General features: G+C 39.0%; 3 protein-coding genes and 2 pseudogenes across 3 annotated transcripts; all 5 read left to right on the top strand.

The window, feature by feature from the left end:
* Positions 1–28116: 28116 nt before the first annotated feature.
* LOC149189102 (tRNA endonuclease vms1-like) lies at positions 28117–29414 on the top strand. Its single transcript, XM_089412386.1, has one exon. It carries the CDS (start codon positions 28362–28364, stop codon positions 29412–29414), a length of 1053 nt encoding a protein of 350 aa, XP_089268512.1. The 5' UTR covers positions 28117–28361.
* A 3198-nt stretch (positions 29415–32612) lies between these two features.
* Positions 32613–34136, top strand: LOC149189103 (uncharacterized; annotated as a pseudogene).
* A 3396-nt stretch (positions 34137–37532) lies between these two features.
* Positions 37533–38987, top strand: LOC149189104 (tRNA endonuclease vms1-like). The gene has a single exon (XM_089413154.1). It carries the CDS (start codon positions 37819–37821, stop codon positions 38869–38871), a length of 1053 nt encoding a protein of 350 aa, XP_089269280.1. The 5' UTR covers positions 37533–37818; the 3' UTR covers positions 38872–38987.
* A 3096-nt stretch (positions 38988–42083) lies between these two features.
* LOC149189105 (uncharacterized) lies at positions 42084–43723 on the top strand (annotated as a pseudogene).
* Positions 43724–47050: 3327 nt separating this feature from the next.
* LOC149189106 (uncharacterized) lies at positions 47051–48342 on the top strand. Its single transcript, XM_089412387.1, has one exon. The coding sequence runs from the start codon at positions 47290–47292 to the stop codon at positions 48340–48342; it is 1053 nt and encodes a 350-aa protein (XP_089268513.1). The 5' UTR covers positions 47051–47289.
* Positions 48343–72089: the final 23747 nt, after the last annotated feature.

A 72089-nucleotide genomic window follows, 5' to 3' on the forward strand; every position in this document is an offset into this window, starting at 1 on the left:
ATCAAACACATGTGAAAGGATAAACCACACAAGATTGTAGCATCTATTTTAGACTTTGGAAAACATGTAATGATTACCACAAAAGGAGATTTTGATTCCAATATTCCACATAGTTAGGGAAGGTGACCAAGTGACATACAAGGCACACTTATAACAACTTTGTTATTTACTCTATAGATGGTTGAGAAGAAATAAGTCATCACCATGCTCGAGCAATTGAATTGATTTTGATTTGTACTTGGACATTTTTTTCTCAACTCATACAACTTTTCAAACCTCCAAGTAGAGAGGTTTTGGATAGTATCAATATCAGAGTTTGGCTTACTCTACAATGATATCTAGTTGTATCTCATACTTGCAGATATTACAGAGGCATGTTGTGTTCAACAACAAGTATCTTTCTTGATAACATCATATCTATTTATATTTCATTCTTCTAAGTTATCTAGCCCATCTAGTAGCATAGTTGTGTGTGAAAGAAAAATTTGGTTGTTAAAGAAAATTTCTTTATTAAAAAAAAATCCAATAAGAAAAGAACTCAAGAGGTTTGTTATATAGCACTCACATTTCCATTTTTTGAAGAAAGTCAAGAAGACACCTTTCAAGATACTGACAAGTATCACTTCAATAAAAATGGAGAAATTTTCTTGTTTCCCAGAAGATTGTCCTCAATGTTTAATATTTTTCCAGTGCAAGGAAAAATGATCAACAAGTGGCTCCTAATTTTCATCTACCATTTACGTAAGATAAGAGCTTGTGACTTTTATGTCTTGGTGGAATATCTCGTGCATTTGAACTCAATCTTGAACCAGGATTCTACAAGATTCAATGTGAAATTATTTAAATGTGCATGCAAAGATGGCATAAATTCAATTAGATAATCAAAATATAAATAAAATATGGCATACTACAAATAACAAGGGGGGGCTTGATATGGAATGAGAAATGTAAGGAATCATCCATTTGACATTGTCACTATTTTTCTTGCATTTGAGCCCAAAACACAATCAGTATGTATGTATCCATAAAAGAAAGTTTGGCACACTTGTAGCACTCTAACTTCAAACAAATATTTTTAGGCCATTTTTAAGTAGGCAGTGTGCCTAGTTTACATTGGCAAACCAATGCACATTCTTCTACTAGACCCACAAGTGCACTACAATTTGATGCCCACCAAAAAAATACCTACACTAAAACCTCCTTAAAGTACTAATTGCAAAGGTTTTCACTTCTATTATTTTTGTTGAAAATGGTTAGTATGGTGGAATTATAGTATGTAGAGCACCTATGTGCTTAAACTTGACAAGCACATCACATTTTGAACAAAATAGATAATTGAAAAATAGGTTGCATGACTTTCATCAATGTATTGTAAAATCAATTGGAAAAAATAAATAGGCTTTAATTTTATAAACATAAGTTAAACAAAACCCTAATCCTTGATGCAAGAAAACGTTAAAGGAGAAAATTATGCATAGAGATTTATCAGGTAAGAGATTAGAGTCAATAGATTTTTCTATAAAAAAAAAGGATTTATAAGGGGTCACCATGGATCACATACGAATGCAAAGAGGGGAAGTTGTAGGCATGTAACTCACCACAACATTTAGGGTTAAAATTCAATGTTTGAACTGATGTTTGTTGAATGAAAAAGAATATATATGAAATTAGTGAAAAGAATGTAAATTTTGTTTTTTCTTCTTTTTATCCTTGATAAAAATCGCTTAAGTGACGATAGGCAAAAAAATATCTCTTAAGTAATGTTAGAAATGTCACCTAAGCACATTCCATTAAACATTTTTCTATATACAAATAGATAATGGTATGGAAAAGGTGGAAGGGAGAATAGATCTAGATGTATTGCAAACTCAAGTGTACAATTGCAAGATAAGATTTCAAGGATAGATTGTTCATTAAACAAAACCTTAATCCATAATTTGTTGTTGTGCTAGCAAAAGTTAAAGGGGCAACTTGTGCATAAAGATTTAGTAGTTAAGAGATTGGACTTTATATATTTTTCTATTAAAAAACAATAATAATATTAATATTAATATGTAAGGGGTCACCATCAATTACATAAAAATCTAAAGATGAGAAGTTTTAGATATGTAACTCACTACTACATTGGGGTATAAATTCAACATTTGAACTTGAGCTTTAATGAAAAAGACGTTTTTTATGTTGAAAATCAATTAAAAATAGTAAATATGTCTATTTTTTTAACTTTTCCCCTGATAGGCATCACTTGAGTGATAGTAAGTAGCAAATATCTCTTGAGCAATGTTAGAGATGTCACTTAAGCTCTTTACATTAAACATTTTTCTATATGCAAACAAATATCAACATTGAAAAGGTTGAAGAGAGCTTAGATCTATATGTATTGCAAGTTCGAGTGTATAGTTGCAAGATAGGATTGCAAAGATAGACTATTCAAAGAATTCAAAAGAGAGTTTACAAAGATGAATGAATGGTAAAGTATTCAATGGATTGAAATCAAGGTGTAGGTGTATTCCTTTTCACACAAATGGAAAAGGAGCAAATTCCCTACCTTGGAGGAAGCTCAAAGCAAATAAATTGGTAGGGAAAGATGCCAAAAGAGGAACACCTATTTAGAAAAGTGCCATGTGGCACTAGTAGCATTTGTATGGTCAAAAAAGGATCACTTGATGAGGACCACTCCACTCCAAGGATGAATAAGAAGACCTTTTGTTGCTTGATCATGAATTTACCCTTTTGAGGGATGTATTGTTCGACAAGGCACCTAATGCATTCTTAGGGCTTTTTATCTAGCACCACAAATCATTGGAGGTAAGTTGTTCACATATTTATAGAACCCCCTAAGAGAAGTTGACATGTATCAACCTATAATTAAATCAAACCCTAACAGCTACTCTATGAGGAACCCCCTAACTCTAGGGTTTCTAGCGCTCTTTTATTATTATTTTATTGATTAGGTTTGGTTTGAAAGGTAAATATAAAAGAGGATTCAATTGCTTAAGGCATGGTTGGAAGATAAGGAATTCCCCCAAGCACTTAGTTGGATATCTTTGGAGGATTGGAACAAGGACAAGTCAGAGTGAGGTTTTTCTTATTTTTTCCACTTTTAATGGGTTGATTTGATGACTGTAAATTACTCTTACAAAGGGCTAGTGTAATCCTTGAAGAATCGAAATTTTGATCCAAAAAGAAGACATTAGGGTAGAAGTTTCAACCTCCCTATCTTGTGTTGTAATCATTGTTCATTCTATGGATATTGTTGTTGTTCTACATATTGAGAGAACATGGATACCCATTTCCTATTCATGCTTGCATGTTGTTACTTGGTTATTTTGCAAGTATTGTGAGGTGCTCATTAGAATGACCCTCCATATTTATGCATATTGAAGAAGATCCATGTGGTTAGACATTATTGTTTTTTGATAGTTCAGAGAATATTGTAACTAGCCTAACTATGCCTTTTTCATCATATTCAAACCCTCTTTTTCATTGATCTTAACTTCATAACCCAACAATATAGGCACTTATCTTGGTTCCACCATCCACTTCTTCTTTACAAAACATCATAAAACATATATTTTCTAGGATTTCCCACCATGTGCCTAAAAATACTAGCCTAAAATGAGTGGAAGAATTCTTGAGGTGACAATGTGCAATCTTCCCAAGTTTCCCTAGGTTGCACTTTGTTAAAGGACTTAGTAGCATTTAGACAGATGGCTTGGGAGGTAACATTTTCTAGGGTTTCCCACCATGTGCCTAAAATACTAGCCTAAAATGAGTGGAAGAATTGTTTAGGTGACAATGGGCAATCTTCCCAGATTTCCCGATGTTGCACTTTGTTAAAGGACTTAGTAGCATTTGGAGAGATGGCTTGGGAGGTAACATGCCCCAAAGTCAATAAGGATCTAAAATAGGAACAAAATTGTTATGATTCAAAAAATCCTTCGCCCATAAATGGAAAATTTGGCCCTGCCTCATTAGAAACATTTGACATATTCTCTCCATCAAATATGTTACTTTACATAATAGAAGTCACTACCACATCATCCTGGAAGACGACATTTGGCAGACAAACATGACTGGCCCTGGCCAAGAATTCAAACATCTTTTCTATGGTGTGCATTGTCCATTGTTATGCGTGCCATAGAGCTTCAAGAACAAAGAAGACTACTTAGCCAATGTATGTGAAACCCAAGAAATATAAAGTTTATCTTGAGTCTTGACACTTGCCATAAAACTCATGCATTTTTACCACATATAAGACAAAATTCTCAGAAGAGCGATGTAATGAAGATAAAATTGAACCTCATGGATTTGACAAACTAGAAATAGGAGAAGACTAAGCACATGGTAAGAACAATGGTTTCTAAAAAACATATGGCCTTAGTTTCACCCTCCCTATCTTGTATCTTGTTTTATAATCATTGTTCATTCTATGGATATTGTTGTTGTCCTACATATTGAGAGGCCATGGATGCCCATTTCCTATTCATGCTTGCACGTTGTTACTTGGTTATTTTTAAAGTATTGTGAGGTGCTCACTAGAATGACCCTCTATATTTATGCATATTGAAGAAGATCCATGTGGTGAGAGCATATTGTTTTTTGATAGTTTAGAGAATATTGTAAATAGCCTAACTATGCCTTTTTCATCATATTCAAACCCTCTTGTTCATTGATCTTGACTTCATAACCCAACAATATAGGCACTTATCTTGGTTCCACCATCCACTTTATTCTTCACAAAACATCATAAAACATATATTTTCTTGGGTTTCCCACCATGTGCCTAAAAATACTAGCCTAAAATGAGTGGAAGAATTGTTGAGGTGACAATGGGCAATCTTCCCAAGTTTCCCTAGGTTGCACTTTGTTAAAGGACTTAGTAGCATTTGGAGAGATGGCTTGGGAGGTAACATTTTCTAGGCTTTCCCAACATGTGCCTAAAATACCAACCTAAAATGAGTGGAAGAATTGTTGAGGTGACTATGGGCAATCTTCCCAGGTTTCCCTAGGTTGCACTTTGTTAAAGGACTTTGTAGCATTTGGAGAGATGGCTTGGGAGGTAACATGCCCCAAAGTCAGTAAAGATCTAAAATAGGAACAACATTGTTATGATTCAAAAAATCATCCGTCCATAAATGGAAAATATGGCCCTGCCTCATTAGAAACATTTGACATATTCTCTCCATCAAATATGTTACTTTACATAATAGAAGTCACTACCACATCATTTGGCAGAGAAACATGACTGGCTCGGGCCAAGATTTCAGACATCTTTTCTATGGTTTGCATTGTCCATTGTTATGCGTATCACAAAACCTCAAGCACAAAGAAGACTGCTTAGCCAATGTATGTGCAACCCAAGAATAGGAAGTTTGTCTTGAGTCTTAACCCTTGCCATAAAACTAATGCATTTTTACCACATACAAGACAAAAAATTCTCAGAAGAATGATGCAATGAAGATAAAACTAAACCTTATGGATTTGACAAACCAAAAATAGGGAAAGACTAAGCACATGGTAAGAACCGTGGTTTCTAAAAAACATATGGCCTTGGTTTCACCCACCCTATCTTGTGTTGTAATCATTGTTCATTCTATGGATATTTTTGTTGTCCTACATATTGAGAGGCCATGGATGCCCATTTCCTATTCATGCTTGCACGTTGTTACTTGTTTATTTTGCAAGTATAGTGAGGTGCTCATTAGAATGACCTTAGGGCCTATATATTTATGCATATTGAAGAAGATCCATGTGGTTAGAGCATATTATTTTTCAATAGTTCAGAGAATATTGTAAATAGCCTAACTATGCCTTTTTCATCATATTCAAACCCTCTTGTTCATTGATCTTGACTTCATAACCCAATAATATAGGCACTTATCTTGGTTCCACCATCCACTTTCTTCTTTACAAAACATCATAAAACATATATTTTCTAGGGTTTCCCACCATGTGCCTAAAAATTCTAGCCTAAAATGAGGGGAAGATTTGTGTGACAACGGGAAATCTTCCCAAGTTTCCCTAGGTTTCATTTGTTAAAGGACTTAGTAGCATTTGGAGAGATGGCTTGGGAGGTAACATTTTCTAGGATTTCCTGCCATGTGCCTAAAGTCAGTAAGGATATAAAATAGGAACAACATTGTTATGATTCACAATATCCTCCATCCATAAATGGAAAATTTGGCCCTACCTCATTGTAAACATTTGACATATTCTATCCATGAAATATGTTACTTTACATAATAGAAGTCACTACATCCTGGAAGACAGCATTTGGCAAACAAACATGACTAGCCCTAGCCATGATTTCAAACATCTTTTCTATGGTGTGCACTGTCCATTTTTATGCATACCACAGAGCTTCAAGCACAAAGAAGACTACTTAGCCAACATATGTGCAACCCAAGAATAGAAAGTTTATCTTGAGTCTTGACCCTTGCCATAAAATTCATGCATTTTTACCACATATAAGACAAAACTCTCAGAAGAATGATGTAATGAAGATAAAACTAAACCTTATGGATTTGACAAACCAGAAATAGTGAAAGACTAAGCACATGGTAAGAACAGTGCTTTCTAAAAACCATATGGCCTTGGTTTCACTATCCCTATCTTGTGTTGTAATCATTGTTCATTGGATATTGTTGTTTTCCTACATATTGAGAGGCCATGGATGCCCATTTCCTATTCATGCTTGCACGTTGTTACTTGGTTATTTTACAAGTATTGTGAGGTGCTCATTAGAATGCCCCTCCATATTTATGCATATTGAAGAAGATCCATGTGGTTAGAGCATATTGTTTTTCGATAGTTCAGAGAATATTGTAAATAACCTAACTATGCCTTTTTCATCATATTCAAACCCTCTTGTTCATTGATATTGACTTCACAACCCAACAATATGGGCACTTATCTTGGTTCCACCATCCATTTTCTTCTTTACAAAACATCATAAAACATATATTTTCTAGGGTTTCCCACCATGTGCCTAAAAATACTAGCCTAAAATGAGTGGATGAATTATTGAGGTGACAATGGGCAATCTTCCCAAGTTTCCCTAGGTTGCACTTTGTTAAAGGATTTAATAGCATTTGGAGAGATGGCTTGGGAGGTAACTTTTTCAAGGGTTTCCCACCATGTGCCTAAAATACCTGCCTTAAATGAGTGGAAGAATTGTTGAGGTGACATTGGGCAATCTTCCCAGGTTTCCCTAGGTTGCACTTTGGTAAAGGACTTAGTAGCATTTGGAGAGATAGCTTGGGAGGTAACATGCCCCAAAGTCAGTAGGGATCTAAAATATGAACAACATTGTTATGATTCAAAAAATTCTCCATCAATAAATGGAAAATATGGCCCTGCCTCATTAGAAACATTTGACATATTCTCTCCATCAAATATGTTACTTTACATAATAGAAGTCACTACCACATCATCCTGGAAGACAACGTTTGGTAGACAAACATAACTGGCCCTGGCCAAGATTTCAGACATCTTTTCTATGGTGTGCATTGTCCATTGTTATGTGTACCACAGAGCTTCAAGCACAAAGAAAACTTCTTAGCCAATGTATGTGCAACCCAAGAATAGGAAGTTTGTCTTGAGTCTTGACCCATGCCATAAACTCGTGCATTTTTACCACATATAGGACAAAAAATTCTCAAAAGAATGATGTAATGAAGATAAAACTAAACCTTACGGATTTGACAAACCAGAAATAGGGAAAGACTAAGCACATGGTAAGAATGGTGGTTTCTTAAAAACATATGTTCTTCATTTCACCCACCCTATCTTGTGTTGCAATCACTATTCATCCTATGGATATTGTTGTTGTTCTACGTATTCATAGGCCATGGATGCCCATTTCCTATTCGTGCTTGCATGTTGTTACTTGGTTATTTTGCAAATATTGTGAGGTGCTCATTAGAATGACCCTCTATATTTATGCATATTATTGAGGAAGATCCATGTGGTTAGACATTATTATTTTTTTTGATAGTTCAGAGAATGTTGTAACTAGCCTAACTATGCCTTTTTCATCATATTCAAACCCTCTTGTTCATTGATCTTGACTTCATAACCCAACAATATAGGCACTTATCTTGGTTCCACCATCCACTTTCTTCTTTACAAAACATCATAAAACATATATTTTCTAGGGTTTCCCACCATGTGCCTAAAAATACCAGCCTAAAATGAGTGGAAGAATTATTGAGGTGACAATGTGCAATCTTCCCAAGTTTCCCTAGGTTGCACTTTGTTAAAGGACTTAGTAGCATTTGGACAGATGCCTTGGGAGGTAACATTTTCTAGGGTTTCCCGCCATGTGCCTAAAATACCAGCCTAAAATGAGTGGAAGAATTGTTGAGGTGACAATGAGCAATCTTCACAGATTTCCCTAGGTTGCGCTTTGTTAAAGGACTTAGTAGCATTTGGAGAGATGGCTTGGGAGGTAACATGCCCCAAAGTCAGTAAGGATCTAAAATAGGAACAACATTGTTATGATTCACAAAATCCTTCGTCCATAAACGAAAAATATGGCCCTGCCTCATTAGAAACATTTGACATATTCTCTCCATCAAATATGTTACTTTACATAATAGAAGTCACTACAACATCAACCTAGAAGACGGCATTTGGCAGACAAACATGACTGGCCCTAGCCAAGATTTCAGAGATCTTTTCTATGGTGTGCATTGTCCATTGTTATGCAGACCACAGAGCTTCAAGCACAAAGAACACTACTTAGCCAACATATGTGCAACCCAAGAATAGGAAATTTATCTTGAGTCTTGAGCCTTGCCATAAAGCTCATGCATTTTTACTACATATAAGACAAAATTCTCAGAAGAATGATGTAATGAAAACTGAACCTTATGGATTTGACAAACCAGAAACAAGGAAATACTAAGCACATGGTAAGAACGGTGGTTTCTAAAAAACATATGGCCTTGGTTTCACACTCCCTATATTCTATTGTAATCATTGTTCATTCTATGGATATTGGTGTTTTCCTACATATTGAGAGGCCATGGATACCCATTTCCTATTCATGCTTGCACGTTGTTACTTGGTTATTTTGCAAGTATTGTGAGGTGCTCATTAGAATGACCCTCTATATTTATGCATATTGAAGAAGATCCATGTGGTTAGAGCATATTGTTTTCTGATAGTTCAGAGAATATTGTAAATAGCCTAACTATGCCTTTTGCATCATATTCAAACCCTCTTGTTCATTGATCTTGACGTCATAACCCAACAATATAAGCACTTATCTTGGTTCCATCATCCACTTTCTTCATTAAAAAACATCATAAAACACACATTTTCTAGGGTTTCCCACCATGTGCCTAAAAACACTAGCCTAAAATGAGTGGAAGAATTGTTGAGGTGATAATGGGCAATCTTCCCAAGGTTTCCCTAGGTTGCACTTTGCTAAAGGACTTAGTATCATTTGGACAAATGGCTTGGGAGGTAACATTTTCTAGGCTATCCCACCATGTGCCTAAAATACCAGCCTAAAATGAGTGGAAGAATTGTTGAGGTGACAATGGGAAATCTTCCCAGGTTTCCCTAGATTGCACTTTGTTAAAGGACTTAGTAGCATTTGGAGAGATGGCTTGGGAGGTAACATGCCCCAAAGTCAGTAAGGATCTAAAATAGGAACAACATTGTTATGATTCACAAAATCCTCCATCCATAAATGGAAAATATGGCCTTGCCTCATTAGAAACATTTGACATATTCTCTCCATCAAATATGTTAGTTTACATAATAGAAGTCACTACCACATCATCCAAGAAGACAACGTTTGGCAAACAAACATGACTAGCCCTAGCCAAGATTTCGGACATCTTTTCTATGGTGTGAATTGTCCATTGTTATGCATACCACAGAGCTTCAAGCACTTAGAAGACTACTTAGCAAATGTATGTACAACCCAAGAATAGGAAGTTTGTCTTGAGTCTTGACCCTTGCCATAAAGCTCATGCATTTTTACCACATAAGATAAAAAATTCTCAGAAGAACGATGCATTGAAGATAAAATTGAATCTTATGGATTTGACAAACCAGAAATAGGGAAATACTAAGCACATGGTAAGAACGGTGGTTTCTAAAAAACATATGGCCTTGGTTTCACCCTCCCTATCTTGTGTTGTAAACATTGTTCATTCTATCGATATTGTTGTTGTCCTACATATTGAGAGGCCATGGATGCCCATTTCCTATTCATGCTTGCACCTTGTTACTTGGTTATTTTGCAAGTATTGTGCGGTGCTCATTAAAATGACCCTCTATATTTATGCATATTGAAGAAGATCCATGTGGTTAGAGCATATTGTTTTTCGATAGTTCAGAGAATATTTTAAATAGCCTAACTATGTCGTTTTCATCATATTCAAACCCTCTTGTTCATTGATCTTGACTTCATAACCCAACAATATAGGCACTTATCTTGGTTCCACCATCCACTTTCTTCTTTACAAAACATCATAAAACATATATTTTCTAGCGTTTCCCACCATGTGCCTAAAAATACTAGCCTAAAATGAGTGGAAGAATTGTTGAGGTGACAATGGGCAATCTTCCCAAGTTTCCCTAGGTTGCACTTTGTTAAAGGACTTAGTAGCATTTGGACAGATGGCTTGGGAGGTGACAATGGGCAATCTTCCCAAGTTTAGCTAGGTTGCACTTTGTTAAAGTACTTAGTAGCATTTGGAGAGATGGCTTTGGAGGTAACATGCCCCAAAGTCAGCAAGGATCTAAAATAGGAACAACATTGTTATGATTCACAAAATCCTCCGTCCATAAATGGAAAATATGGCCCTGCCTCATTAGAAACATTTGGCATACTATCTCCATCAAATATGTTACTTTACATAATAGAATTCACTACCACATCTTCCAGGAAGACGGCATTTGGCAGACAAACATGACTAGCCCTGGCCAAGATTTCAGACATCTTTTCTTTGGTGTGCATTGTCCATTGTTATGCATACCACAGAGCTTCAAGCACAAAGAAGACTGCTTAGCCAACGTATGTGCAACCCAAGAATAGGAAGTTTATCTTGAGTCTTGACCCTTGCCATAAAACTCATGCATTTTTACCACATATAAGACAAAATACTCAGAAGAATGATGTAATGAAGATAAAACTGAACCTTATGGATTTGACAAACCAGAAATAGGGAAAGACTAAGCACATGGTAAGAACGGTGGTTTCTAAAAAACATATGGCCTTGGTTTCACCCTCCCTATCTTGTGTTGTAATAATTGTTCATTCTATGGATATTGTTGTTGTCCTACATATTGAGAGGCCATGGATGCCCATTTCCTATTCATGCTTGCACGTTGTTACTTGGTTATTTTGCAAGTATTTTAAGGTGCTCATTAGAATGACCCTCTATATTTATGCATATTGAAGAAGATCCATGTGGTTAGAGCATATTGTTTTTCGATAGTTCAGAGAATATTGTAACTAGCCTAACTATGCCTTTTTCATCATATTCAAACCCTCTTGTTCAATGATCTTGACTTCATAACCCAACAATATAGGCACTTATCTTGGTTCCACCATCCACTTACTTCTTTACAAAACATCATAAAACATATATTTTCTAGGGTTTCCCACCATGTGCCTAAAAATACTAGCCTAAAATGAGTGGAAGAATTGTTGAGGTAGCAATGGGAAATCTTCCTAAGTTTCCCTAGGTTGCACTTTGTTAAAGGACTTAGTAGCATTTGGACAGATGGCTTGGGAGGCAACATTTTCCAGGGTTTCCCACCATGTGCCTAAAATACCAACCTAAAATGAGTGGAAGAATTGTTGAGGTGACAATGGGCAATCTTCCCAAGTTTCCCTAGGTTGCACTTTGTTAAAGGACTTTGTAGCATTTGGAGAAATGGCTTGGGAGGTAACATGCCCCAAAGTCAGTAAGGATCTAAAATAGGAACAACATTGTTATGATTCACAAAATCATCCATCCATAAATGAAAAATATGGCCTTGCCTCATTAGAAACATTTGAAATATTATCTCCATCAAATATGTTACTTTACATAATAGAAGTCACTACCACATCATCCAGCGAGACGACATTTGGCAGACAAACATGACTGGCCCTGGCCAAGATTTAAGACATCTTTTCTATGGTGTGCACTGTCCATTGTTATGCGTACCACAGAGCTTCAAGCACAAAGAAGACAGCTGAGCCAACATATGTGCGACCCAAGAATAGGAAGTTTGTCTTGAGTCTTGATCCTTGCCATAAAACTCATGCATTTTTACCACATATGAGACAAAAAAATTCTCAGAAGAATGATGTAATGAAGATAAAACTAAATCTTATGGATTTGACAAACCAGAAATAAGGAAAGAATAAGCACATGGTAAGAACGATAGTTTCTAAAAAACATATGGCCTTGAATCAGAATCAAATATGCATCATCCTTGTCACATTGCAACCTATACTTTAATGGGGATTTAATATGATTACGCTCAAGTGTTGTAGGCAGGATGCTCAACCCTAACTGGGTGAGTTTGTATTTGCTACAACAATTGCATCTTGATAATACACAGGGATGTCATCAGGAGCATACGTTCATAAATATTGGATTTGTTGTATCCTGAACCATGCCTAAGCCGTGGAAAATAGTCCATTTAACAACATACGTAAACTTTTACTATAAGAGTGAATGTATACTATCTCAACTAATTTTGTACAATTGTCATTCTCCATCTTCAATATTTGATCAGAATCAAGATAAGAATTGCTGAATGGAAAAATTAATTTGCACGCACGGAAGTATAGGTTAAGGTTGAAATGAGAACAAAAGAGTTTAGGCGGATCGGGTTGCGCGCGGAGATAGGGTTTCTACTGCCCCTGCTACAGCCGTTGGGAAGTAGCGGTAGGGCCGCCCCTAGTTCTGGCAGCCCTTTTGGATGCCTTTGTTTTGACATAGTCGCCACTGCCGAGCTACCGGAGGTCTGGTCGGTTTTTCTGTTGGGGTTTTGAGCGACGGTTCCTGCTCTGCCTGAGGCAACGCTTCACCCATTCTTGTTGCCTTGATTCTTTTGGCTCTGTGATTCTAGTTTGGCGGCCCGCTCGTCTTGGGCATTGATCAGTAGAGATCCGAGCTTCCTTGCATCACATCTTTCGGGCGGTTGCGGCGCGCCTTGTAGACTTCGACGGCCCCTGCTCGCACCTTCCATGCGGCTCTTCTTGGCGGTCAAGCAAAGGTATTGATTCTCTTGGGTTTTTTTACTGTGCGGCGGAGCGGGCGCGAGATTATTTTGGTCTTCGGATCACTCTTCGTGGGGGCGAGGTGGCTGCCCTAGCCGCCTCTGCCCCCGGACCTGCCTCTGCTCTGGCTGGGACCAGATGGGTTCCTCTGCTGGGGCAGTGGGTGCTTTTTTGATGGCTCGCTAGCAATACATTGTGGGCTTTTGACGCGTTGAGGGAACAGGCATTGTTTCATGCCGCGTCATAGTCGTCTTATTTGCTGGGGTTTCTACAGGCGACTGAGGAAGTTTTGGCAGTTTGGTATCTACCTCTGGTTTTTAGGAGGAGAGTTTTGAGGGGGCGGGGGAGGCGTGGCTACCATGGCTGCACTTTCCTCATTTCGTGCCTCTCCTACTTGCTTGGGCAGCCAGATTTAGATGTTTTACTATTTCATTATCTACCTCAGAAGCTATGTTCTTGCTTTATTTGCTGTTTTTTGCTGTGACGAGTATGGGTATTCTCCGTTTTGGGGTTTACATACCCTTTACTTGCTGCCCAGCTTGTGGGCTTTTCTGGAATACTTCTCTTGAAGTATTGTTATTGTATGTGGCTCTGCCCACACTTCTGCATATGCATTAAGCATCTACAACATGTAATTTTCTGAAATTAATGGAAATTACAGATTTTCTACTCGGAAAAAAGGTTAAGGTTGAAATGTGTGTTGAGCACCTGCTGTTTTTTTCATGAGCCCTTTTAACACACATGGCCAGAGCAAAAGACTCATGGTTAACATATTTCACCAGGAGTTGCACGGATTTTTCTATTCCTGTATAAGCCACACCCATACCTGTTGCACCCACACCCAAACAACTTCCTCCACAAAATAAAAATATCTGCATTGCTCCACTTATCCTAAACACACACGTTCAACTATACTAGCCACCCAATCACACCAATGCAACATTGGTTTCATTTCTTCACAAGCCTCTAATTTGAATCCTCAAAAGTACAACTGTACATATATGATTGAACAGACACAAGGCTAGTAAGATGACCATTGAAAACCATGGTTACACAAACCATGGGTGCAATCACAAATGGCAAAAGAATCCAGTGTGGGTGTTGCACTTGTTTGGAAATTAGGGATTGTATGATCAGAGACCTAGCCCTAATTTTTTGTAATAAATAGACATTTAAAAAGAAAAATGAAATCCAAATTAAAGCATATCAACTTTGTAGCCTTCATGCTCATAGTGCTAATTGGGGAATGGGACAAGACCACCAAGTTTGCTGACTATTAAATGACTGCAATTCCTAGCAATTAACAAATAACATCATCAAATATTCAGGCTATAACACCAAAATAATACGAGCCAAGATGGAAAATGGTGGAAAGAAGTAAAATCAATTCCTCTAATTGCAAGATCTAGTAGTGGAACTCTGTGTAGTGTGAACACTTCTAATTCATATTACCAAACTACGAGTTTTGATGGCTAAATACAAAGAGAGGTCCATTAAATACAGAAAGACACACTGTAGTGAACTTTAACCTTTCAGATGAGAACTACAGTTCTCTAGAAGACAGACTACAGTGATGCCAACTTACTATACATAACTACTAAAATACGGCATTCGTATAAACATGATGATCCCAACAAATCTTATGCCAACCCTAAAGTGCTCAACCAGAGCACTGGGAACAAATTGCTCAAATTTTGACAAAGTTAGAAAACTATTATTATGTAAATTGTGTGCTCGTTGTTCCTGGAAATGATGATAGTAGAGATTGTTCAAAACATGCACCTAGGGGGGTAAATTTGCCACGACCCAAATACCATAAACTGATCCTATGTCAGGAAACAGATACACAAAAGAAAAAAACAAGAACCCAAGATTCCACAATTCTGAGGAGATGCAAGGTGCCCTAAGGTGAATCTGGTAAATTTGTTGAAAACCTTATTTGTGCTTTGGCAAGAAGCCCATAGGCTATACCATAGTCATCTAAAATAGGGAATATCACACCCACCTCATGTCAAACATCACCTTAATACAGTAAAATTGACAGGTAGAGACAGCTCTCGGCTTTCATTGCTTGCCATGCATGTCCTCCAAATACTGTGGTGCAGAGACATGATAATTGACATTATATATATATAGAGAGAGAGAGAGGGGAGAATTTTCTCAAACTCTAAACTTTGTTTGAAGAAACCAAAAAAATCCACAAAAGAGTTCAGAAGACCACTTGATATTTCTAGATAAATCTCATGTAATTGGTGTAATGTCAAGCAACTGTTTTATTCACTCAATCAGAACAACTCAAGTCATTTTTTGTGTACTTCTGGAAAATTTAGCACAACTACTAACATGGCATGATGATTCCTTCGTTTGGGAAAAAATTGTTAAAAAACTACGAAATACTTAACTAGCATAAACAAAAACTGATTGTTGGTTACACAAAAAGGACAAAATAAAATTCAGCAATATAATAGAGCTTGTACAACATTCCTTCAGGTTTAAAAAAGATAGTTAGCCTTCACCCAATTCAATTGTTCTTAAATCTTACTTCTTTTGCAAGATATGAACTCAATCACACTTGCAAAACTTGTTTAGCTTCAAGAGTCATGCATGTTTCTTGATGCTGTGAAAGCAACTGAAGCAACGCAGAAGACCTCTTGTCAGATTCACAACTGCCACAACCATCCTCAGAAGAGCCACACGATAGAAATGTCATGATATAACTGGGGGTGTGATCAGTTAAGAAGGCATGGTTCTGGGAGACTGCATAAATAGAAACTACTGCATATGTAATGACATCAATTTGGTACTGATATTCTGTTGAGATGGATAAAGACGTATATCCTAATTATGAATTAGGATCCGTGACTTTGTCTTTATCCACCATTATACAAATAGATTGTTGAAATAATATTACTCAGGATTTTATGTTCACGAGTAAACACTTGTTTGATACAACCAAAGTCATTTCTCTGCTAAGTTTCTCAGTCATTTCGCTGGTAAGGGCAGGCAAATAATCAGAATATGCCATATTGATGACCCTGAATCTATCAGCCCTTATACTAATCTTGGAGATTCTCTATCCAATGTCAGGCCTTAGTTACATGAAAAATAAATATTGCTTCCAGATGTAGATCCACCAGATTTTTCAATTCAAGATAGATTTTTCGCGCTGCTCTAGGGTTAGGTTTTCATGCAGTCTTTTGCCAGGTGAAATCACTAGTCTCAAACTGGTAAGGTGCATCGAAGGAAAGCAATGGAGTGGAGACATTGTCCTTTGCATCCTTCGAGACGAAGACCAATGGGAGATTATGGTTAAATCTGTCACGGAATGGTACAATTTCTGCTATTGTTCGCAAACAGTCCTTGAGGGTAAGCAAATGCTCTGCCCTGTTAAAATCTTTTGTGAATGGGCTCCTCATGAAACTGCAGATAAAGAATAGAGTATCAAAAAGGAGTCCAAAGCTTATATCTCTGGTGGCGGCGTGGCTTGTTTGGAGTGGTTACGTCAGGTGTGCCCTACAGAGATGTTTATTGAACATCCTTCTCTCCATGCACAGGGATCTTATGTTTATGCTGTCTCTAGAGATCTGGATCCGTCGAAGAAGCAACCCCTTGTGGTTGATTTGGGGTCTGCAGATTTGAAGCGGCCTGTGTACATGAGGGACCTATCTTCCCATGGAAATCCCCATCGTTTTTCGCTCTCTGATCTGGCCAAAAGGTAGGCCGAGACAGAAAAGGAAACATTTCAGATTTTCTTAAAAAATATTAATGGTAAGACCTCTATTTTTTGGATCAGGGACTCAAACCTGGTGGAAAACTTGAAACAGAGCATTCAGAATAGTCTTGATATATATGCAATTTGCTTGTTTTTCGAAGGGAAAATGCTACATGACTCCTTCCAGATGGAGGACTATGGCATTGTGTGGAACTCCACCATCATTTTAAATCTGAAGCTGTGTGGTGGAGCTCGAAGCTGCAAAAACCCCAGTGAATTTGTCTCTTTCAAGGATGCAGTGCAAGGGAAGGCTTACATCACATCACATCAGATCCAAAACAACCCAAGACCCTACATTGTAGAACAAATGGAACAAACACTAGCCATGGAAGTTAATCTTCCAGAAGTAAATTCTCTTTTTTCTGTTCTCCAATCCAGGGCTGCTATATGCAAATTCAATGGTTTCTGGCCTAGATTTGGCACATTACACCAGTGGTTTTCTCTACTTGGACACCCAACTGTGATATCTATTTCTGTTCTAGAGGTTTCTTCACCGTTCAATTTGATACACAAAAAGATCTGGAGTATGTCCTACATGATGGGCGATGGTTTTGGGGCAGAGTTGGGCTCTTCATTACTCCATGGTTCCCAGATTTTGATGCTACAAATATGGTGGTCTCAACAATGGTAGTCTGGGAAAGACTACCCAATCTCCCTCTTCCTTCCTGGCACCATAAGGTCCTAGAGGATATTGGAAATACTCTAGGAAAATTCAAAAAGATGGACTTTGAAAGAATAGGAAAAGGTATCTTTACTTTCGCTAGAATTTGTATAAAGGTAGACCTCAGCGAAAGTCTACCTGACTGCATTCAATTGAAACATAAAAACTTTCACTGGACGCAAGTATTAGATTACGAGAACACGACATTTAGATGTTGAATATGCTTTCAAACAGGACATTTTTAGAACACATGCCCACTAGAAAAAAAGTCCCATAAAATAAAAAGAAACAAACCCATAAGCCCAAGGGGTGGCAGGCATCTGACCCTCATCTTTCAGAAAAAGAAGAAGAAGAAGCCATGGAGAACCATCCAAATGTGGATGCACAAATTCAACATGGTAACCACGCAGAAGAGGGTGTTGTGGCTCAGTGGGGAATCGCAACCCACATTCAAAAGGGTACCGAATTAGTAGATATCCAAGCATCATAGCAGCAAATAAAAGGAAACACATAACAAAAAAGGGCATGGGGGGTATAAAGAGAACCCATGTCTCAGAGAGTTCAGACTCAGATAAAGAAGTCCCCTTGCAGACAGTTGGAAATGAATTGGAAATGGTACCAGTTGATCCCAGTCCTGGGGGTTAGCAAAAGGTTTAGAAAAGGAAAGGAAAAAAGTAGAAGTTAAGGGATTTTTATCATGCTTAACTTTGGCATATTTTATGTAACTTTACAGTTTCTTTTTTATTGCTCATAACCCAAAAGGCTTATCTAACCAAATGTTTCCAGCATCTACAAAATGTAACTTTCTTCCTTGTTGCAAGTTCAATAAAATTATGATTTTTTCCAAGAAAAAAAGATCCCCCATATTTTTGAAAAGTCAGAATCCAGATATGGGGAAACAACACACACACACATCATTTCCATCAAAAACAACTAAAAAGTAATTCATTAAGAGAATAGTGAAAACAAAGGAAAATCAGAGCTCCAAATATATTTCACTCCAGATTGCTCTAACAAACTCAAAAATGCAGACTGTTATGAAAAAATCAGGTTTGTGTGTTTGATAGGCAAAAATTAGATTGCCAATAATATATAAATGTGTTCTAGTATCTTTTACGAATAGTCTTTTTGAAGGAACTGTCAGCTTTGCCATTTCTGAAAGACTGGAAATGGATCTCAAGCAGATGCTCTAGTATTTCTAAACCAAAAACACATCCAGATCCGAATCAAAGGAAATGCAAATCCTGGATCCTCCATAAGCAGATCCAGTAATATTGTGTACAACATTTGAGATTAACCAAATTCAAAGGGGATAAGGCCCTCGTTTTGGGCTCCTTTTGATGATCTTAGCCCTCAGTCTCAATGCCTGCAAGTCAGAGTTGAAGTATTTTCCATTTATCAAGAGAAATTTCAAATGATTAATGTAGTTTCTGTGACCTGTCATGTCCAGTTCTCTTCCTATACATATCCTTCCTTGACTATTTTGAAATGTGGCACACAAAAAACCAAGCAAAAAATAAACCTCAGACATTTGATAAGCTAATTATATTACCAAAGAATGACCACAAAAGGTAGGTCAGTGGAACTAAAAGAGTACAATCAGTTTAAACAAGTGGGAGTACAAAAGCAACCTATATCTACGCTAACAGCAACATGAAAAGAACTAAGATCTAAGGACATAGCCACAATAAGACTGAGAAACTAATCCAAAAGAGAAAGGGACAGACACAAAATGAAATCTCAAACTCAATAAGAGCATGTCAATTGGGGCTGCAACTAGAAACTGGGACTCAAAGAAAAGGGAAAGAAGAAACAGTCTCTTTATGTGACTCCTCTGACCCCAATCACCATGGAGTCAATGCACTATCTAAGAAGGTCATCCAAAAAGGGCATGGAATTGAGGAGGGCCAATTATGTAATCATGGTTAAGGAACCTATGGTGACACATAGAATGAGAATACTCACCACTCCTAACACTCAACATTTGGGGCAAGAAACTCTAAATAAAAAACCAGTCATTCAATGAAGCCTGGAGAAAGGTACTTTGAGCCAACAGACTCTGCCTCTGTCTCTAGGCTGGTATTTTGGGCCAACGGAGTCTATATTTGGCTCTAGACCTTCTCCTAGAGCTCCCCTATCTATCACTCCAATGAATTTTATTCCAAGGTCAGGGACAAGAGCTCCTCAAAATTCTGTCATAAGAAGCATAACCCGTCAGAGAGGAGGGGTAGGGGCAAGTAGAGATCCAAGGTCTCACGAATCTGATAGCTAAAGAAGTTTGGAACTATGGTTGTCATTCATCACCCAGAGTTGATTGGATAGCGAGAAAGATAGAGGTTAATCCCCCTAGAGAATTCAAGGCAGGAACAAACACCCATGGATGGTGGTCTAAACCTGAGAATCTATTACTTGCAGGGTTAGTTTGAGAGTGTATACACTATGTTTGTGGTGCTTCATGAGATTTGGGGTACATGGTATGTGTTCAACCCTTAGATGGTCCAAGATGGATTGGCACATGAGAAATCACCCTTGATGGGTTTGCATAATTGAGATAGCATGCTTAGTGGATGGTTGACATTAGATGGTTGCTTGATTAGTGTTCTTCCCTTAGGTGTTGAACTTCTCTTGACAATTTGGTGGACACACTACATTGGAGCCCCATGAAAGAGATTCATTTGTTTGGAGAATGCCCTACATGGGATGAGGAACGTTGTGCAACATGAAGGAGAGCATTATACCCTAGTTGGCATATGGTACCTTGGATTCTTATTTAGAGGATTGGAGATGGCTCGAGGGCACCTAGGGATTTGAGAGAATTATTGTAGGGGCAGATGACAAATGGAATACATTTCTTAGGAGGATCAATGGATTCCATGGAGGTTTCTGATGGGCACATGTGGACTTGCCTTCCATAGCTACATCACCTTGGAAGCATTATTGTGCACAGGATCATATTGGAGCAGGACACATTTACTCTTAAGTGTAGTGTCTCACTTGTGTTGGTCTACAAGTCCTCATTGTAGGTTGCTTGTAAGGGCTAAGATCCACATTGTATTGTTGGCCTCCCTTACCTTTATATAGATGAAGGAAAGAGTCATTCCATTAGTATGCATTTATTCCCTCATTTTTATTCTTGTGATGAGATGTGACCTAGAATTAGGTATTGTCTACTTCATTCACTAGCCCCTCTCTCTCAAGTTCCTAGGTTCCTTGGTCTTCTTGGAGCATTTTGGAGGGTTAGGGTTTATCACTTGGAGATTGGAGATTAGGGTTTTGTGATAAAAACATATGGTTGAATTGTAAAAAAGAACATGAGAGGATGTCATGCCTTGGAGAATGTATTGAAGTGATTCTCATGTATTGGATCTTCTTGGTTGCTAGGGGTTTGTTGAGTTTCCCTAACCAGGGCTTGAAGAGATAAGACGATTTGTACTAGCCTTGAGAGAAGGCTATGAGATGTACATGTACTTCACTTTGAGCAGATTAATAAAGTTTCCATCTTTCAAGACTTGTGCAATTTTCAGCTATATCTGTTCTTTATGCATTGCTATTTACAGCCATATATGTCTTGTTGATTTCACTGTCAATTGAGCTTATCTCGGGTGGTTGGGAGGAATGATTGTCCTTCTCCCCACCTAGCTTCAATTTCCACAAGTGGCATGTTGAGTTCATACCAAGCATATTGTTGTAATGCCTTCAAACCTTGTTAACCTTGTTGTTGAATGGCCTTGAGCCCTGAAGAATATTTCACCCTTGCCTACAAGTTGGAGGGTCGGGTGCTCGGTTACATGGAAAAAAAAATGTCTTGCTGATTTGATATAAGTAAAAGGACAATAATTAAGCGATGACATCTAAGAAACAAATATAAGGGGATGATTTTACTGATGTATCCTGTAAAAGATTTTTTCAGATATGTAGCTCATAAATTTTCCTAAAAGGGCTTAAACTTATCCCTGTGGTTTGGTATCATTTTTCCTTGAATTGCCAGGAAGTTTGGGCTTTTGGAATGAAACGTTGTACTCTTTCTGCTGTTGTTCTGTACTTTCCTTTACAATAGCCCTACGGCCGAAAATTTACAAAACTAAGATCTAAGAAACCTTCTAGGCTGAAGATGAAACCTTTGTTTGCATTGAATTTTGAATTTTGAGAAATTTCAACATGGTACCAGATCTTGCTATGGTTGATATCACTCTTGAGTAAGAGGAAGTTTGTATTTCAGCTCGAGTTTACCTAGGATAAGTACTTGACCAAGTTGAAGTCATTGGGTGAGAAACCCTGGGTTGCTTGGGAGAAGCATTTATACCCTATAAAGCGTTTCGTCTATGTTAAATTATGGTGTGTTCTATGCTTACATCAGTTTACTTCTTTTCTTCTTATTAGCCATAGATTAGCAATCACATATACATTAAGTAAAGTACAGATAGAACATTAAACGATCAACAAAAAACAGGTCAAGACAATAGACACAAGATGTGGCGGCTAGCCAAGGACAAACCCCAATGCGAAGAAACCCTTTGATCAAATCTTCTTTTATCTTCAATAGTTCAGCAGAGAGAAATAGTACAAAATTATGATTCTGTAATTTTATATCAGCAGCAGCAGCAAACCCTAGATCAGCAAAGTCAAACTTGGACAAACGAGTTGAAATTGACCTCCAATATGATTGGTCAATTTCCGGTCAACTAACCTTCGAACAGCCCCAAAAACACAGTCAAACTGCTGTTGACTGACGTCAACCTGCTGCCCAAAACTAGGGCAGTCAACACTGGTCAAACCTGTGGACGGATTGCCTCGATTTTTGTGCCAAAATCTGCGGCCAACCTAGGAGAGGTAGCACACCAAAACACACCCTTGATGAGTCAACACTTAGTCAACATAGGTCAAAGAGACCTTCAGCAGTTTGAGCGTCCTCCTTGCCCTAATGCATCCTCCTTCCCACGTGTGAGTTGCTCCTTGTATAACCCAAACCTAAGGGGAGAGAGAGAAGAATGAGTGAGATGAGATGATGAGAAAATGAATCAACCTCTCTTGTATTTATATGATTCACTGGGCATGTGTGCCACACTTTTAACTGTTGACGACCTTGACAATTTGTCAAGTAAGTACAAATAAATTCATATCTCCATAAATACTTGTCGGAATCGGATGATCTTTAGATCAATCCTACATCTCTCGACAAGAGGAATCTAGGAAAAATATCAGTTGCCATAAATGAGGTGACCCACGTGGAGTTTGGCCCTAGTTGTCAATTTTAACACTCCCTCTCAACTAGGGAGAACTCCATCTGCAATCTGTCTGACCGTCGCTACTATCCCAGCGATCAAATGCACTGCCCTGCACTGCTTAGCCCTGCTCTGCTCGAACTATGAAGAAGAAGAGATGTTTGAGGATGTATCATACCATCCTCCACTGACCCGAAGTCAGTCTCAAAGTGTCTCATACCACTCTCATTGATCCCATATCAATATCATTGATCCCAGATTAATGGAGGTCATCCTAGCATAGGGAGTACGGTAGATACAACGATGCGTCCATCGATAGTACTAATAATGGTCCCTAACCCCATTTCCCTACTCATTGATCAGATGAGAGGTACTTCCCATGAGTCCCAGACTGCATGGGTAGGATGCCTCGACAAAAGAACTAATCATCCTACCCACAGGAGAATGAATCATCCTATCCAACAATGCCACAAAAGAACTAATCATCCTAGCCCACAGGAGAACTAATCATCCTGTTCCACAGTTGCCACAAAGAACTAATCATCCTGGCCCACAGGAGAACTAATCAACCTGTTCACAATCGCCACGAAGAACTAATCATCCTGGCCCATAGGAGAACTAATCATCCTGTCCTACAGTCGCCACGGGGTGTCAGACGGGAAGGTTGAACCTTTCACCCTGTACATAGTGCACCACCAGGGGATGGTGAGTCGCTCTGTGGTCGCATGTCACTCCAAGAAGTACCCTGTGCCCCCCTGGAGCTCCCAAATCTCAATACATCATACTCGACCCTCATAAGAGTGTCTCTGAACGACACCAACTCGTTCTTGGAAATTCAAGAATTTGACCTTTCCTAGGGGCTTTGTCAAAATGTTAGCAACCTGTTCATCTGTACCGATATGCTAGAGCCTTATTACTCCCCGTTGCACCATATCCCGAATATAGTGGTACTTGATATCAATATGCTTGGAGCGATCATGAAATACAGGATTCTCTGATAAACAAATCCCGCTCTGGTTATCACACAAGATCACGGTGGTATCCAATGTAAATCAAATAGCTCACTGAAAAGCTTTCACAACTAGACCGCCTCACAAGAGGCCATACTAGCAACAATGTACTCTGCCTTGGAAGTGCTCAAAGTCGTCGACTTCTGCTTCCTGCTCATCCAGGATATCAAGACAGATCCCAAAGAGAAACAACACCCAGAAGTGCTCTTTCGGTCCACCACACTGCCTGCCCAATCAATATCAGTATATCCAAGTAGTCTCACATCTCTGGCAGTGTATCTCAACCCATGAGTGATTGTGCCACGAAGATATCTCAACAGATTGTTGGCACCAATCCAATGTGTGTGGTGAGGCTCAACCATATGTTGACTGCAAAGCATATATTCGGACAAGATTTCACCAAGAACATCAATGCTCTAATGAGTTGACGATACTCGGTAGCATTTCGTAAAACAGGCCCGGCAACACTACCGCTTAACTTCTTGAATTCAAGCTCCATCGAGGTAGTCACGGGCTTGCAGTCCACCATACCAAATCTCTCCAATATTTTCACCCTGTATTTTCCTTGAGATAGGAAAATCTCCCCTAGTTTCTGCCCGACTTCCAGTCCTAGGAAATAGTGCATCAGTCCTAGGTCTTTTATCTCGAACTCGAAAGCAAACTCCCTCTTACATTTGAGAACGAGAGGGTCTGCACCTGTTAGAAAGAGGTCGTCAATGTACAACACTAGTAAGAGAGGTTTGTCATCTTCAACCTTAAAGTAAATGTTAGGATCGACTTCACTCCTAGTGAATCCCAGCTTCATCAAGTAGCTATCGATCCTCTCATACCATGCTCGGGGTGCCTGCTTTAGCCCATAGAGGGCTTTCTTCAGCCTGCACACATGATATTCTCGATCATGAGTTTCAAATCCTTCGGGTTGCTCCACATAGACCTCCTCTTTGATCGAACCATGCAAGAACGCGGTCTTGACATCCATCTGATGCAGGTTCCATCCTTGCGAAGCAGTAAGGGCTATGATCGAGCGGATGGTGGTATATCGGGCAACAAGTGCAAAGATCTCGTCATAGTCTATACCTTCCTTCTAAGAGAAGCCACGAGCGACAAAACGAGCCTTATACTTTTCCACACTTCCATCAACTGCATGCTTTATCTTGTAAAGCCATTTCGAAGTGACAATTGCTTTGTCCTAGGGTCTGGGGACCACATCCCAAACATTGTTTTTCATGATGGACTCATATTCCTCAATCATAGCATCCTTCCATACTTGATGCTTGACAACTTCTGTGAATGACGAAGGCTCATTTTGGATGATCGTGCTCATGATGGTCAAGTATCCCTGATACTTGGTCGGCTTCTTACTTTCCCGGAAGGTTCCCCTGGGTGCAACGTGCCCTTCAGCATCATCAAGTGTCCCCCTAAGCCATGAAGGCCTCTTCCTAGAAGAGGAAGGCTCTTGCGGAGGGGGATCAATAGGATCCATAAGTTCTTCCACATCGGGCATCGTCTCATCTTCCTTTTCCTTTGGTTCCTTGGTGTCAGCTTCTTTAGATCCCCTTTGAGTAGGAAGATTGTCAACTTTGCTAAGAGCCATATCTTCGTCAAAGGTGACATCATGGCTAATCTCGATTTCCCTTTGACCAGTCACATAGATTCTATAACCCTTAGTGTTTTCGCTATAGCCCATGAAGATTCCTTTCTTTCCAGATGCACCCAATTTATTCCTCTTCTCCTTCGGCACATGAAAATATACCAGACTTCCAAAAATTCTAAAATGAGATACGTAAAGTTTCTTACCAGTGAACATCTCTTCGGGAGTCTTGGAACCCAATGCTTGATGAGGGCATTGATTTTGCACATATACGGCAGTATTTGCAGCTTCGGCCCATAGAAACTTTGGAAGTCTTTGATCATGGAGCATAGCAAGGACAGCTTCCACAATCGTACAATTCTTCCTTTCCACCACACCATTCTGCTTAGGAGTATATGGTGTTGTAGTCTCCCTCTTAATGTCAACCTCTTCACAAAAGTCATAGAACTCATTAGATTCATACTCAGTCTCATTATCAGTCCTTAAAATCTTGATCTTCTTTTCAGTTTGATTTTCGATCAAGGCTTTGAAGTGACGAAACCAAGTGAACACTTCATCCTTCTTTTTCAAGAAGTATATCCAAGTCTTGCAAGAAAAATCATCCATAAAAGTGAGGTAATATAAATATCCTCCCAAAGAGTTCACAGGCATCATACCAGATATGTCTAAGTGAACCAACTGCAATATATCGGAGGTTGGCTTGAGGGGAATAGTCCCCTTTTGAACTTCCCTTCGACATATCCAAGACATACACCTTCTTGCTCTACTTGGAACTCGGGCATCCCTGTCACCATTTGTCTTGCATTGGATAGAGCTTTATAATGAAGGTGAGCAAACCTCCGATGCCATAGTTCGAACTGAAGTGATGTGTCACAAGATATGACAGCCAGCGGACTTCCTCCGACCTGATATAATGAAGCAACTCGAAACCCAAGAGTGAAGCTTCCTTAAAATTCTTTTTCCATACACGTACCTTGCCATCAATGAAGGTTACCTTGTAGCCTTTGTCCTCCATTGCTGGAACGAACACCAGGTTTTTTTTGAGATCAGGTACATATAGGACTTCTTGCAAATGAATTGTATTACCCTGATTCAACTAAAGAGTGACATTACCTATGCCTTTCATGGGATATTTGCGTTGTCCCCAAGAACAATTTCCAAGGTGGTCTCATTTTCTATCAGTTTAGAGGGGATATTTTGCGTTGTCCCCAAGAACAATTTCCAGGGTGGTCTCATTTTCTATCAGTTTAGAGAGAGCTTCTTTGAAACCAGTGAAGTGCCTTGAGGCACCACTATCAATAAGCAAATTTCCCAGCGTGTCCGGGGGAGAAGTAGTAGAGAGGGTTGCTGGTAGACAATATTCATCTTGCTTATTGTTAACAACCTTAGATTCATACTCGGAGTTTCTTGCCTTCTTGAAGGGTTGCCCTCTTCCTTGATTTCCGACATTTCGTTTACCTCTACCATTGGACCTGCCATTCCTTTGATTGCCTTGAGAGTGATTTTGTTCATCGTCATGGTGTGAGTCCCTTTTATCAGTGCACTCCCTCGCATAGTGGCCCATTTTGTGGCAGTTGTAACATCCACCTTTTCTTCCACCCTTTGGTCCAACCTTTCCTTTGGATTTAACCCCATAATTGTTTCTTTTTTTAGCATGAGAAGAAAAGGAAAAGGGATGGCCTTTAAGTGTGGGCATTTCTTGTTCTTCCATCGTTGTCTCTTCTTGAATACATCTAGCCATCAATTCCTCAAATCCTAGGATGGCATTATTGTTGAGAATAATAGTCCTGAATATATATCATTCAAGTGGCAGTCCTCCAAGAGTTGTGATAGTCATTTCCCTGTGAGGAACTACTTCCCCAATAGATAGGAGATCATTCTTGATCTCGGTGATCCTTAAGAAATATGCTTGCATACTCTCATCTTTGCCCTTCTTAATTTCCTTCAGCTTATTTCTAAGGAACAAAAACTTGATTTGCATCATTAACTTTAAATAAACTCACCAGTCTATTGTAGATTTCCTTGGAGGTTGTTAGTGTTAGACTCTGTCTTATATCAGAGATTGATTCTTCTTCAAAACAGGGTTTTGAAGAAGAAATCATTAATGTTGCTTTTCAAATTATGTAATTTATCTTCAGCTCTTCTTAAGACAGCAGCAAACTTCAAAACTTCTACCTGCACAAACACAATTTCAAAGCATCATTTATATATATTTTGTGGAGAGCAGGTATTGCAAAATGCAGGTATATATTTTGGTTGTCTTTATGGTGTTACAGCTCCATTGCAGTTGGATGACAGTGAAGAGATTCATGTGCTCTTTGATTGGATGAAGCAACATGGAAAGGCTGTGTTAAAGCTCGACATGGGTATTCCAAAGCTTGCAAGTTGTTAGAGGATTTCAAAGGGATGGTTTTGAAATTTGATTCAGTCATGTATGGATCTCTTTTAGCTCTCTGTGCTTCACATAAGGGTGAAGAATGCTTACGTGACTATTTGCCCGGGATTGGGGAGGACAAGCAGCGCTCTGCACGCCTTACAGCCTGGTTTCATACACCAAAAGATTATTTTATTGAGGTTGAGCAAGTTTCCTATGGTTCAAGAAATGCACGATATGCAGATCGCTTCACCTTACTTTTACCATGTTGTCTTGATTACATTAAATGGGATGTAATATATAATTCTCAATACCCTTGGGCTGCACCGGATATCATCTTTGGACTGGATGATGATAGCTTTCAGCCCCTTTCCTTTACAGGTGAAGGTCAAGAAACATCTCAGTCAATTTGGGACATTTTTTGTGACTAGAAAATTAAAGACCCATCAGGGCTTTTGCGACTCATTCTTGAATTAAGGAATTTGTACATGGGTTATCAAAGGAAGCGTGTTGAGGAACTAGATGATCCCAGATTGAAATTTGAAATCAGCACCATTATTCCTAGGGAGGGACTGGAGATTTGTTTGTTATCTGGAATTGAGAGGCCAGATGCGGTGAAGTTTGCTGTTCCCCTTTTGGACCTTGATTTAAGCAATATTCTGGTTGGGTATTCATTGAAACACCGCCTGCAGATATTCTTACAGGTCATATTTCCTGTAAGGAAAAGACAATCTGAAATGCCATCTTCTCCACAGCTAAAGTTAGTTGCGTCAAAAACATTGAAGGAGTTATTTGACATTGAAGATGTCACACTTCCAGTTTGGGTTGATGGCATGTGCATGGCAGAATATATTCCTAATTTGGAAGAAAATCTAAGAGCTCAGGTGTCAGAAGCTATTGCATCAGTCAATTCACGGAGAATTATTGGAAGAGGTCCTCTCAATGAAGATGAATTTGAGGAAGTAGCACAGGGAACATTTTTGAAAGATGATGACATTTCTAGTATTTCTGGATCAGATGAAGAGTCGGATGATCCTATCACTTGTGGCTGGCAAACTCAAACCGAGTCTGTGAATAGATCCATGAATATGAAAAACCAAATTTTAATATCCCTACAGTCTGGAGAAATTGTCTCAATTTGGAAAAGTTTGTTTTTGGGTGACAGAGAGGATCTACTTCCTGAACATAACAACTCTATGGTCAAAGAGAATAATGCTAAGGGTTTAGCTTTGGCTGACAAGGAGGTGATTGCGAGGTTGCAATCCTTGGTTAAAGAATCTCGAGATCAGAAAAACTTGAGGGTTGTGTTGCTTGCAAGTGGAGGACATTTCGCTGGTTGTGTTTTTGATGGAAATAATATTTTATCTCACAAAACTTACCATAGGTATGTAGTAAGGGCAAACGCAGGTGGCAGGCAATCAAGCAAAGATTCAACTAGGAGAGCTCCAAAGTCTGGCGGGGCTTCTCTGCGGCGTTACAATGAAATGGCTCTTAAAAAGGCGGAGAAAGATGCCAAACGAAAGCTAAAGCAAAGGAGATGAAAAAGATACGGAAATCAAAGCAAAAAGCGCAGGCTCAATCCACCAGTTTAGAAGTAGCTTCCGTTGCAGTTTGTTATGGACAGAATGCTGTCTCAGAGCTACTTGAAAAAGGCAAAGCATTACCCAACATGCAATCGCATGCATTTCAAGAGGAAAAAGACTGGTGACATTTCCTTCAACAGCACAATGGCATTAACACATGTTAACGAAAAACTCTGTTATCAAATGCTGAGGTATTGTTCAGGGAAGATGCCACTGTTGATGATCTCATCGATGTCATTGAAGGGAACCGCATCCATATCCGAGCTTTTGGACCAAAATCAGCAGCGCAAATATCACGTGTTGGCTCTGGTGTTATTCTTCCCACAGTATACCTGCACAAGTGCAATCTGTCAAATGGAGAATGTGAAAGAAATAATTGGGATAAAAATGCATTATAACAATCATTTGGGATAATCACTTGAGAAAAGCACTAAGTTATAAGCATTCATCATTCAACCAGTATGGGACTGAGGATGGTGATTCTAATATGCAGCAAGAGGTGATGGCGCCATTGAAATTATTGATCTCAGATTTGAATCACACATGACAGGAGGAAAAAGTAAGCAGCCATTACGTCAAAGCGCAGAAATAGGCATGAAATAAGTTTGAAGATATACTTTCCAGATGTGAATGAAACTTAAAAAAGGACGATTGAACACCTAGCAGCAGAGAATAAGATTTCGATTGCCTATGTTATTTTTAGCAAAGGGAAGGACACTTGTAATGCCACCTATTCACCAGATTTGCCTCAAACTTAGCCAAACCATCAACAGAATTCAGTGGAAAGAGCGCCATTCTCCCTTCAGGAAAGCGCTGATTATTTTTAGTTTATTTTGTTAATAAGGATAATAAAACAAATCCCTCATCTTGGGGTCGACTTGTTTTTCCCCAGCTATAGTTTGTTTGATATTTTTGTGAGGTTCGTTAAAACAGCGCCCTTTTTTTGGGCAGTAGTTTGACTTATTGTATTAAAAAATTCATTTGTAAGTAGTGAGAGGGAGTGAGGGAGGGGAGTTTTTTCTGAGCGCTGGGAGCTGCTGGAGAAGCAGAGAGCTTTTATTGTACAGTTTTATGACAGAGAATTTAATGGAATTTCACAGCTCTGTTTGCCGAGATTCATGTGGTATGTTGATTTAGCATAAGTTTTTCCCTTTGTCTCATATGTAATCAGTTATGTTCCATTTCATTTCATGACCCTTTCAAGCTGAACAAATGAAGTGATTAGGTAGGAATTCATAGTATTATATGCTCCTCCTATAAGTTTGTTCGCTTTCGATGTTTTCTACTGTTTAAGGAGGATTCAGAGTTATTGTCTGCCCTCCTTAGCTCCTCACCAGTCTTGCCATCCCATTTGAAACCAGATTTGGTGTTAAATTGCATGCCTACCTTGCCTCAGTTGATAACCTGTGTAGTCATTATATTTTTCTGTTTGAAGCTGTGATTTTGCCCATGTAGCCCAGAAAAGCCCCGTCATTCCATTAAAAAACCCCAAAAATCATTAAATCCAAACCCCCTATCAATTTACTAGCCTAAAATCCTTATTCTTAATTGGTCAGCCTAATCATATTGAAAGATCTATCGAATCTGACCCGAGAGAGCCTTCTCATACCTCGTAGGGCTAGCTACGAGGTGAAATGGTTTGATGTAGCCTTGAGAGTTTGTCTATCTCAGCCTAGGTGAATTCCAAGCGCTAACATATTGGCGACCATACTGGGGAGAACAAACTTGTTTGTGGGTTGATGTGTTTGTTTCATAAGTCTTAGACGGAGCCTGAAGTTACGCCAGAAGCCTTCGAAAACATCAGCGCAAGTAGATAAACGCTGCTTCAGTCTATCTCCATGGGATTTGTGAACATAGCGCTTCATTGACACTTTACCCCAGTACATGTATCGATTTCAGATCTGATGCTGATGGTGGACAGCAGTCAGACACTTGAAAGGCTGAAATCATTCACCTGGCGACTCCAACTAGATTCAGACATTCCAGTGCCTGTTGATATGTTCATGCAATGGTAGGGTATGTGGCAGACCCTGCACTGTGTGAAGCTCTAAATGAATTTAGAGAAAGCTTAGTGGATGTTGAAATTAATGAAGAAGTTTTAAGTTTTTTCCTTCAATGTTTGAAATCTCCGGATTATCATCCTAGCGTCTGTGTGTTACTTGTGGAAAGAATTGAAGATGAGATTCAATGGTTAGATGAGCAGATTCAATCTTATGATTTCCAAGACCCTAAAAAGTTCCTGGAAATCCTCCTTCCTTCACAACAAGCACTAACAGACTTGCCTATAGAGGTATACATTGACAATGTGCAGCTGGAAGTATGTATTGCAGAGTTGGGGCAGCCAACAGAGGGCGGTGTCCGTGATCCTATTGCGGCATATATGGACATGTTTTTCACTCTGATGGACAGATCGGGCTGTCTTCTCGGTGACCAGGATCAGTATGTGCATGAAGGGCTGCCAGTAATTGCATCTGTGACTTCGTGGCAGCATTCTCAAGCGGCATCATTTCCAGGTTTACTCGAGTGGTTAATTTGGCATTTTAGCATTACTTGATCTATTCTTTGTACAGCAGATTAGAGTAGGATTTGTACATAAATAAGCAGCCATAAGGGCAGCATCTTGTTTCAGTTGGCTTTTAGTTTGTTTGAGTTCAGTTTCAGTGTGAAAATAAGTCTTCAGCTGTGTTGATTTGTTGATGATGACTCCATTGCCCAATGGTGGAGGCACGGTCTGCTCTCCCAAAGTTCTGCGGTTCTTGGCACCTCCAGGAAGCTGCAGCTGCCATCCCAAATGGAGCCGATGTTAGACTCTGTCTTATATCAGAGATTGATTCTTCTTCAAAACAGGGTTTTGAAGAAGAAATCATTAATGTTGCTTTTCAAATTATGTAATTTATCTTCAGCTCTTCTTAAGACAGCAGCAAACTTCAAAACTTCTACCTGCACAAACACAATTTCAAAGCATCATTTATATATATTTTGTGGAGAGCAGGTATTGCAAAATGCAGGTATATATTTTGGTTGTCTTTATGGTGTTACAGCTCCATTGCAGTTGGATGACAGTGAAGAGATTCATGTGCTCTTTGATTGGATGAAGCAACATGGAAAGGCTGTGTTAAAGCTCGACATGGGTATTCCAAAGCTTGCAAGTTGTTAGAGGATTTCAAAGGGATGGTTTTGAAATTTGATTCAGTCATGTATGGATCTCTTTTAGCTCTCTGTGCTTCACATAAGGGTGAAGAATGCTTACGTGACTATTTGCCCGGGATTGGGGAGGACAAGCAGCGCTCTGCACGCCTTACAGCCTGGTTTCATACACCAAAAGATTATTTTATTGAGGTTGAGCAAGTTTCCTATGGTTCAAGAAATGCACGCTATGCAGATCGCTTCACCTTACTTTTACCATGTTGTCTTGATTACATTAAATGGGATGTAATATATAATTCTCAATACCCTTGGGCTGCACCGGATATCATCTTTGGACTGGATGATGATAGCTTTCAGCCCCTTTCCTTTACAGGTGAAGGTCAAGAAACATCTCAGTCAATTTGGGACATTTTTTGTGACTAGAAAATTAAAGACCCATCAGGGCTTTTGCGACTCATTCTTGAATTAAGGAATTTGTACATGGGTTATCAAAGGAAGCGTGTTGAGGAACTAGATGATCCCAGATTGAAATTTGAAATCAGCACCATTATTCCTAGGGAGGGACTGGAGATTTGTTTGTTATCTGGAATTGAGAGGCCAGATGCGGTGAAGTTTGCTGTTCCCCTTTTGGACCTTGATTTAAGCAATATTCTGGTTGGGTATTCATTGAAACACCGCCTGCAGATATTCTTACAGGTCATATTTCCTGTAAGGAAAAGACAATCTGAAATGCCATCTTCTCCACAGCTAAAGTTAGTTGCGTCAAAAACATTGAAGGAGTTATTTGACATTGAAGATGTCACACTTCCAGTTTGGGTTGATGGCATGTGCATGGCAGAATATATTCCTAATTTGGAAGAAAATCTAAGAGCTCAGGTGTCAGAAGCTATTGCATCAGTCAATTCACGGAGAATTATTGGAAGAGGTCCTCTCAATGAAGATGAATTTGAGGAAGTAGCACAGGGAACATTTTTGAAAGATGATGACATTTCTAGTATTTCTGGATCAGATGAAGAGTCGGATGATCCTATCACTTGTGGCTGGCAAACTCAAACCGAGTCTGTGAATAGATCCATGAATATGAAAAACCAAATTTTAATATCCCTACAGTCTGGAGAAATTGTCTCAATTTGGAAAAGTTTGTTTTTGGGTGACAGAGAGGATCTACTTCCTGAACATAACAACTCTATGGTCAAAGAGAATAATGCTAAGGGTTTAGCTTTGGCTGACAAGGAGGTGATTGCGAGGTTGCAATCCTTGGTTAAAGAATCTCGAGATCAGAAAAACTTGAGGGTTGTGTTGCTTGCAAGTGGAGGACATTTCGCTGGTTGTGTTTTTGATGGAAATAATATTTTATCTCACAAAACTTACCACAGGTATGTAGTAAGGGCAAACGCAGGTGGCAGGCAATCAAGCAAAGATTCAACTAGGAGAGCTCCAAAGTCTGGTGGGGCTTCTCTGCGGCGTTACAATGAAATGGCTCTTAAAAAGGCGGAGAAAGATGCCAAACGAAAGCTAAAGCAAAGGAGATGAAAAAGATACGGAAATCAAAGCAAAAAGCGCAGGCTCAATCCACCAGTTTAGAAGTAGCTTCCGTTGCAGTTTGTTATGGACAGAATGCTGTCTCAGAGCTACTTGAAAAAGGCAAAGCATTACCCAACATGCAATCGCATGCATTTCAAGAGGAAAAAGACTGGTGACATTTCCTTCAACAGCACAATGGCATTAACACATGTTAACGAAAAACTCTGTTATCAAATGCTGAGGTATTGTTCAGGGAAGATGCCACTGTTGATGATCTCATCGATGTCATTGAAGGGAACCGCATCCATATCCGAGCTTTTGGACCAAAATCAGCAGCGCAAATATCACGTGTTGGCTCTGGTGTTATTCTTCCCACAGTATACCTGCACAAGTGCAATCTGTCAAATGGAGAATGTGAAAGAAATAATTGGGATAAAAATGCATTATAACAATCATTTGGGATAATCACTTGAGAAAAGCACTAAGTTATAAGCATTCATCATTCAACCAGTATGGGACTGAGGATGGTGATTCTAATATGCAGCAAGAGGTGATGGCGCCATTGAAATTATTGATCTCAGATTTGAGTCACACATGACAGGAGGAAAAAGTAAGCAGCCATTACGTCAAAGCGCAGAAATAGGCATGAAATAAGTTTGAAGATATACTTTCCAGATGTGAATGAAACTTAAAAAAGGACGATTGAACACCTAGCAGCAGAGAATAAGATTTCGATTGCCTATGTTATTTTTAGCAAAGGGAAGGACACCTGTAATGCCACCTATTCACCAGATTTGCCTCAAACTTAGCCAAACCATCAACAGAATTCAGTGGAAAGAGCGCCATTCTCCCTTCAGGAAAGCGCTGATTATTTTTAGTTTATTTTGTTAATAAGGATAATAAAACAAATCCCTCATCTTGGGGTCGACTTGTTTTTCCCCAGCTATAGTTTGTTTGATATTTTTGTGAGGTTCGTTAAAACAGCGCCCTTTTTTTTGGGCAGTAGTTTGACTTATTGTATTAAAAAATTCATTTGTAAGTAGAGAGAAAGTGAGAGAGGAGAGTTTTTTCTGAGCGCTGGGAGCTGCTGGAGAAGCAGAGAGCTTTGTAATGTACAGTTTTATGACAGAGAATTTAATGGAATTTCACAGCTCTGTTTGCCGAGATTCATGTGGTATGTTGATTTAGCATAAGTTTTTCCCTTTGTCTCATATGTAATCAGTTATGTTCCATTTCATTTCATGACCCTTTCAAGCTGAACAAATGAAGTGATTAGGTAGGAATTCATAGTATTATATGCTCCTCCTATAAGTTTGTTCGCTTTCGATGTTTTCTACTGTTTAAGGAGGATTCAGAGTTATTGTCTGCCCTCCTTAGCTCCTCACCAGTCTTGCCATCCCATTTGAAACCAGATTTGGTGTTAAATTGCATGCCTACCTTGCCTCAGTTGATAACCTGTGTAGTCATTATATTTTTCTGTTTGAAGCTGTGATTTTGCCCATGTAGCCCAGAAAAGCCCCGTCATTCCATTAAAAAACCCCAAAAATTATTAAATCCAAACCCCCTATCAATTTACTAGCCTAAAATCCTTATTCTTAATTGGTCAGCCTAATCATATTGAAAGATCTATCGAATCTGACCCGAGAGAGCCTTCTCATACCTCGTAGGGCTAGCTACGAGGTGAAATGGTTTGATGTAGCCTTGAGAGTTTGTCTATCTCAGCCTAGGTGAATTCCAAGCGCTAACATATTGGCGACCATACTGGGGAGAACAAACTTGTTTGTGGGTTGATGTGTTTGTTTCATAAGTCTTAGACGGAGCCTGAAGTTACGCCAGAAGCCTTCGAAAACGCTCTTGTTTTACATCAGCGCAAGTAGATAAACGCTGCTTCAGTCTATCTCCGTGGGATTTGTGAACATAGCGCTTCATTGACACTTTACCCCAGTACATGTATCGATTTCAGATCTGATGCTGATGGTGGACAGCAGTCAGACACTTGAAAGGCTGAATCATTCACCTGGCGACTCCAACTAGATTCAGACATTCCAGTGCCTGTTGATATGTTCATGCAATGGTAGGGTATGTGGCAGACCCTGCACTGTGTGAAGCTCTAAATGAATTTAGAGAAAGCTTAGTGGATGTTGAAATTAATGAAGAAGTTTTAAGTTTTTTCCTTCAATGTTTGAAATCTCCGGATTATCATCCTAGCGTCTGTGAGTTACTTGTGGAAAGAATTGAAGATGAGATTCAATGGTTAGATGAGCAGATTCAATCTTATGATTTCCAAGACCCTAAAAAGTTCCTGGAAATCCTCCTTCCTTCACAACAAGCACTAACAGACTTGCCTATAGAGGTATACATTGACAATGTGCAGCTGGAAGTATGTATTGCAGAGTTGGGGCAGCCAACAGAGGCCGGTGTCCGTGATCCTATTGCGGCATATATGGACATGTTTTTCACTCTGATGGACAGATCGGGCTGTCTTCTCGGTGACCAGGATCAGTATGTGCATGAAGGGCTGCCAGCAATTGCATCTGTGACTTCGTGGCAGCATTCTCAAGCGGCATCATTTCCAGGTTTACTCGAGTGGTTAATTTGGCATTTTAGCATTACTTGATCTATTCTTTGTACAGCAGATTAGAGTAGGTTTTGTACATAAATAAGCAGCCATAAGGGCAGCATCTTGTTTCAGTTGGCTTTTAGTTTGTTTGAGTTCAGTTTCAGTGTGAAAATAAGTCTTCAGCTGTGTTGATTTGTTGATGATGACTCCATTGCCCAATGGTGGAGGCACGGTCTGCTCTCCCAAAGTTCTGCGGTTCTTGGCACCTCCACGAAGCGGCAGCTGCCATCCCAAATGGAGCCGATGTTAGACTCTGTCTTATATCAGAGATTGATTCTTCTTCAAAACAGGGTTTTGAAGAAGAAATCATTAATGTTGCTTTTCAAATTATGTAATTTATCTTCAGCTCTTCTTAAGACAGCAGCAAACTTCAAAAACTTCTACCTGCACAAACACAATTTCAAAGCATCATTTATATATATTTTGTGGAGAGCAGGTATTGCAAAATGCAGGTATATATTTTGGTTGTCTTTATGGTGTTACAGCTCCATTGCAGTTGGATGACAGTGAAGAGATTCATGTGCTCTTTGATTGGATGAAGCAACATGGAAAGGCTGTGTTAAAGCTCGACATGGGTATTCCAAAGCTTGCAAGTTGTTAGAGGATTTCAAAGGGATGGTTTTGAAATTTGATTCAGTCATGTATGGATCTCTTTTAGCTCTCTGTGCTTCACATAAGGGTGAAGAATGCTTACGTGACTATTTGCCCGGGATTGGGGAGGACAAGCAGCTCTCTGCACGCCTTACAGCCTGGTTTCATACACCAAAAGATTATTTTATTGAGGTTGAGCAAGTTTCCTATGGTTCAAGAAATGCACGCTATGCAGATCGCTTCACCTTACTTTTACCATGTTGTCTTGATTACATTAAATGGGATGTAATATATAATTCTCAATACCCTTGGGCTGCACCGGATATCATCTTTGGACTGGATGATGATAGCTTTCAGCCCCTTTCCTTTACAGGTGAAGGTCAAGAAACATCTCAGTCAATTTGGGACATTTTTTGTGACTAGAAAATTAAAGACCCATCAGGGCTTTTGCGACTCATTCTTGAATTAAGGAATTTGTACATGGGTTATCAAAGGAAGCGTGTTGAGGAACTAGATGATCCCAGATTGAAATTTGAAATCAGCACCATTATTCCTAGGGAGGGACTGGAGATTTGTTTGTTATCTGGAATTGAGAGGCCAGATGCGGTGAAGTTTGCTGTTCCCCTTTTGGACCTTGATTTAAGCAATATTCTGGTTGGGTATTCATTGAAACACCGCCTGCAGATATTCTTACAGGTCATATTTCCTGTAAGGAAAAGACAATCTGAAATGCCATCTTCTCCACAGCTAAAGTTAGTTGCGTCAAAAACATTGAAGGAGTTATTTGACATTGAAGATGTCACACTTCCAGTTTGGGTTGATGGCATGTGCATGGCAGAATATATTCCTAATTTGGAAGAAAATCTAAGAGCTCAGGTGTCAGAAGCTATTGCATCAGTCAATTCACGGAGAATTATTGGAAGAGGTCCTCTCAATGAAGATGAATTTGAGGAAGTAGCACAGGGAACATTTTTGAAAGATGATGACATTTCTAGTATTTCTGGATCAGATGAAGAGTCGGATGATCCTATCACTTGTGGCTGGCAAACTCAAACCGAGTCTGTGAATAGATCCATGAATATGAAAAACCAAATTTTAATATCCCTACAGTCTGGAGAAATTGTCTCAATTTGGAAAAGTTTGTTTTTGGGTGACAGAGAGGATCTACTTCCTGAACATAACAACTCTATGGTCAAAGAGAATGATGCTAAGGGTTTAGCTTTGGCTGACAAGGAGGTGATTGCGAGGTTGCAATCCTTGGTTAAAGAATCTCGAGATCAGAAAAACTTGAGGGTTGTGTTGCTTGCAAGTGGAGGACATTTCGCTGGTTGTGTTTTTGATGGAAATAATATTTTATCTCACAAAACTTACCACAGGTATGTAGTAAGGGCAAACGCAGGTGGCAGGCAATCAAGCAAAGATTCAACTAGGAGAGCTCCAAAGTCTGGCGGGGCTTCTCTGCGGCGTTACAATGAAATGGCTCTTAAAAAGGCGGAGAAAGATGCCAAACGAAAGCTAAAGCAAAGGAGATGAAAAAGATACGGAAATCAAAGCAAAAAGCGCAGGCTCAATCCACCAGTTTAGAAGTAGCTTCCGTTGCAGTTTGTTATGGACAGAATGCTGTCTCAGAGCTACTTGAAAAAGGCAAAGCATTACCCAACATGCAATCGCATGCATTTCAAGAGGAAAAAGACTGGTGACATTTCCTTCAACAGCACAATGGCATTAACACATGTTAACGAAAAACTCTGTTATCAAATGCTGAGGTATTGTTCAGGGAAGATGCCACTGTTGATGATCTCATCGATGTCATTGAAGGGAACCGCATCCATATCCGAGCTTTTGGACCAAAATCAGCAGCGCAAATATCACGTGTTGGCTCTGGTGTTATTCTTCCCACAGTATACCTGCACAAGTGCAATCTGTCAAATGGAGAATGTGAAAGAAATAATTGGGATAAAAATGCATTATAACAATCATTTGGGATAATCACTTGAGAAAAGCACTAAGTTATAAGCATTCATCATTCAACCAGTATGGGACTGAGGATGGTGATTCTAATATGCAGCAAGAGGTGATGGCGCCATTGAAATTATTGATCTCAGATTTGAGTCACACATGACAGGAGGAAAAAGTAAGCAGCCATTACGTCAAAGCGCAGAAATAGGCATGAAATAAGTTTGAAGATATACTTTCCAGATGTGAATGAAACTTAAAAAAGGACGATTGAACACCTAGCAGCAGAGAATAAGATTTCGATTGCCTATGTTATTTTTAGCAAAGGGAAGGACACCTGTAATGCCACCTATTCACCAGATTTGCCTCAAACTTAGCCAAACCATCAACAGAATTCAGTGGAAAGAGCGCCATTCTCCCTTCAGGAAAGCGCTGATTATTTTTAGTTTATTTTGTTAATAAGGATAATAAAACAAATCCCTCATCTTGGGGTCGACTTGTTTTTCCCCAGCTATAGTTTGTTTGATATTTTTGTGAGGTTCGTTAAAACAGCGCCCTTTTTTTGGGCAGTAGTTTGACTTATTGTATTAAAAAATTCATTTGTAAGTAGTGAGAGAGAGTGAGGGAGGGGAGTTTTTTCTGAGCGCTGGGAGCTGCTGGAGAAGCAGAGAGCTTTGTATTGTACAGTTTTCTGACAGAGAATTTAATGGAATTTCACAGCTCTGTTTGCCGAGATTCATGTGGTATGTTGATTTAGCATAAGTTTTTCCCTTTGTCTCATATGTAATCAGTTATGTTCCATTTCATTTCATGACCCTTTCAAGCTGAACAAATGAAGTGATTAGGTAGGAATTCATAGTATTATATGCTCCTCCTATAAGTTTGTTCGCTTTCGATGTTTTCTACTGTTTAAGGAGGATTCAGAGTTATTGTCTGCCCTCCTTAGCTCCTCACCAGTCTTGCCATCCCATTTGAAACCAGATTTGGTGTTAAATTGCATGCCTACCTTGCCTCAGTTGATAACCTGTGTAGTCATTATATTTTTCTGTTTGAAGCTGTGATTTTGCCCATGTAGCCCAGAAAAGCCCCGTCATTCCATTAAAAAACCCCAAAAATCATTAAATCCAAACCCCCTATCAATTTACTAGCCTAAAATCCTTATTCTTAATTGGTCAGCCTAATCATATTGAAAGATCTATCGAATCTGACCCGAGAGAGCCTTCTCATACCTCGTAGGGCTAGCTACGAGGTGAAATGGTTTGATGTAGCCTTGAGAGTTTGTCTATCTCAGCCTAGGTGAATTCCAAGCGCTAACATATTGGCGACCATACTGGGGAGAACAAACTTGTTTGTGGGTTGATGTGTTTGTTTCATAAGTCTTAGACGGAGCCTGAAGTTACGCCAGAAGCCTTCGAAAACGCTCTTGTTTTACATCAGCGCAAGTAGATAAACGCTGCTTCAGTCTATCTCCGTGGGATTTGTGAACATAGCGCTTCATTGACACTTTACCCCAGTACATGTATCGATTTCAGATCTGATGCTGATGGTGGACAGCAGTCAGACACTTGAAAGGCTGAAATCATTCACCTGGCGACTCCAACTAGATTCAGACATTCCAGTGCCTGTTGATATGTTCATGCAATGGTAGGGTATGTGGCAGACCCTGCACTGTGTGAAGCTCTAAATGAATTTAGAGAAAGCTTAGTGGATGTTGAAATTAATGAAGAAGTTTTAAGTTTTTTCCTTCAATGTTTGAAATCTCTGGATTATCATCCTAGCGTCTGTGAGTTACTTGTGGAAAGAATTGAAGATGAGATTCAATGGTTAGATGAGCAGATTCAATCTTATGATTTCCAAGACCCTAAAAAGTTCCTGGAAATCCTCCTTCCTTCACAACAAGCACTAACAGACTTGCCTATAGAGGTATACATTGACAATGTGCAGCTGGAAGTATGTATTGCAGAGTTGGGGCAGCCAACAGAGGGCGGTGTCCGTGATCCTATTGCGGCATATATGGACATGTTTTTCACTCTGATGGACAGATCGGGCTGTCTTCTCGGTGACCAGGATCAGTATGTGCATGAAGGGCTGCCAGTAATTGCATCTGTGACTTCGTGGCAGCATTCTCAAGCGGCATCATTTCCAGGTTTACTCGAGTGGTTAATTTGGCATTTTAGCATTACTTGATCTATTCTTTGTACAACAGATTAGAGTAGGTTTTGTACATAAATAAGCAGCCATAAGGGCAGCATCTTGTTTCAGTTGGCTTTTAGTTTGTTTGAGTTCAGTTTCAGTGTGAAAATAAGTCTTCAGTTGTGTTGATTTGTTGATGATGACTCCATTGCCCAATGGTGGAGGCACGGTCTGCTCTCCCAAAGTTCTGCGGTTCTTGGCACCTCCACGAAGCGGCAACTGCCATCCCAAATGGAGCCGATGTTAGACTCTGTCTTATATCAGAGATTGATTCTTCTTCAAAACAGGGTTTTGAAGAAGAAATCATTAATGTTGCTTTTCAAATTATGTAATTTATCTTCAGCTCTTCTTAAGACAGCAGCAAACTTCAAAACTTCTACCTGCACAAACACAATTTCAAAGCATCATTTATATATATTTTGTGGAGAGCAGGTATTGCAAAATGCAGGTATATATTTTGGTTGTCTTTATGGTGTTACAGCTCCATTGCAGTTGGATGACAGTGAAGAGATTCATGTGCTCTTTGATTGGATGAAGCAACATGGAAAGGCTGTGTTAAAGCTCGACATGGGTATTCCAAAGCTTGCAAGTTGTTAGAGGATTTCAAAGGGATGGTTTTGAAATTTGATTCAGTCATGTATGGATCTCTTTTAGCTCTCTGTGCTTCACATAAGGGTGAAGAATGCTTACGTGACTATTTGCCCGGGATTGGGGAGGACAAGCAGCGCTCTGCACGCCTTACAGCCTGGTTTCATACACCAAAAGATTATTTTATTGAGGTTGAGCAAGTTTCCTATGGTTCAAGAAATGCACGCTATGCAGATCGCTTCACCTTACTTTTACCATGTTGTCTTGATTACATTAAATGGGATGTAATATATAATTCTCAATACCCTTGGGCTGCACCGGATATCATCTTTGGACTGGATGATGATAGCTTTCAGCCCCTTTCCTTTACAGGTGAAGGTCAAGAAACATCTCAGTCAATTTGGGACATTTTTTGTGACTAGAAAATTAAAGACCCATCAGGGCTTTTGCGACTCATTCTTGAATTAAGGAATTTGTACATGGGTTATCAAAGGAAGCGTGTTGAGGAACTAGATGATCCCAGATTGAAATTTGAAATCAGCACCATTATTCCTAGGGAGGGACTGGAGATTTGTTTGTTATCTGGAATTGAGAGGCCAGATGCGGTGAAGTTTGCTGTTCCCCTTTTGGACCTTGATTTAAGCAATATTCTGGTTGGGTATTCATTGAAACACCGCCTGCAGATATTCTTACAGGTCATATTTCCTGTAAGGAAAAGACAATCTGAAATGCCATCTTCTCCACAGCTAAAGTTAGTTGCGTCAAAAACATTGAAGGAGTTATTTGACATTGAAGATGTCACACTTCCAGTTTGGGTTGATGGCATGTGCATGGCAGAATATATTCCTAATTTGGAAGAAAATCTAAGAGCTCAGGTGTCAGAAGCTATTGCATCAGTCAATTCACGGAGAATTATTGGAAGAGGTCCTCTCAATGAAGATGAATTTGAGGAAGTAGCACAGGGAACATTTTTGAAAGATGATGACATTTCTAGTATTTCTGGATCAGATGAAGAGTCGGATGATCCTATCACTTGTGGCTGGCAAACTCAAACCGAGTCTGTGAATAGATCCATGAATATGAAAAACCAAATTTTAATATCCCTACAGTCTGGAGAAATTGTCTCAATTTGGAAAAGTTTGTTTTTGGGTGACAGAGAGGATCTACTTCCTGAACATAACAACTCTATGGTCAAAGAGAATGATGCTAAGGGTTTAGCTTTGGCTGACAAGGAGGTGATTGCGAGGTTGCAATCCTTGGTTAAAGAATCTCGAGATCAGAAAAACTTGAGGGTTGTGTTGCTTGCAAGTGGAGGACATTTCGCTGGTTGTGTTTTTGATGGAAATAATATTTTATCTCACAAAACTTACCACAGGTATGTAGTAAGGGCAAACGCAGGTGGCAGGCAATCAAGCAAAGATTCAACTAGGAGAGCTCCAAAGTCTGGCGGGGCTTCTCTGCGGCGTTACAATGAAATGGCTCTTAAAAAGGCGGAGAAAGATGCCAAACGAAAGCTAAAGCAAAGGAGATGAAAAAGATACGGAAATCAAAGCAAAAAGCGCAGGCTCAATCCACCAGTTTAGAAGTAGCTTCCGTTGCAGTTTGTTATGGACAGAATGCTGTCTCAGAGCTACTTGAAAAAGGCAAAGCATTACCCAACATGCAATCGCATGCATTTCAAGAGGAAAAAGACTGGTGACATTTCCTTCAACAGCACAATGGCATTAACACATGTTAACGAAAAACTCTGTTATCAAATGCTGAGGTATTGTTCAGGGAAGATGCCACTGTTGATGATCTCATCGATGTCATTGAAGGGAACCGCATCCATATCCGAGCTTTTGGACCAAAATCAGCAGCGCAAATATCACGTGTTGGCTCTGGTGTTATTCTTCCCACAGTATACCTGCACAAGTGCAATCTGTCAAATGGAGAATGTGAAAGAAATAATTGGGATAAAAATGCATTATAACAATCATTTGGGATAATCACTTGAGAAAAGCACTAAGTTATAAGCATTCATCATTCAACCAGTATGGGACTGAGGATGGTGATTCTAATATGCAGCAAGAGGTGATGGCGCCATTGAAATTATTGATCTCAGATTTGAATCACACATGACAGGAGGAAAAAGTAAGCAGCCATTACGTCAAAGCGCAGAAATAGGCATGAAATAAGTTTGAAGATATACTTTCCAGATGTGAATGAAACTTAAAAAAGGACGATTGAACACCTAGCAGCAGAGAATAAGATTTCGATTGCCTATGTTATTTTTAGCAAAGGGAAGGACACCTGTAATGCCACCTATTCACCAGATTTTCCTCAAACTTAGCGAAACCATCAACAGAATTCAGTGGAAAGAGCGCCATTCTCCCTTCAGGAAAGCGCTGATTATTTTTAGTTTATTTTGTTAATAAGGATAATAAAACAAATCCCTCATCTTGGGGTCGACTTGTTTTTCCCCAGCTATAGTTTGTTTGATATTTTTGTGAGGTTCGTTAAAACAGCGCCCTTTTTTTGGGCAGTAGTTTGACTTATTGTATTAAAAAATTCATTTGTAAGTAGTGAGAGGGAGTGAGGGAGGGGAGTTTTTTCTGAGCGCTGGGAGCTGCTGGAGAAGCAGAGAGCTTTTATTGTACAGTTTTATGACAGAGAATTTAATGGAATTTCACAGCTCTGTTTGCCGAGATTCATGTGGTATGTTGATTTAGCATAAGTTTTTCCCTTTGTCTCATATGTAATCAGTTATGTTCCATTTCATTTCATGACCCTTTCAAGCTGAACAAATGAAGTGATTAGGTAGGAATTCATAGTATTATATGCTCCTCCTATAAGTTTGTTCGCTTTCGATGTTTTCTACTGTTTAAGGAGGATTCAGAGTTATTGTCTGCCCTCCTTAGCTCCTCACCAGTCTTGCCATCCCATTTGAAACCAGATTTGGTGTTAAATTGCATGCCTACCTTGCCTCAGTTGATAACCTGTGTAGTCATTATATTTTTCTGTTTGAAGCTGTGATTTTGCCCATGTAGCCCAGAAAAGCCCCGTCATTCCATTAAAAAACCCCAAAAATCATTAAATCCAAACCCCCTATCAATTTACTAGCCTAAAATCCTTATTCTTAATTGGTCAGCCTAATCATATTGAAAGATCTATCGAATCTGACCCGAGAGAGCCTTCTCATACCTCGTAGGGCTAGCTACGAGGTGAAATGGTTTGATGTAGCCTTGAGAGTTTGTCTATCTCAGCCTAGGTGAATTCCAAGCGCTAACATATTGGCGACCATACTGGGGAGAACAAACTTGTTTGTGGGTTGATGTGTTTGTTTCATAAGTCTTAGACGGAGCCTGAAGTTACGCCAGAAGCCTTCGAAAACGCTCTTGTTTTACATCAGCGCAAGTAGATAAACGCTGCTTCAGTCTATCTCCGTGGGATTTGTGAACATAGCGCTTCATTGACACTTTACCCCAGTACATGTATCGATTTCAGATCTGATGCTGATGGTGGACAGCAGTCAGACACTTGAAAGGCTGAAATCATTCACCTGACGACTCCAACTAGATTCAGACATTCCAGTGCCTGTTGATATGTTCATGCAATGGTAGGGTATGTGGCAGACCCTGCACTGTGTGAAGCTCTAAATGAATTTAGAGAAAGCTTAGTGGATGTTGAAATTAATGAATAAGTTTTAAGTTTTTTCCTTCAATGTTTGAAATCTCTGGATTATCATCCTAGCGTCTGTGAGTTACTTGTGGAAAGAATTGAAGATGAGATTCAATGGTTAGATGAGCAGATTCAATCTTATGATTTCCAAGACCCTAAAAAGTTCCTGGAAATCCTCCTTCCTTCACAACAAGCACTAACAGACTTGCCTATAGAGGTATACATTGACAATGTGCAGCTGGAAGTATGTATTGCAGAGTTGGGGCAGCCAACAGAGGGCGGTGTCCGTGATCCTATTGCGGCATATATGGACATGTTTTTCACTCTGATGGACAGATCGGGCTGTCTTCTCGGTGACCAGGATCAGTATGTGCATGAAGGGCTGCCAGTAATTGCATCTGTGACTTCGTGGCAGCATTCTCAAGCGGCATCATTTCCAGGTTTACTCGAGTGGTTAATTTGGCATTTTAGCATTACTTGATCTATTCTTTGTACAGCAGATTAGAGTAGGTTTTGTACATAAATAAGCAACCATAAGGGCAGCATCTTGTTTCAGTTGGCTTTTAGTTTGTTTGAGTTCAGTTTCAGTGTGAAAATAAGTCTTCAGTTGTGTTGATTTGTTGATGATGACTCCATTGCCCAATGGTGGAGGCACGGTCTGCTCTCCCAAAGTTCTGCGGTTCTTGGCACCTCCACGAAGCGGCAACTGCCATCCCAAATGGAGCCGATGTTAGACTCTGTCTTATATCAGAGATTGATTCTTCTTCAAAACAGGGTTTTGAAGAAGAAATCATTAATGTTGCTTTTCAAATTATGTAATTTATCTTCAGCTCTTCTTAAGACAGCAGCAAACTTCAAAACTTCTACCTGCACAAACACAATTTCAAAGCATCATTTATATATATTTTGTGGAGAGCAGGTATTGCAAAATGCAGGTATATATTTTGGTTGTCTTTATGGTGTTACAGCTCCATTGCAGTTGGATGACAGTGAAGAGATTCATGTGCTCTTTGATTGGATGAAGCAACATGGAAAGGCTGTGTTAAAGCTCGACATGGGTATTCCAAAGCTTGCAAGTTGTTATAGGATTTCAAAGGGATGGTTTTGAAATTTGATTCAGTCATGTATGGATCTCTTTTAGCTCTCTGTGCTTCACATAAGGGTGAAGAATGCTTACGTGACTATTTGCCCGGGATTGGGGAGGACAAGCAGCTCTCTGCACGCCTTACAGCCTGGTTTCATACACCAAAAGATTATTTTATTGAGGTTGAGCAAGTTTCCTATGGTTCAAGAAATGCACGCTATGCAAATCGCTTCACCTTACTTTTACCATGTTGTCTTGATTACATTAAATGGGATGTAATATATAATTCTCAATACCCTTGGGCTGCACCGGATATCATCTTTGGACTGGATGATGATAGCTTTCAGCCCCTTTCCTTTACAGGTGAAGGTCAAGAAACATCTCAGTCAATTTGGGACATTTTTTGTGACTAGAAAATTAAAGACCCATCAGGGCTTTTGCGACTCATTCTTGAATTAAGGAATTTGTACATGGGTTATCAAAGGAAGCGTGTTGAGGAACTAGATGATCCCAGATTGAAATTTGAAATCAGCACCATTATTCCTAGGGAGGGACTGGAGATTTGTTTGTTATCTGTAATTGAGAGGCCAGATGCGGTGAAGTTTGCTGTTCCCCTTTTGGACCTTGATTTAAGCAATATTCTGGTTGGGTATTCATTGAAACACCGCCTGCAGATATTCTTACAGGTCATATTTCCTGTAAGGAAAAGACAATCTGAAATGCCATCTTCTCCACAGCTAAAGTTAGTTGCGTCAAAAACATTGAAGGAGTTATTTGACATTGAAGATGTCACACTTCCAGTTTGGGTTGATGGCATGTGCATGGCAGAATATATTCCTAATTTGGAAGAAAATCTAAGAGCTCAGGTGTCAGAAGCTATTGCATCAGTCAATTCACGGAGAATTATTGGAAGAGGTCCTCTCAATGAAGATGAATTTGAGGAAGTAGCACAGGGAACATTTTTGAAAGATGATGACATTTCTAGTATTTCTGGATCAGATGAAGAGTCGGATGATCCTATCACTTGTGGCTGGCAAACTCAAACCGAGTCTGTGAATAGATCCATGAATATGAAAAACCAAATTTTAATATCCCTACAATCTGGAGAAATTGTCTCAATTTGGAAAAGTTTGTTTTTGGGTGACAGAGAGGATCTACTTCCTGAACATAACAACTCTATGGTCAAAGAGAATAATGCTAAGGGTTTAGCTTTGGCTGACAAGGAGGTGATTGCGAGGTTGCAATCCTTGGTTAAAGAATCTCGAGATCAGAAAAAATTGAGGGTTGTGTTGCTTGCAAGTGGAGGACATTTCGCTGGTTGTGTTTTTGATGGAAATAATATTTTATCTCACAAAACTTACCACAGGTATGTAGTAAGGGCAAACGCAGGTGGCAGGCAATCAAGCAAAGATTCAACTAGGAGAGCTCCAAAGTCTGGCGGGGCTTCTCTGTGGCGTTACAATGAAATGGCTCTTAAAAAGGCGGAGAAAGATGCCAAACGAAAGCTAAAGCAAAGGAGATGAAAAAGATACGGAAATCAAAGCAAAAAGCGCAGGCTCAATCCACCAGTTTAGAAGTAGCTTCCGTTGCAGTTTGTTATGGACAGAATGCTGTCTCAGAGCTACTTGAAAAAGGCAAAGCATTACCCAACATGCAATCGCATGCATTTCAAGAGGAAAAAGACTGGTGACATTTCCTTCAACAGCACAATGGCATTAACACATGTTAACGAAAAACTCTGTTATCAAATGCTGAGGTATTGTTCAGGGAAGATGCCACTGTTGATGATCTCATCGATGTCATTGAAGGGAACCGCATCCATATTCGAGCTTTTGGACCAAAATCAGCAGCGCAAATATCACGTGTTGGCTCTGGTGTTATTCTTCCCACAGTATACCTGCACAAGTGCAATCTGTCAAATGGAGAATGTGAAAGAAATAATTGGGATAAAAATGCATTATAACAATCATTTGGGATAATCACTTGAGAAAAGCACTAAGTTATAAGCATTCATCATTCAACCAGTATGGGACTGAGGATGGTGATTCTAATATGCAACAAGAGGTGATGGCGCCATTGAAATTATTGATCTCAGATTTGAATCACACATGACAGGAGGAAAAAGTAAGCAGCCATTACGTCAAAGCGCAGAAATAGGCATGAAATAAGTTTGAAGATATACTTTCCAGATGTGAATGAAACTTAAAAAAGGACGATTGAACACCTAGCAGCAGAGAATAAGATTTCGATTGCCTATGTTATTTTTAGCAAAGGGAAGGACACCTGTAATGCCACCTATTCACCAGATTTGCCTCAAACTTAGCCAAACCATCAACAGAATTCAGTGGAAAGAGCGCCATTCTCCCTTCAGGAAAGCGCTGATTATTTTTAGTTTATTTTGTTAATAAGGATAATAAAACAAATCCCTCATCTTGGGGTCGACTTGTTTTTCCCCAGCTATAGTTTGTTTGATATTTTTGTGAGGTTCGTTAAAACAACGCCCTTTTTTTGGGCAGTAGTTTGACTTATTGTATTAAAAAATTCATTTGTAATTAGAGAGAGGGAGTGAGGGAGGGGAGTTTTTTCTGAGCGCTGGGAGCTGCTGGAGAAGCAGAGAGCTTTTATTGTACAGTTTTATGACAAAGAATTTAATGGAATTTCACAGCTCTGTTTGCCGAGATTCATGTGGTATGTTGATTTAGCATAAGTTTTTCCCTTTGTCTCATATGTAATCAGTTATGTTCCATTTCATTTCATGACCCTTTCAAGCTGAACAAATGAAGTGATTAGGTAGGAATTCATAGTATTATATGCTCCTCCTATAAGTTTGTTCGCTTTCGATGTTTTCTACTGTTTAAGGAGGATTCAGAGTTATTGTCTGCCCTCCTTAGCTCCTCACCAGTCTTGCCATCCCATTTGAAACCAGATTTGGTGTTAAATTGCATGCCTACCTTGCCTCAGTTGATAACCTGTGTAGTCATTATATTTTTCTGTTTGAAGCTGTGATTTTGCCCATGTAGCCCAGAAAAGCCCCGTCATTCCATTAAAAAACCCCAAAAATCATTAAATCCAAACCCCCTATCAATTTACTAGCCTAAAATCCTTATTCTTAATTGGTCAGCCTAATCATATTGAAAGATCTATCAAATCTGACCCGAGAGAGCCTTCTCATACCTCGTAGGGCTAGCTACGAGGTGAAATGGTTTGATGTAGCCTTGAAGGTTTACCTTTTCAGCCTGAGGTGAAATCTCAAGCGCTAACAGTTAGGTCGGAAACATAGGCCACCAGGCGCTTGTCGATAGAGTCCTGGATGATCTTCCTTGCTTTGAATTCTCCCTTGGACCACTTGCTTTTGGTAGCAGCAGATGCATTTGATGGAGGCAAAACAATACTGCCTCTCACATGGTCCAACACTTCTTGATATTCTATAGTTAGATCGAGAGACATCTTCCATCCGTGATAGTCAAACTTCTCATGGAGCTTGTCTTCGGTGGAGAAGTGTGTTGAGGACCCCATGAAGTTTTTAGGATAGCCTTGCCAACCTTCTCTTTGGTGATTTTTCTTGCTCTTGCTCTTGCTTGGGCTTTGTCTTCACCTCAGCTCTGATACCATGTTAAATTATGGTATGTTCTATGCTTACATCAATTTACTTCTTTTCTTCTTATTAGCCACAGATTAGCAATCACATATAAATTAAGTAAAGTGTAGATAGAACATTAAACGATCAACCGGAAACAAGCCAAGACAAGAGACACAAAATGTGGCAGCTAGCCAGGGACAAACCCCAATGCGGGGAAACCCTTTGATCAGATCTTCTTTTATCTTCAATAGTTCAGCAGAGAGAAATAATACAAAATCAGAATTCTATAATTTTATATCAGCAGCAGCAAACCCTATATCAGCAAAGTCAAACTTGGTCAAACGAGTTGAAATTGACCTCCAATATGCTTGGTCAATTTCCGGTCAACTAGCCCTCGAACAACCCTTGAACAACCCCAAAAGCACAGTCAAACTATTATTGACTAAAGTCAACTTGCTTCCCAAAACTAGGGCAGTCAACGCTGGTCAAACCTGTGGATGAACCTTCAGCAGTTTGAGCGTCCTCCTTCTTCCCACATGTGAGTTGCTCCTTGTATAAATCAACCTCTCTTATATTTATATGATTCACTAGACATGTGTGCCACACTTTTAACTGCTGGTCGACCTTGAAAATTTGTCAAGTAAATACAAATAAATTCATATCTCCATAAATACTTGTCGGAATCCGATGATCTTTAGATCAATCCTACACCTCTCAACAAGAGGAATCTAGGAAAAATATCAGTTGGCATAAATGAGGTGACCCACATGGAATTTGGCCCTAGTTGCCAATTTTAACAGTCTACTTAATGTACTGTTGATTTTGTATTTCAGTTGGAGTTTACTTAGGATAGGCACTTGACCAAGTTGATGTCGTGTGAGAAACCCAAGTTACTTGGGAGAAGTATTAATACCCTAGAAAGGGTTTTGTCTACTTCATATAATACTGACTTCATGCACTTGAGACTTGTTCAAGATGTGCAGGGTGACTCTCAATCTCAGAGGGTGTGACAAGTTAAATGGAGTCTCTAACTTTGTTCCATTGAAGCTTAGACTTCAATTTTTTGTGGAGGAGGCCAAAAATTTGGGAGCAAGTTGAGAAGGAGATTTCAAAATATGTTGATCCAACAACTTTAGCTCCTAATCGAAAGAAGGAAGCGAAAGTGAAGAGAATCATTCTTGATCCTATGAAGAATCACTTCATCTCACACATTTTAGATAAGACATAGGTAAAAAGATGTTTGATTCTTTGGTTGAGTTGTTTCAGAACTCTTGCGCTTCTCAACATAGATGACTTTGTGAAACTAGCTCTTAGTGTTAGAAAATTATATATTACGGAACAATGGAACACATAAAATATTGCAGAAATATAAACACAGAAAACGCACAAAACAAGATAGACACAGATATACGTGGTTCACCCAGTTTGGGCTACATCCACCCCGAACAGCCAGTCCTTCCTTTCTATTATCCAGCAAAATGAAGAGATACAACCTACAACAAAACCGCTGTAATATCCTCTGTTTTCTCTCACAGTCTCACCTCTATGTTTCTCGCTCACCGAATACACATCTCTCACAGCCTCAAATACAATGCCCTCATATAAAGAGAGGGGTTGCCTTCTAGGGAAAAAAACTCTAAACTAAACATAAGTTCTACCGTCAGATCATCCGCCTAATGAATGGCCCAGATTGACTAGAAATTATTATACTGTTACAAGGCAATTTTACAGTTGTTTTTAGCTTCGGGGGCGCTGCCCCCGAAACCCCCCGCCAGGGGGGGGCTCCATAAAGTCTGGACCCCCCACAGCAGCGATTATTTTACGGGCGGCGTTGCCGCCCCATTTTGAACTGGGGTCCAATATGCTGGTACTATAGAAGATAATCAGGCTCCACACCCAACAATCTCCCACTTGGAGACTGATTGTAGCGACTCCACCGCTGCTCCATTTGCTGGACAATGACTCCTCTTTGGACCTGGTTGTTTCTCATCTTCATCGTCATCCTTGAAGACCAACTGAAACTGAGCATATTCTCAGTTTCTCCCTGGTTACAACTTTTGTTAGCATATCTGCAGGGTTCTGGCTAGTGTGTATCTTTTCCAGCTTCAACTCTCCATCTTCCAACACTGATCGTATGAAATGGTACTTGAGCTGTATGTGTTTTGTCCTGGAATGAAATGTTGAGTTCTTTGCAAGATGAATGGCACTTTGACTATCACTGTATAACGTGCCCATATCATGCTCCTTACCCAATTCACCCATAAACCTTTGTAACCAAATCATTTCTTTACTAGCCTCTGTAGCAGCAACATACTCTGCTTCTGTTGTTGAAAGTGCAACAACACTTTGGATTTTTGAAACCCAACTGACAGCTGTTCCTCCGACAGTAAATACATATCTTATAGTGCTCCTCCTATTATCTCTGTCACCTGCCATATCTGCATCAACATATCCTTGTAAGGATATGTTTGAACCACCAAAGCATAATGCCTGATTTGCGGTACCTATCAAATATCTGAGAATCCATTTCACTGCCATCCAATGTTCCTTTCCTGGATTGTTCATGTACCTGCTTACAACTCCCACTGCATGTGCAATATTAGGCCTTGTGCAGACCATTGCATACATTAAACTTCCAACTGCTGATGCATATGGAACTTTAGACATATAATCCATGTCTTCTTGGGTCTTTGGGCACATTTCTTTGCTAAGTTTGAAATGGCTAGCAAAAGGTGTACTAACTGGTTTTGCATTTTGCATGTTAAATCTTTTCAACACCTTTTGTATGTACTCATTATGAGACAATGTTAATTTTCTATTTTTCCTGTCTCTAATTATTCTCATACCAAGGATTTGTTTTGCAGCACCCAAATCCTTCATTGCAAATGAATTTGCCAATTTTCTTTTGAGCACATTTATTTCCTGCATGTTAGATCCTGCAACAAGCATGTCATCTACATACAATAACAATATAATATAGCTGCCATCATTTTGCTTTTTCAGATAAACACAATGATCAGAGTGACATCTAGTATAACCTTGTTCAGACATAAACTTGTCAAATTTTAGATACCACTGCCTTGGAGCCTGTTTTAAACCATACAAGCTCTTCTTCAACCTGCACACAAGTTTCTCCTTCCCTTTCACCTCATATCCTTGTGGCTGCTGCATATATATCTCTTCCTCCAAATCCCCATGGAGAAAGGCTGTCTTTACATCTAACTGCTCAAGATGCAAATCTTCAGCTGCTACAAGACTTAAAATAGTTCTGATTGAAGTCATTTTAACAACAGGAGAAAATATTTCATCAAAATCAATACCTTTCTTCTGTGCAAACCCCTTCACCACAAGTCTAGCTTTGTACCTTTGCTTTCCTCCATCTTCTTCCTTCAGCCTGTAAACCCATTGATTCTTCAATGTAGTTTTTCCTGTAGGCAACCTGACTAAATCCCAAGTCTGGTTATGCATTAAGGAGTCCATCTCTTCTTCCATGGCTACCTCCCACTTCTTCTTGTTTTCAACCTGCATTGCTTCTTCATAACATTCAGGTTCACCGGAATCAGTCAACAATAAATAATATAATGAAGGAGAGTATCGTTCAGGAGGTCTACCTATCCTGGTAGATCTTCTAACACCACTTTCAGGTGTTTGGGGTGCCTGTTGCTGTTGTGGTGGTTGCTGTTGTTGTGGTTGTTGATTATTATTATTTTCAGGCACCTTTACTTTTTCAGTGATTTCATCAAGGACTGCGTATTCCTTGTTTTCCTTTTCCTATTTCTTTTCCTGCAACTGATTCTTATACAAGACCTTTTCATTGAATATTACATCTCTGCTCCTAATGATTTTGTGATTTTCATAATCATATAAGCGATAACCAAAATCATTAACACCATATCCAATAAAGGTACATTTCTTTGACTTTGCCTCAAGCTTTGTTCTATTTTCTTTATCAATATGGACAAAGGCCTCACAACCAAAAGGCTTTAAAATAGAGTAGTTTACCTTTTTACCTGTCCATGCTTCCTCTGGAACACCACCATCCAAGGAACTTGAAGGCCCTCTGTTTATTAGATAAACAGCAGTATCTACAGCATCTGCCCAAAACTGTAAAGGCAATCCTGCATGCAATCTCATGCACCTTGCACGCTCCATGATTGTTCTGTTCATCCTTTCTGACACACCATTTTCTTGTGGTGTTCTTGGAACTGTCTTCTCTCTGCGAATTCCATGCTCTGAACAAAACCTATCAAACTCGTTGCTGCAATATTCACCTCCATTGTCTGATCTAAGACACTTCAATTTCTTTCCTGTCTCAATCTCAACCAAAGCTTTCCATTTCTTGAAAGTATCAAATACATCAGATTTATTCTTAATACAATAAATCCAAGTTTTTCTAGTTGCATCATCAATAAAAGTAACATAATAACGAGAGCCACCAAGAGATGATACCTGAGCAGGTCCCCATACATCTGTATGCACAAGCTCTAATTTTTCGTTCTTCTTTTCTTTCCCAACTCTGAGAAATCTGACTCTCTTCTGTTTTCCATAAATGCAGTTCTCACAGAGGTCCAAATCAACATTCTTCAAACCTGGCAACAAATTCCTCGAGTGAAGAATCTTCATCCCTTTTTCACTCATGTGTCCGAGCCTATGATGCCATAATGCTGCATCTGCTCCTTTGGAAGTCAAAGCATTAACAGAGTTAGAAATACCATTGCATAAATACAATGTACCAACCTTTTCACCTTTTGCTATTACCAGGGCTCCTTTTGTGACCTTCCAAGCTTTATCTGTGAAAGTTGTCACGCAACCTTCACTGCCTAACTGCCCTGTTGAAATCAGATTTTTCTTTAGATCTGGAACATGCCTTACCTCCTTTAGTAGCCATTGGTTTCCATTCTGCTGTTTTACAAGAACCTTACCCATTCCAACAATTTTACAGGGTTTGTCATCACCCAGACGAACTTGTCCAAAATCTCCTTGAACATAGTCATAAAAATATTTCTTTTCAGGTGTGGCATGGAATGAGGCCCCTGAATCTACCACCCAGGAATCAGTAATATTTTCGAAAGAAAGAATCAAAGCATCTTGTAACACCTCACCTGCCACATTTGCTTCATGATTGTTTTCTTGCTGTGCATCTCCTTCTTTTCCCTTCCGAGATCTACAGTCTTTCTTTAGGTGTCCTTTCTTTCCACATTTCCAACACACTATCCCCGATCTGGACTTGGATCTGCCTTTCCTTGATTTACTACGATATCCTGAGCTCTTTCCTCTTTCCATTTTTCTTCCTCTAGACTCTGCACTCAAAGCATTTCCCGATGTCTCACCGGAGCTTTTCCGTCGCATTTCCTCGCTAAGGATAGCACCGACAACATCATCAAACTTTAAAGTACTAGATCCAGAAACAGATTTACTAATGGCCATTACCAAACCATTCCAACTTTCTGGTAATGAGCACAAGAATAACAGAGCTCTAACTTCATCATCAAAGTTTACCCCTACAGAACTTAACTGGCTTGTAACTGTATTAAAATCATTTAAATGGTTTGCAACAGATCCACCTTCTGACATATTCATATTAAATAACCGTTTCATAAGAAATACCTTGTTTGAGGCCGAGGGTTTTTCATATAGTTTCGAAAACGTCTGCATCAAACCCTCTGTCATGGTTTCCTTCGAAATGTTGAAGGCGACTGACGCAGCAAGGCACAACCGTATTGTTCCAAGTGCCTTTCTATCGAGAAGGTTCCATTCTTCGTCTTTCATACTCGTCGGCATCTTTGTTTTTCCGCCCAATGGTAGGTATAGATCTTTCTGATACAGATAATCTTCCATCTGCATCTTCCACAGCGAGAAGTTTTGGCCGTTAAATTTCTCGACCCTAAACTTACCATCTTCCGCCATTGCTCCCACTCGAACCAGGAACCCTTCTTTCCTGCGAGTTTATCAGCCAAATAGACCTTCGGCTCTGATACCAGTTGTTAGAAAATTATATATTACGGAGCAATGGAACACATAAAATATTGCAGAAATATAAACACAGAAAACGCACAAAACAAGAGAGACACAGATATACGTGGTTCACCCAGTTTGGGCTACGTCCACCCCGAACAGCCAGTCCTTCCTTTCTATTATCCAGCAAAATGAAGAGATACAACCTACAGCAAAACCGTTGTAATATCCTCTGTTTTCTCTCACAGTCTCACCTCTATGTTTCTCGCTCACCGAATACACATCTCTCACAGCCTCAAATACAATGCCCTCATATAAAGAGAGGGGTTGCCTTCTAGGGCAAAAAACCCTAAACTAAACATAAGTTCTACCATCAGATCATCCGCCTAATGAACGGCCCAGATTGACTAGAAATTATTATACTGTTACAAGGCAATTTTACAGCTGTTTTTAGCTTCGGGGGCGCTGCCCCCGAAACCCCCCACCAGGGGGGGGGCTCCATAAAGTCTCCAATATGCTGGTACTATAGAAGATAATCAGGCTCCACACCCAACAATCTCCCACTTGGAGACTGATTGTAGCAACTCCACCGCTGCTCCATTTGCTGGACAATGACTCCTCTTTGGACCTGGCTGTTTCTCATCTTCATCGTCATCCTTGAAGACCAACTGAAACTGAGCATATTCTCAGTTTCTCCCTGGTTACAACTTTTGTTAGCATATCTGCAGGGTTCTGGCTAGTGTGTATCTTTTCCAGCTTCAACTCTCCATCTTCCAACACTGATCGTATGAAATGGTACTTGAGCTGTATGTGTTTTGTCCTGGAATGAAATGTTGAGTTCTTTGCAAGATGAATGGAACTTTGACTATCACTGTATAACGTGCCCATATCATGCTCCTTATCCAATTCACCCGCCCCCCCCTGGACCCCCCACGGCAGCGATTATTTTACGGGCGGCGTTGCCGCCCCATTTTGAACTGGGGTCCAATATGCTGGTACTATAGAAGATAATCAGGCTCCACACCCAACACTTAGTTGTTTGCATGAGCAAGATAAATACTATAATGAGGTACTTTACTAGAATCAGTAAAGTAAAGGATCAAGAGTTGGTGGTCACTTCCCTAAAATGGCTTGCTCCTTCTTGAATTCCTTTTCTTCAAGGTATTTGTGCTCAAAAAAATATACCAAAGTTTCCTAGGCTTTGAGTTGATCTTGAACAGGAAGAAATCAAATTGCAATCCTGTTTGGAAAAACATGTGGAAAGTAAATGATATTTGGTCTTGTCGAAAAGGAAAGCAAGAATAGCAAGAAAGGATTCAAGAAGAAGGATGAGACAAATACAGGGAAAAACACTTGAGTAAGGTGATGTGCTTCCGATGTCACAAGATGAGACATTATGCAAGCTAGAGTCCACTAAAAAAGGGAGGGGATGCAAGATAGGTTGTAGATGGGACTATTGCAAGACTAGAGGAGATGTGATCTCAATTTCAGACTACCTTTTCCATGACTTCTTGTTTATCTTCTAACATTGTATCGATTGCTAGTCAATATGTGGATAATTGTTAATTTTAGGTATGTTCTATGCTTAGAGCAATATATTTCAATTTTCACAGTTAGCTCAATATCTTTTCCAAATTAGCAATCACGTCAACATAATAGTAAATTGCAGATAGAACATAAACATAAATCACAGAAGGCAGCCAAGACAAGAGGACACAAGATGTGGCGCTAGCGAAGGACAAACCCCAATGTGGGGAACCCTTGATCAATTCTTCTTATATGTTCTTCAATAGTTCAGTAGAGAGAGAGAGAGAATAGTACATATACAATAGAAGTCAACACTTTGACTTATCTAAATAAGAGCATAGATCATCTCTAAGTAGATGATACATGAGGTAGCTGAACTCAGTTGAAGACATGTTGCTTCAACTGATTCTCCCAGGCGACTCCATCACCATGCTACACCTATCATTGTGTTGCTCCTCATCATCATGTTGCACCTCACTGAGTTGCACCATGTTGCACCCATCATCATTATGCTGCATCTCATCATGCTTTACTAATCATGGTTGTACCCATCACTATACTGCATCATGTACCATTGTTATCCCATGTGCCATTGCTACACCATGTTGCCACACTACTATCCCATGTGGCATGTTGTACCATGTTGCCATACTGTTGTCCCATGTGCTTGCAACACCATGCTTGCCACTTTTTTCCCATGTGCTTGCAGCACCATGCTTGCCACTGTTGTCCCACGTGCTTGTTGCACCATGCTTGCCACTGTTGTTCCATGTGCTTGCCATACTGTTGTCCCAATGTGCTTGCACCACCATTCTTCCTACCATGTGCTTGTTGCACCTTGTTGTCGCTGTTATCCCATAGTAAGCTAGGCCTAAACTGACTCCTAAGTATGAGGAACAAACTCAATCTAGAAAGGTAGGATTAAATCCAACTTTCTTGATTTTAATTAATTTAATTGTTTTGGACTTATAATTGTTTTCATCACATGAGAGTGAGGCTAACATTCCCCCCCTCAATGATAAGTCCAAAATAAGAACCAGGAACCATCTTCCAAGTTCTCATGTTGAAACTATTGATCCTCAAAAATGCTTCCTGAAAAACTGCCAAAGATGGATGCTGAAAAAACTCCAATCTAAAGAGAACTTGAATCAGCTGCAAGTTTGATACATCTCTTGAAAACTCCATCAGGTGCCAAGATGCAAAAGGATGCATATGTCCTTTGCTTTAAATCAACATCCTTTTTCCACTGACAAAATGTTGATGACGCCCACTGGCGAATTTGCTTGTCCATTGACAAAATATTGAGAACGCCCATTAGCGAATTCGTTGATGTCGAAACTTCTCATTGTTGTTTTTTGAAAGCTACTCACTCGTTGCTTTGAGGAAGATGATGACTTCCCACTGGCTACTTGATGTTATGTTATGAAACCAGCTCAAGAAAAGATAAAAAAGATAGATCAACGCCTTAGAATTCAGCCTCTTCGAGGGGGCAACCTCCTTTACATTACATAAATGAACAATTCTTAGATCATTCAAATGACAAAACCTCCTTTCTATATATAGGAGTCTAAGGAGTCACAATATAATCCAGTCGACCTAACAATAATAATATAAAGCCACAAAAATAACAATAGAGGGATTCTATGGGGCACAGTAATAACAATATGGAGGCAATAGGGGCACAACAATATTAATAAGGGGTATAACTACAATAGTAATGGGGTAATCACTAGTATTATAGGGACCCAACATGCCCCTCGCCTTCAAAAAAGTGTTGTCCTCAACGCTTGAGTAGTTCTAGATACTTCTGCATAAAATTCTCATCCTCCCATGTGGAATCTTCAACGGATAAGTTCTTCCACTTGATAAGATACTCTGAAATTGATCGATTTCGTAACTGCTGAATTCTTGTTTCTATGACTGCTTCCGGTTCCAATATAATTTTTCCTTCCTCGTCAAGTTCTGGCAATATTGTTTGAACTGGGAGCTTGTCGCCTATAACCTTCTTTAAATATGACACATGGAAAACTGGGTGCAATCGAGAAGTCGCAGGAAGCTCCAATTTGTATGCCATAGTACCAATCTTTTGCAACACCTTGTATGGACCATAATACTTTGGTGATAATTTATTATCCTTCTTAGTTTTCTTGAGGGACATTTTCTTATATGGTTGTAGCCGTAGGAATACCCAATCACCTACATCAAAACTTCTTTCATTGCGATGTTGATCTGCCTGTTGTTTCATTCTATTCTGTGCCAACACGAGGTTATCCTTTAAGAGTTGGAGGACTTGTTGTTGATGTTCGATGTGATGTTCCACTGCCTGAACCTTAGAATTTTCTCTTAAATATGATGTGATGGATGGTGGTTGATACCCATAAAGTTCCATAAAAGGGATCATTTTTGTTGTTGTATGGAAGGAAGTGTTATACCACCATTCAGCTAGAGGCAACCATTTGACCCATTGTGTTTGTTTATCAGATACAAAGCAACGAAGATATCCTTCCAAACATTTGTTTACTATCTCAGTTTGCCCATCAGATTGAGGATGATAAGATGAGCTATGAGCTAGCTGAGTACCAACACAAGAAAATAATTTTGTCCAAAAATTTCCAGTGAAAATGGGATCTCTGTCACTTACAATAATCTTTGGGTTTCCATGTAGCTTTTGAATTGTTTCCATAAATGCAGTAGAAACTGTATTGGCTTTAAATAGATGTGATAATGAAAAAAAGTGTGCATACTTGGTAAGTCTGTCAACTACCACCATGATGACACTCTTTCCCTCAGACTTGGGTAAACCTGTGATAAAATCCATTGAAACCTCCTCCCAACGTTGGCTTGGAATGGATAAAGGTTGTAATAGACCCGGTGTCTTAATTGTTTCAACTTTATTTTGTTGGCAAACCAAACATTCTGCCACAAACTTTTGAATATCTGTTTTAAGGCCATCCCAAAAAAATTCCTTCTTAACCCTGTGGTAAGTTTTTAGAAATCCTGAGTGCCCTCCTAAGGGAGAAGTGTGCAATTCCATAAGAATCTTTTGTTTTAGCTGGGAATTCTTACAGAGGTATAAGCGATCTTTGTACCATAACGAATCATTTTGCCAACTAAATGTATCAGACGTACTAGAATCTTGTTGTAGCTTTCGAATAAGTGCCCACACTTCTTCGTCATTCTTCCATTCCTCCCTTGCTTCGTTTATCCAATCTGGTTGGATAATAGAAATGGCGCACAACAATGCTTCCACATCCTCATCCTTTCTTGAGAGTGCATCTGCCACCACATTTTGCTTCCCTTTTTTGTAGATGATTTCAAAGTCATAACCCAACATCTTTGTGACGCACTTTTGTTGCTCTTCAAAGGATAATCTTTGTTCTAAAAAGTATTTAAGGCTATCATGATCCGTTTTTACCTTGAAGTGTCTTCCCATTAGGTAGGGTTGCCATTTCTTAAGTGCATGAAGTATTGCCAACATTTCCTTCTCATAAATAGCTTTGCTTAAAAACTTTCCCTTGATTGGACGACTTTCAAAAGCAATGGGTATTTCATCTTGCATTAAAACAACACCAATTCCATTTCCTGAAGCATCACATTCCACAATAAAGGTTTTTGTGAAGTCTGGTGTAGCTAAGACTGGTGCTTGGCACATTGCCTCTTTAAGATGTTCAAAGGCCTTTGTTGCTTCCGGAGTCCATGAAAATGCATCTTTCTTCAATAATGTTGTTAGAGGTGCTGCTATTCTCCCATAATTCTTAACAAACTTGCGATAATACCCTGTCAACCCAAGAAATCCTCGTAGATGCTTTATGGATGTGGGGATTTTCCATTCCTTAAAGGCTTTAATTTTGCTAGGGTCTACCTTAACTCCTTCATGAGATACAATATGACCCAAATATTCCACCTCCTGGACTCCAAAGAAACATTTGGATCTTTTTGCATATAATTGTTTCTCCTCCAATAGTTGTAGCACCCTGTCAACATGTTCAACATGATCCTTCGAAGACTTGCTGTAGATTAGTATATCATCAAAAAATACTAACACAAATTTTCTAAGGAATGGTTTGAAAATTGAATTCATCAAACCTTGAAATGTTGAAGGTGCATTGGTAAGGCCAAAAGGCATGACCAAAAATTCATAATGACCCTCATGAGTTCTAAATGTTTTTTTCAGAATGTCTTCAATCTTCATTCTGATTTGATGATATCCTGAACGAAGATCCAACTTGGTGAAGTAAATTGATCCATGCAATTCATCCAATAATTCATCAATGACAGGAATGGGGAACTTATCTTTAATAGTGAGCTTGTTGAGCTCCCTATAATCCGGACACATGCGCCATGATCCATCCTTCTTGTACACTAATACTGCTGGAGCAGAGAAAGAACTTTGACTCGGTTGAATTATACCAGCCTCTAGCATTTCTGCAACCATACGTTCAATTTCACTCTTTTGGACATAGGGATACCTGTACGGCCTGATGTTTGGAGGAACACTTCCTGGAATCATATGAATAGCATGATCATGATCACGCATAGGTGGGAGACCTTTGGGAGTCTCAAATACCTTGGAATGATTGTCCAGGACTTTTTGGAGATCTGGAGAAATAGATGATTCCGATGTGGAAACATCTAGCGAACATAATTGTGCAATTACACCTCTTTGCTCCTTTTTTAGAAGCTTTGTCATACCATTAGAGCTGATTATATTTCCTGGCTTCCCTGCAATACCCCTTAATTCAACTTCCTTTCCTTCCATAGAAGATTTGATGAAAAGTTCTTGAAAATTAAAAGCTATTGTACCCAAGGATTGTAGCCATTGGACTCCTAGTACAACATCAGCACCTCCCATTGGAATGGAAAGCATTGGGCTAGTCAATACATATTCTCCCATGGATAGCTTTGTAGTGCCCACTCTAGTTTCCTGACCCTAATACGACATTATCTTAGACACTTTATTCTTCGAGGACCTTAGATTGAGGATCTAGACCCTTGACACTATTATTAGCGATTGAGATATTCATGGTTGTGATGTTTATGAATGCTTTCCATTGATATTATGGTAGCATGAATGGTTATGTATCTTATCTATCAGTATTCTGATGATTGCAATATTAAATAGTTAAGTTGGTCTCTATTTGAAATTATGATGAGGGTAGTAAAGAATATGTATGCGCTCTACTAAAATCATAATGAGGATAAATTTTATGGATAGGTATATTTCTACGATGTTACGATGTTGATAGCTTAATGAATATGTATGTTTCCATTGATGATTATTGATGATAGCCATGAGGGATGTGTCCCCTATGTTACCTACTTCCTTTAGTTCAGACTTACAATGGACAATGATGTGAATGACCAGGAATTTTTAATGATGCTATTATGATAATTGACTAACATTGAGAAACCTTGTTACTGATGATTATTGAGTATGGCAGGAAACCATCAGAGGCACTCACATATGACATGTCAATGACACCTGGTTTGATGAAAATTTATATTATTTAACTTTGAAAGTATAAGTCGATCTTGGAATCTGCCATATATGTGTAACTATATTCTGATGATATATTAATGGTTGCAGGCACAGATTAGTTGCTTGATCGAATGACTCACATATGGGTGATGGGGTTGTACAAGTGGATGGACTACATGGGAGGGGTGGGACAGAGTCCCTGATCCCACCCACTAGCACTCCCGCCGTGACTTGGGCTGGAAGGGATGAATCACCTTCGCCTTGAAGATCATGATGCCATGAGGGCAGGTCCCAAAGTTGGGTCGCTCATGAGGACTTTACCGGGGGGTGCGCATCAAGGCGGATTCCTTGATCCCCGACACCATTAGTCTCACAATAGCAGGCAACATAGGAGATGATAGTAGTCTATGACGTTGCACTATACTTTCCCCTCGTAGTCACTGGATTCTTGAAGGGAAAGTGGTGTGGCACCCTTGGAACTTCAGGGGAATTTCTTGAAGGGCACGACCAGCTTGGCACCCTTGGCATCACAAATAAACTAGTAGGTGTGGCACCCTTGGAACTTCTAGGGGAGTTCTTGAAGGGCACAACCAAACTGGCACCCTTGGCATCACAAATAAACTAGTAGGTGTGGCACCCTTGGAACTTCTAGGGAAGTTCTTGAAGGGCACAACCAAACTGGCACCCTTGACATCACAAATAAGCTATTAGGTGTGGCACCCTTGGAACTTCTAGGGAAGTTCTTGAAGGGCACAACCAAACTTGGCATCCTTGGAATCATTAAAAATAAATAATAATAAATAAATATAAGCAAGGAATGAAAACTAGGTAAATTTACATCAAGGGTAAATGATGATTAGAAACCAATGTAATTAAATCAAAAATAAAACTTGGAATAAGGAGGATCATAGGAAGAATTAAAATAGAGTACCTTAAAAACTCTACCCTTCCCATTTTGGAAAATACTAGGAAGATTATGTGGTTTAATTAGGAAAAAGGGGAAAGACAAACATAATAGTAAGGATAAAGATTAATCCTAAACTAATTTAAACCTAATTAAGAAAAGAGGAAGGTGAATTAAAATGAGAATAATAAATTAAATTTAGAGAAATGTAGAGAAGCTCCATGTGTCAACAATCAACATAAGAATATCCATCTAGGAGATAACCTGAGTTAAATTAGGGAGTAGATTGGGGATAAAATCTTGACTCATTAATTGACCTCAAGTAATGAACACAAATTAAGAAATAAAAGGGGGGGAATAAAGAGACAACTAGGAGAAGAAATAGGAATCTTGTTGAGGTGAGGAAAATATTAGTTCTCAATAAAAATTTAAGTAAATAATTTTGGGAGAGCCTTGATGTGAGAATGACACATGGGTGGGTGAATAATTAGGCTATTGAATTATAAAAAAATAATAATTAATTATGCATGGCATGAAAGTGTCACCTTGAGGACTCCTATAAAAGAAGGGGCAAGCCATGGGAGAAGGGATTTTTTGGGAACCCTATGGTTGGATGGATGAGATGATGTCAGAGCAGTGATTACGAAGCTATAGTGAGTTTGGTGAGGTAGAGGATTTTAGAGAGGGGACTCTTGAGCCAAGGTGTGCTCTCCTCTACCAGCTAGTGCTTTCCTCCATTGTACAACCCCATTGCAGCTCGGGGGTCTGCGGGGAAGAAGAGTACCCAAGGAGTAGGCTGGGAGGTTAACCGGTGGGTCTTTGCATTCAGATCAATTGCGTCATCATTCACTCGCGGAGGTGACCGGCTACAAGGGAATACCAGTAACAACAGAGCAAGCGGAGTCTCACCTTCTGGTGAACGGTACACATGTATTTCATTACTATTGATCTTAGTTAAACATATGTAAATGTTATGATATGTTTTCCTGAAATGAGTGTCAGGAATGTGTGTGCTAAATAAATTTGAAATTTCAATGTGTTTCTTTTCTGGTTGTATTTGTTGTTAACTTTAGAAAAAAAAAAAAAAAAAAAAAAATTAGTCTGAATCGTGGTCCTTACAAGCTTGATATTATGGCACTTTCCAGAGAAATTTATTGTTCCTCCATTTGCAATCATCACTTGACACTCTGGTGCTGGATATAGGAAGCAATTCAATTCTTTTGCTACCCTACAATGAATAAAATTGTGGGTGCTTCCTGAATCAATCAACACTCTTACCTTTTTCTTCTTGATTTGTCCTTCTATCTTGATGGTTTGAGGAGTGGTAATTCCCGCCAATGCATTACAATATATGGTCGGATTTATTTGTTCTTCATCTAGGCTTTTTTCCTGGAGTATATCCTCTTCTTTTGACCTTTCTCGCTCCTTTTCTTCTTCCTCTTCACAATCTATGTAGAATAATTTCTTCTCAGCACACTTATGACCTTTAGTGTATTTGCTATCACAACTGTAACAAAGCCCTTTTGCTATTTTTTATTCCAATTGTTGTGGTGTCAACCTTATAGGTTGTGGAAGACTAGGGGCAACAATGCTTCCGTCTTTATAGTTTGTGAGTGGTATGCTTCCTGGTTGCCATAATTTTGCTTTCCATTTTTCTTGCTAACCTGAATTCCTTTTCTAATGAATCAGGTTCCCAAAGGCGAACATCATGTTGGATATTATCCTTTAAAGACCCTATGAACACATCAATCCTATGCTCCTCTGGAATATCTTTTACCCTTATGTTCAATTTTTGGAACTCCTTAATGTGCTCCATTATTGAACCCTTTTGTTTGAGACTTATCAATTGGCTAAAAAAAGTGTTGCTTTTTGTATCCTCATAATGTGCTATCAATTCTTCCGTAAAAATTGCCCAAGTGATAAATTGTTTACGAGAGCAAAGCCATTGATACCATACAAACTGATTTGGTTCCAAATATAAAGTTGCCATACGTACCTTTTGTGTGTTTTGCACATTATTGAGATTGAAGAACTGCTCCATCTGTAATATCCATGTGGCGGGATCCTTGCCATCAAACTTCCTCATATCAATTTTTGGAATATGGTGAGTCTTCGATCCAACATTAGAGTCTATGATATCATGATTAACATTTCTTTTGTTCGCATCATGAGTTTCCTTTACTACCTTTTCACCATTAGTAAGTATTTCTTATAGAAAATTTGTCAAATCTGTCTTCATATCTGTCATGCCTGTCTTCAAGTTTGTGTTCAAATCTATCTTCAATTCTTCCATGTCTGTCTTCAAATCTGTCTTCCAATCATCCATCTTAGCTTCCACACCCTTTATCTTATATTCCATGCCATTTATCTTAGCTTCTGTTAGCTTTTGTGAGCGTGACATTTGTTGCACTTGTTCTTGTAATTTTGATATATCATGTAGCATTTCTTCCTCTTCTTCATGAGTCATGCTAGAGCTTTCAGGTTCCTTACTAGGTGTTTGCATTTTATTTCCTCGGGGAATCAATTACCGATAATAAATTTTTACTATGCCCTTTGAATTCCTTCAAACCAAGCTTACGCAAAAAATTAAAAAAAAAAAACTACACACCTTTTTTCACTTTGTAGAATCCGGATATTGAATCTGATGTATCTCTGTAATTTCAGATCCTCCAGTTCTGAAATTGCGACCTGTAGTAGCTTTCTATGTCCTCTTGCCAATGCCACAACTCTGACCCAATTTGGATTCTCCAAGGAAGAGTTATGCGAAATCTCCCACAGTGACTTGATTATAGACTAGTTCAGTAGAGTGAACTTGTACGACGTGCCACGAGTCACTGTTTCGACCTTTGGATCTGAAAAATGCATACAAGAAACTACAGTCCGTCCTCTTTCTGTAACTTCTTATGAAATTGCAATCCGATCCCCATAGAGAAATTTATGACAATTTTCCCCAGGTCACCTGTTTGGAATACAATTCAGGAGTCTGCAAAAAGACCAACTTCTGCAGATCATATCTCTGCAAATATAGCGCGAAAAGCTCTGAAATTCGGACCCAAGGTTCAGCGCGATTTCTTATCAAATGGGTTTTTTTTTCAACTTCTGAAACATTGCAGAAACAAAGTTATAGCTAAAATTCCACGATGACATGTTTGGAGCAGCGAAACCCTAGAATCCAAAGCTCTGATACCAAATGTTATGAAACCACCTCAAGAAAAGATAGAAGAGATAGATCAATGCCTTAGAATTCAGCCTCTTCGAGGGGGAAACCTCCTTTACATCACATAAATGAACAATTCTTGGATCATTTAAATGACAAAACCTCCTTTCTATATATAGGAGTCTAAGGAGTCACAATATAATCCAGCCGACCTAACAATAATAATATAAAGCCACAAAAATAACAATAGAGGGATTCTATGGGGCACAGTAATAACAATATGGGGGCAATAGGGGCACACCAATATTAATAAGGGGTATAACTAAAATAGTAATGGGGTAGTCACTAGTATTATAGGGACCCAACATGTTACTACTTCTTGTTGATTTTGTCGAAAAGTTTAGTCTGACAACCTTCAATTCCATTATTATCATTTCCCCCCTTTGTCAGCTAAAAGGAGAGAAAATCGACATTTGATTTTGGAACTCCGCCCCCTTGAGGTGTGGAGATTTCACCATCTTCGTTTTACTGTATAATTTGTCATCATGTGAAACTGAATCGTTCGGTAGCACATAGACAACTATTTTATCTAGATGACCACTTCCAAGGATCAATCCATGAGTAACTGATCTTCACTCTAGGTGGTTGATTTTGCTTGCAGCATCTTTCGAATGAATGGTTTTTCTTGCCACAATGGTGACAAGGATGGAGGTCAAAGGATTTACTCTCCATATGGCCATTTCGTTTACAATGGTTACACTTAACCATATTCTGATCATTGTCGAGAAATCCAACACTTACAAACTGAACTGGCCTTGAGAAATTTGGAACAAACAAAATGTTTTATTTGTTGTATCCTACGCCATGAAAGTCTTTGTTGAAGGATATTTCTTCCCAAGGTTTGATCACTTTCTTGGAAAGACTATCATGTTGTTGTTCTTCATACTTGTTGCTTCTGCTAACATTATGTCCTTGATTTATTAAACCTTCTATGTCACACTCGGCATCAATCACTAGCAGTTCATCGGTTTGACATGTTGCATCAATCTGATCATTTTTATCTTTGGTACTACTTTTTGCATCATTAAGTAGTACAACTGGTTGGTTGAGATCACTTGTGTCACAACTTATATCAACCTGATTGATTAGTTCATTTGTGTCACAACTTATATCAAATTGCTTGATTAGATCATCTGTGTTGCAACCTTCATTAATATGTTGAATAAGATCACTTGTATCACAACTTTCATTTGTTGTTGTCATGAGGTCTTCTGTGTCACAACTTGCATCTGTCTTCTCTACACATTGTGCATCAAGTAAATCTTTATTTTCACTTAACTTAATTTGAAGTACATGAATGTGTTTTTCTTTCACTTTGAGCTGAATTTGAAAGTCTTTCGCTGCTTCTAATGTACTAGTCATTTGATTGACTAAGGTTTGAATTTTCTTTAACTTCCATTCCAATATTTCAATTTTGTTCTGTAACCAATGATTGCAATCTTGCAAATATTTAATCTCTAGTTCTGCACTTTGAAGATTTTTTCCTCCTTTACCCATTATGAGTTTTGACACGCTCACTTGTACTCGCTCACTTGCTTGCTTGATTTTGCTTGATGGTTTCTTGTAACACTTGCGGCATTTGAAGATCTCGCTCGCTTGAATTCTTGAACTTGTGTGCCTAATTTAGTTTATCAATGGAATGGTTTAACTCACACTCACTTGAACTTTGTGAATGCCTCAATCGGCTTGACGTTTACTTGAAATTTCTGTTAACAAATGAACACATGCTCGTTTGAATTTTGTACTAGGATGAGGGTGTCAAATACCACTGAAAATGCACCCAATGTTTACAATGACAAGTTCAAATGATATTGACTCACTTGAAGAGAATTAACTCACTTAATTGACTCAGTTGAGGAGAATTGACTTACTTTACCTCCTATAAATTCACAAGTTGGGTGTCGGTTTTGACCGAAAATGCACCTCTACAATTCAACTCAATTTCATTTGAATTTGTTTACAAGGTAACTTACAAATTATGATTTTTCAAGTTAAACAATGACCAATTGTCTTTGAATGTTGATGTAGTCTTTTGAAATGCATGAGTTTGTAGTTGCATTAACTTGATTGCCTTGCATGAATTTTCTTGTTGATGTTGCCAACTTTGATTATGTGTTGTAGTTGCGCAAATGCATGTGATTGTTTGTGCTTGATTGAATGCTCGTTGCAGCTTCTTAATTTTAGGTGCTTTGATTAATGTGCTTGTTTCATTCACTTGCTTTAGACTCCTTGTGTGTTAGATAAGATAATTGTAGTGTCAAAACTAGACACAAAATATGCACAATCAATCACTACACAAGGTGTACCTAAGATTCCCTTATCCAATTTCAGGTGGATCTAGGACACATCAACACCACAAAAAATATATTTTTATTAAATATTGAAGTACATCAACATTTTATCTTTACAATGTCGTCGTTGAAACTTCTCAAAATTCCAAAACTCCTTGAAAATTTTCAAAAATGCTTGGAAGCAAATTGTCTTCAAAATTGACTTACCCACTTTCTTCAACAAAATATTAAAATGACCTCCTTAACAAATACACCTTATCACTCCATTACAAGGAAATAATCCCTTACTTTATAAAAATCCCACTTGTCACTCCACACTTAAAAAATCCCACTTTTAAAAATTGCACCTTCCTTTTACTTTAGAAACATAAACTAAGTATGGGTCTCGAGCCTTTCTTTCACTTTAGACACATTTATGACAATGCTATACACTTTCTCACTCTATTTATAAACTTAAAAAAAAAAAACCTTTTAAATTCCCATTTAAAAGTATTTTAATGAGTCACTTTAATAAAGTGAGTTAAAAAGTGAATTCAGGTTTATGGAGTTATTTGAAAAAATAACACGCATTCACAAAATTTGATCGAAAGCTACTGTGGCACATGAAATTCTTCACTGAAAGCACTGCCCCTTTGACTGTTTACTGGAAATTCTTCAGAAGGATCAAGCATGTCCTCCATTACAACCAATGTCGTCTTCATCATTTTCTGCGATTTTTAAATTCTTGCATATCAATGTCACTATCTCCCTTAGGATTCACTTCTTGCATATCGCTGCAAGGTCTGTGCACTGCAAGAATCTTCAAACTTGATCGGTGTACCTCATATCTTCAAGAACAAGTCCAAGTATCCACTCGTTGAATTCGATGCTGGAAGCTCAGGAAGATTCCCATGTTAAGAAACACAACCGCGAAATTCACACACCATTTCCTATGCAATCATTAAATTGTTCGTTTGATTTCCTCTAGCATTTTTCCACTAGTAATTGCACACGACTCCAAGCTCCATGCACAATGTTTCCATGCAATAGTGTATTGAACTAGCCACACCATGCTACAATATCCTCACTCACACGCTGCTTTGTTCATACACAGAGTTGCATACACCTCCATGCTCTAGCATTCCTCCCACATGCAAAAGGAATTCACACGATAGGTTGCATGCTCCGTAGATCTTTTTAGCTCTGATACCACATGTAGAATATTAAACAAAATTAAAAGACATGAAAAGATGCCAGAGAAATAGAAATGGTGGAAAAGGTCTCAGCCTTACTGTATTCCTCTCATAATGCAATGTACAAATAATGATAATAGTACAAATAAATACATGAGGAAGTTTGTCTGAAGATAGTACATCTATCTTGGACACTATGGTTGAGAAAATATCTCAACCAAACACTAATCTAGGAGCCTAACTAGTTGGAGAGAATCTCTCAACCAACTAGGCATAAATTGACTCCTAACCATGAAGAACAAACTCAATATAGAAAGGTAGGATTAAATCCAACTTTCTTGATTTTAATTAAATTAATTGTTTTGGACTTATAATTATTTTCATCACATGAGAGTGAGGCTAACAATTAAATCCTGAAGTGTTGAATTGAAAGCTCCCAAATCATGCTTGTGTATTTTAATTTGTCAATGATTCTTAGTTGTTATGTTTGAAGGAAGTCATAGAACCCCTAAAAGAATTATATTGTCCTGTTAAGTGGCTAAGGGTTCTTATCCTTTTGGAAACAATGCATAATTGTTTGTAATTATTCCTTTGATATTGGATTTATCAGTTCCTCATTACCCACCTCATCTACAAAATTGGGGAATTATGAAGTCATCTTTAACTATCTCTCTGAAATTTATTCTATCATCTTCTTTATAAATTCCCTCAAAATGGCCTGTTGATGAGAAAATTTCTCCTCAAGATGAGACACCTTCTCATGAGGCAAATTTTGTTGATAAACAAAATATTTAGGAGATTGTTAATTATAATTATGAGATGCTCTAAGAGAAAAAAGCTCTGCTATTTAGTAAAATCCATGCACGAATGTTAGTGATTTGGTACGAGGAAAGACATGGGCAGTGAGGGAATTGTGGAGATTCCCTACAACTCTTTTCTCAAATGTGACATGTGAGGATGTATGCTTATTAAACAACTATATTTTAGAACAAGCACCACTTTGAAGGCAAGATTCTTTTGGATATAGGCACAGGAAGTGGTAATTTGGTAATCTAGTATGCACAAGCTGGTGCAAGGAAATTTTATGTTGTTGAAGCAACCAAAATTTTAGAACATGTATGTCCACATGTAATAAAAAGTGATGC

The sequence above is a fragment of the Pinus tabuliformis genome, chromosome 3_1, assembly GCF_031772625.1.
Source record: "Pinus tabuliformis cultivar Carrire ecotype Pingquan chromosome 3_1, CPIR1, whole genome shotgun sequence".
NCBI lineage: Eukaryota > Viridiplantae > Streptophyta > Pinopsida > Pinales > Pinaceae > Pinus > Pinus tabuliformis.

Bases quoted from the DNA above. Each gene is read 5' to 3' on its own strand.
- LOC149189102 (XM_089412386.1), top strand. From the start codon at position 28,362: ATGGGTTATCAAAGGAAGCGTGTTGAGGAACTAGATGATCCCAGATTG.
- LOC149189104 (XM_089413154.1), top strand. From the start codon at position 37,819: ATGGGTTATCAAAGGAAGCGTGTTGAGGAACTAGATGATCCCAGATTG.
- LOC149189106 (XM_089412387.1), top strand. From the start codon at position 47,290: ATGGGTTATCAAAGGAAGCGTGTTGAGGAACTAGATGATCCCAGATTG.